Source organism: Eleutherodactylus coqui, chromosome 5 (genome assembly GCF_035609145.1).
Source record: "Eleutherodactylus coqui strain aEleCoq1 chromosome 5, aEleCoq1.hap1, whole genome shotgun sequence".
Taxonomy (NCBI): Eukaryota; Metazoa; Chordata; class Amphibia; order Anura; family Eleutherodactylidae; genus Eleutherodactylus; species Eleutherodactylus coqui.
This window is the reverse complement of record NC_089841.1, coordinates 21,020,504-21,092,592: the sequence shown is the minus strand read 5'-3', so window position 1 is coordinate 21,092,592 and position 72,089 is coordinate 21,020,504. Positions and strand designations below refer to the sequence as shown.

Below are 72,089 nucleotides of genomic sequence, written 5' to 3'. Positions count from 1 at the left end.
GAGTACATAGAGCTGTTCTATCACAATGTATTGAAAGATCTAAGACATATGTGTGAAAAGAGTATGCCAGGAAAACCCAATCTAACTCACACTCAAAGAGCCACCCTAAAAGCACTACAACAGAGGAATGACATAGTCATCAGATCCGCAGATAAAGGGGGGGGGGGGATAGTAGTGCTGGATTACCAACAGTACCATCAGAAATCTTTAAAAATCCTAGATGACAAAATTTACTATCGCAAACTAAGAAAAGATCCCACCAAAGAAATTTTGGAAGAATTCTATAAACTAATGAAAGAGGCACTCTCCTCCAATAGCCTCACTAATACAGAATACAAATTCATCTGTGAAATAACCCATGACAGTCCATATTTTTACCATATACCAAAAATACATAAAAATCTGTTTAATCCCCCAGGTCGCCTTATCATAGCCGGAATGGGCTCCATCACCAACAAATTATCTGAATACGTAGACGCACAACTACAAAAGTATGTAATAACCTTGCCCTCATACGTAAGAGACTCAGGGCACATACTGGAAAAATTGAAAGAAATGGATTGGGAACCAAATTATATATGGTGCACCCTAGACGTGGAGTCTCTATACTCAAACATCAACCACCAACAGGGGATCGAATCAATAGAAAAAATTCTTGATGAAGATCCATTAATGCCAGCTCAAGAAAAAGTTTTTCTCATCAAAGCAATTTTATTTATACTACAAAATAATTATTTTTTATATAAGTCAACCTACTACATACAAACACTGGGGACCGCGATGGGCACCAAGTGTGCCCCATCTTTCGCGAATTTGTTCTTGGGGGTCTTTGAACGAACCAGATTCACTGATCCACGTATCAAACTATTCAAGAGATATATTGACGATATCCTGATAATCTGGAAGGGCAACAAAGAAGATCTTACGGAATACATCACAGATCTAAATAAGAACCAATACAATCTAAAGTTTACCGACCACATCAGTGAAAACAATGTGGTTTTTCTAGATTTAGAATTGTCCACGACTAACAAGAGCACAATTAATACGAAAACTCATTTTAAACAGGTGGACACAAACAGTTATCTCAGTTTCCACAGCTGCCATTATAAAAAATGGAAAATAAATGTGCAATATGGGCAATACAAAAGAGTCAGGCGTAACTGCACAAAAGATAACGATTTTGTAGTTCAGGCAAGAGTTATCACCAGTAGGTTTCATGAAAAAGGCTACCCCAAAGCCATCATTGACTTCGCATATAAAAAAGCGTTAAGTGAGCCAAGCGGTGTATCCACTAAAAATACTAGTGAAAGAGAGAACAACGGGAATAAAGATAAAAATGAAAACAAAAACAGAATTAACATGAAGATAAAGCCAGAGAAGAAATATCAGTCTGCTTTTATTACTAAATATAGTTCCCATTTCAGCTCTATCAAAGGAATCCTACGCAAAAATTGGTCCACTCTAAGGGAAGATCCCTACCTTAATAAAAGCTTGCCAAAAACCCCTCTCTGCATATTCCGCAAAAATAAAACTTTGAAGAACCTACTGGCACCCTCCCGTCCAACGAAAGAAAAAGAAAAACAAGAGAGCAAAATCATTAAACAAGATAATGGAGTTTTCCGATGTGGCCAGAAAAAATGCAAGTGCTGCTTACACATAACACATCAAACCAAACAAATCAAGATAAATGAAGAAGAGTACACCGACATTAAAGGAGATGTCCCGCGCCGAAACGGGTTTTTTTTTTTTTAACCCCCCCCCCGTTCGGCGCGAGACAACCCCGATGCAGGGGTTAAAAAAACCACCCGCACAGCGCTTACCTGAATCCCGGCGGTCCGGCGTCTTCATACTCACCTGCTGAAGATGGCCGCCGGGATCTTCTACCTTCGTGGACCGCAGCTCTTCTGTGCGGTCCACTGCCGATTCCAGCCTCCTGATTGGCTGGAATCGGCACGTGACGGGGCGGAGCTACACGGAGCCGCTCTCTGGCACGAGCGGCTCCATAGAAGACTGCTGAAGACCCGGACTGCGCAAGCGCGGCTAATTTGGCCATCGGAGGCCAAAAATTAGTCGGCTCCATGGAGACGAGGACGCTAGCAACGGAGCAGGTAAGTATAAAACTTGTTATAACTTCTGTATGGCTCATAATTAATGCACAATGTACATTACAAAGTGCATTATTATGGCCATACAGAAGTGTATAGACCCACTTGCTGCCTCGGGACATCTCCTTTAAACAACGATTAACCTGCGGAACATCTTACGTAATTTATCTGTTGGAATGCCCATGTATGGAGAAATATGTAGGCCGCACCAGCAACACACTCAGAACAAGGATATCACAACACAAATACAACATAAGAAAAGGTTATTTAAAACACAGTATATCTCGGCATTTTTTCACAACACACAAATGTGATCCTTCAGGTTTAAAAGTGACCCCACTAGAGTACATATCCAATAAATCCATTTCGGATCTCCGAAAAAAAGAAATGTTTTGGATCTTCAAATTAAATACGCTCGTTCCAAGTGGTTTAAATGAAGTACTGGAAAAAATTTGACACCACATATTATCCCCCGTTAGTAATTTTTTACATTGTTAACGCATGCATAACATATCTACAGATAGCCTAAAATTTTTTTTATAAAACTTTTTATTATCAAGCAATTACTTTTTAAAAGACATGATAAGTTTTATATAAATGTTTTTATATCTTTTATAATCTTATGCAACAACATGAGATTTTTTATATAATATATATACACACGTATTATATTTATAGATGTCTTAATGTGCGTATATATATATATATTTATATATTTATTGGTACTAACCTTTAAGGTCCTAATGCACATGTAGTCCATTAACGATTTATAAGCTAACCTGCCAGTCCCAGTACTGGTAATATAGGAGCAGGGAACACGACATTAGCCGATTTGCTTATGAAATATGCATTTATTGGAGTTGCATCTTTTTCTAATTTTGGATATATCCCTTTGTGAATAATATACCATTCACTCTAATGTTATCAGGGCTTCACGTATATTTAATATATGAACAAAGTCTTACATTAGATAAATTAGGTAAACTTTGACCTCTGAAAGTTTCCCTCATACACATGAACGTTATCACGCACAGAGATCACATGACCGGCGTATACAGCCTAGTATACAGAGCTAAATATTCACAGAGGTAGCTCCTGAGAATTAGAATGCCCCCCGCTATCAGGTGACCCATGTACGTGTCATACGTGCTGACGTCATTCCGCACAAGTATAACATGACCGGGGCTGTAATCTGGACCCTTGTATTAAAGCACGAATTCAAAGTAACTATACTTCTAACCAAATAACTCAGGCTCGTTTTCAAACTTGCCTGTAATTACTTTTAACTATGAAGATTTTCCTTTCTGTTATAGCTTATCATGCGAATATCAATGCGTACTGACGTCATTACGCCGTCATGGTGACTCCTCCCACAACATGGCGACTGCCGTGAGGACTGTAATGACACCTAATTGTAAGTTACTTCTTTTATCTATATTAATGATTGTATGCTGTTATTTTTTATGCTTGAAAAAGGCCCTACAGTGGACAGAAACGCGTTGCTATAAAATTCCACCTTATGGTGTAGATATATATACTCTATTTTTTCCTTCATCCCGTGAAGCGCTATATTGGATATTTTTTAGTTTGGATTCTGATGAAACCTTTGGACATTGATAAAAACTTTGGACATTGATATGCCAAGGACTTTACAGTTACAAGCCAACGAGGAAGGAAAGCAAAATGGGCTAAAAGACGGGAGCAACAGAACAGGACGGCGTATGGCGAACAGTCAGCAGAACTTGCCTACAGAGGTCCCTGTCCCCCATGATGGCCCAACTGGTACACAGAATCAAAAGCAGCAATGATGTTGACACTGAACGAGAATGAGTGATACATGGGTTCTCTGTAGCTGCTGCATCATCTGTCCAGTTTACATGATCTTTGCCATATGCGAGTCAGGACAGAAGTAAGGTGGCCATATAACACTTGCCTGGACCACTCTACCCATTTCAAAGATTGCCAATTTGACCACATTCAGCTCACACCTGTTGGGGAGTATGAATATGTGCTTGTTGTTGCTGGAGTCTTTTTCAGGTTAGAGGCCCACCCTGATACTAAGGTAAATGAGCAGGTAACCACACAGAAGCTCATGAATGAGGTAATCTGCAGATAAAGGGTACCGGAAGTGAATGAGGTAAACGAAGGTACACACTTCATAGGTGAAATAATGTGACATCATGTCTGGAAGGTAATTGGACAGGGGAGTGTGCCTTAGTAAAGCCCTTATGCTCCTCCACATCCTGTCAGACAGCATTGAGGATAATGAGGTTACCCCCAATAGTTACTTTATCTTGATCCAACTCTGCTGTGTTTTGTGGTTTTCTTGTCATGTTGGTCTATCCTTGTTTCCTGCATAGGTACGGCGGTTCCTTCCAGTCTTGTCACTAGGTAGTGTAGGGTCAGTGTTGGCAGCCTGGACCTGTCCACCTTCAGGGCTATCTCCAGGAGGGACATTGGTGTGGGTGAAGATCAGGGAGTCCCACGCCGTGCGTACCTGTGCACACTACTAGTATTGTAATATTATACTAGAGCGAGAAGAGAGACTCCTGGTGGTAGTTTTGACCTATACGCGTACATTAACGTCATAGGACAGCCAAGGGGGGTACCTGACGAGTTTTTAAAACTTAGAGACCACGTTAAAGCTAGATTCGAGTCCATTTTTCTGATCATTATGGTAAATAAAATGTTGACTGGATTAATTATGTTTATTATAATTAGCAGCGGTTTATAAATTATACTAGAGATGCCTTATAGGGACTAGTCGACCAATAGGACCTACCTCGACTATGACTTTTCAAAATAGAATGGCACTAGGTACGATTTTAGCCAAAAAGGGAAGTGTCTGTAAGATGATAGGGGAGACTTGTACCTACATCCCAGACAACACGAGAGCCGCGGGTAAAGACGCAGTTGCCATTAAGCAGCTGACCGCACTAACTAAAAAGAGCTAACTTTTGGGACTAGTACTCGCCATGGATGAGTGGGTGGCAAAGGATCCTGGCTCAAATGGGCGTCGCTGTTGTATGTGAACTGATTATCTTTCCCATTCTAGTCTGGGAAAGTAGGAAAGATGAACGGTGCCCTAAAATCTAAGATACAAGGCAATGGAGAAAAAGGACTAAGTGTCTTTTATTAGTCTGTTTCCTCAGTTAGGTACATACCTAACAGGAGAAGAGGAAAAAAATAAGTTTTAAAACATTGTGTATTTAGAACACTGTGATAGATTTTCGCTAAGATTTTGCTTTATTTTATCTGCAGTGCACTCTGCTCATGCCACGCAACATGCCGGTGTTACAACGCCCCTGGTCCCGCTACCTTGCCGCCTCTGGAAAAGGGAAGTGGGAATAATCACCTCGTAGTTTTTCTTCCAGACCGATAGATATGATTATGCACTTACTAATGAGACAGGGGTTCAGTCATGTTGATCAGTCATTAGGTAGTCCTAATTTTGCACTTTTTGTGGATGAATCAAGGTAGTGTCAAGAAGGCGGGTTCTACACAAGTTATGCAGTGTTTACCTGAAAGCCGCACCTCTCCTAACCTAATGCCTCGAGATCCCAGGTGGTAGGCTAGACCTCCACATGTACAGAGATGCTGTGAGGGTACCTATGAGGGTACCAGATGAATATAAAGCCAGAGATCAAGTTAAAGCAGAATGGGTCTGGTCCTGTAGTAATCTTTCCTACACAAATATCCCCACCAGTATTCCAGGAGGACCGTGTGCACTGCCCCGGCTAAGTATCCTTATGTACCAAAGACCCGATTGCCATGAACCCACACCTAGGTATCAGAGGGGCATTTACAGCCTAAGCGACAGTGGTGAAAGACCGCCACTCTACTGAGTTTTCAGAACATTCTACACTAGAGTTCATTCTGATAAAGAAGTTATTAATTATATTTGTCACCTTTATAGTCATCCTAATTTCTGTTTGTTGTTGCATACAGTGTATTCCGACCCAGATGACTACCTGGTCCACCTGTCTCACTATGATGTCCAACAAAAAGCCCACTCTCAATGCAAACGTCGTTATCATGGATCCAGAATATGATGATGTCGAACCATCCTATACCCCCATGGCAGCGGTAGCCCCAGTCTACAACACAATGCAGATCTGGGGTCAATGGTGGCGGATTAGGGTGGGACAGAGTAGGGACACTTAGTGTAGTGAGTCTAGTGAAACAGATAGTTTCAATGGGGGTTTGTAGTGGAAACCCAATATATCTATATTTTGGATTGTGGACCTTTGTAGTGGACAGTGAACCTGTTTTTATATGTTTAGCATTCTGTATAATAAATGACAGTACTTTTCCATTGCTGGCTGTTCTGATACAAATATAGATATATTTTCGTTCATGTATCCAATGTATCTACTTCCTTTAATGAAACTTCTATTCTCTAAACTCTGCTGACAAGCTAGTATTTAGCAAAAACACTCTATATTTTCTCTGTGTGTTTTGTAACTTTAGAAGAAGTAAAATCAGACATAAATAACCGCAGTCTGAAGCAGCTACCGCAATAATAACCCAAGCAGTTTTACTGGAAACGTATGCAAATAACACAGGGAAATTTATGCAATTAATAGTTCAAGCTGTAATATCCAATCATATCGGAGGAACCACACGTGGGTCCAAGACAACCCTCTCATCTCGTCCTGCTACCACATGATGGCCAATCACAGATGACCGGAGGATGGAAGAATTTCAAGATGCTTATCCAATAATTAAACAATACGTTGTATCTATGTAATCTTTGACCTGCCCAGATGGGCAGATATGTTAAACTCTTTAAAAGAGGCTACGCGCCCAACAATAAAGCAGAATTGAGGAAGCTTATACATGCTGAACCTGTGTCAGTGTGAAATCTTCTTATGCGCATAATGAATTCATAATTAATCTGGAAGGGTGTAAACATTCCTAATTAAGTAAGTCGTTGGACACAAAAGGAAATCCACGACACACTGAACCAAGGGACCCAGTCCTGTTGTTTGGCAGAGTCTAGTTTCCTCTATATAAGAATGCTAAAGCCTTGTGGACTAAAGGACCCGGTCTTTCTGTTTAGTAGAGTCTAGTGCCCCCTGATATGTTTTTATATAGTTCTCCCCTCAGCCGGCCTTCTTCTTGAGTATTGACCACTCCATTCCACATCTACAAAAACAGTTTGTAACCGACAGCATTCAGTTTATATTGAACAATAATAATTTGAACAATTGCCAATCAAATGATGGAAAAATACCTCTACAGCGCCATCTATTGGATGGCAGCATTCCTTCAATTCAAGTGACCTTATAAAAAAAAGTCTACAATGATTGATTGGGATTTTTAAACCAAGCCAGAAACCATCCCTCTATGGGGTGTTTTCCCCTCATCAGTATGCAGCAGGTCCCTGGCTTAGTCTGTGAGGGGCCCATGACGTGGGTCAGAAGCGGTGTTGTGTCTCCTTAAAGGGGTTCTGTCACTAAAAAAGAAAAATGCTACACTTATCTATTCCTCCCCCATCTTTTCCTGTCTCCTGCAGTCCGGGGGAGGGGGAGGAGGGGGGTCCAGCTGTCTGATTCTTTTCCTTCCTGTGAGGTTACGTACATTTGGTTGGCAGTCTGCCAATGCACGTTAGGTCACAGCTCCCAGGCCAGCAGGAGGACTGCCTATCTTCTTCAGAGATTACTCATGCGAGCTATCTCTGAAATAGATTACAATTCCTTCCTAGGCAGTGAAGCTACAGAACAAGGATGTGACCTTCATTGACCCAGCAGGAAGGGGTTTGTGATAAGCAGCCTTCATAACAAGCTGGGGCCCGCCTGCAGTGAGCTGATCTGGGGCACTGGAGAAGTTCAACCAGGAGAAGATATGATAAGGAGACAGACAGGGAAGGAATAGGTAAGTTTAGATAATTTTTCTTTTAATGACAAAACCCCTTCAAGGAGAGCACCCAAAGAGTGTGTGGGGACACCTAGGGGGTGAGTGGATTTGGGGATGGTATAGTCTCTTCCAAATGAGAGCACCCAGAAGGGATGTGGGGACACCCGATGAGGGGCAAACACCCCGAAACAGTCTGTTTATGCATGGTTTCTGGCTTAGTTTTAAAATCCCAATCATTGTAGACATTTTTTTACAAGGTCACTTTGAATTGAAGGAATGCTGTTATCCAATGGATGGCGCTGTAGAGGTATTTTTCCATGTTTCTGATTTGCATAAATTTCCCAGAAGAGCATTGCTTTATAAATCTCCTTACTTAGCTTTTAGGTGTCCCCACACACCTTCCAGGTGCTCTCCTTGGGGAAAGTCTATACCATTCCCTGATGCACTCACCCCCTAGATGTCCCTACACACTTTTTGGGTGCTCTTCTTAAGTAGACACGACAACGCTTCTGACCCTCAATCAAGTGAGAAACAGACAAAAGGCACTGCAATGGGTACATGCTTCTTGCCCAGTTCCGCAAACCTCTATGTCAGATAATTCACAATGCCACAACAGCACTCACATAGGTGTCTCACACCCTAAGGTGATCTACAGCCACAATGATGACACGCCTCCTCAGGCTGGATCCAAAGCCTGTTCTACTCACCAAGAAGTCCATACATAGAGAGGCAGCATCCACGGCAACAAGATGAATAAAAAGGAACTTTATTCCATTATGGTTCCAGTAACAAAAACAACAACATGGACTGCAAAACCAGGTAGTAACGGTGACGTTTCCATCTGAATAGGATCTTTCTCACGCCCAGTCAAACTACCCACACTCAAAGTTTATATACATGTAATAATTAAAAATTAATTACCACCAGCTGATTGATCGTCATCGGTCTGCGTCCAGTGAGCGCCGTGATCACGCTACCATTGCCACAGCGTAGGCTTTCCATCATCGGAGCAGAAAAGTGTCCCACCCATCATACCTACTACACATGCGCCAACCAGGCCAGCTGTCACGCGGCCCAACCTACGTCACTTCTCACATACCTCAAGCGCATGAGCAAGAAAAAACGGCTATCACGCAGACATTTGCGATAGCAGCGGACACTCGCTGTGGTAATGCGGGCCCATCATGCCTACTATGTATGCGCCAACCAGACCAGCTATCGCACAGCCCGCCCTACGTCCCTCATCACATACCTATAGTGCATGCACCAGAAAAAGCGGCTGTCGCGCAGCCCATTGACAATAAGCAACATGGGCCACCGCCTTTATTCGAGACACCGGGGATTTTTTATCTGAGTTGAGTGCAGCGAGGGTATCTGACACCACGATCCTGGTGACACTGGACGTGGTGTCCCCTTATACTAACACTACCCATTCCTGAGGTCTCAAAGCTGTAAGGGAGCGTTTGTTGACATCTCAGTGGTCCAATACATGCCTGCAGTTTGCCCTGGCGCTGCTGGAATTCATTTTTGAGAATGTATTTCTCTTTAATAAATCCTTTATAGGCAGTGCCAGGGCACTGCGAAGGGGTCCAATGTGGCCCCTACTTATGCGGGCATGTATATGGACCACATTGAGAGGTGCGTCTATGTGTCTCCACACTGGCAGCTCGTGGAGATACATAGATGACATCTTTATGCTCTGGAACGGCTTATTTGATGAGCTGAGAGATTTCCACAATTACCTTGATAATTTAGTTCCGGAATTGAAATTCATGCTGACCTCCTCTACTATGTCGATCGAATTTTTGGATATCCTGGTGGTCAAAAATGGAACGGTGCTTACCACTGACTTGTACCGCAAGGAGAAAGATCGAAATAACCTACTCCATTACTTGAGTTCTCATTCTAGATGTTTGCTGAAGGTATTGCCATGGAGTCAATGCCTTCGTGTTCGCCAAAATGCAGCAGATTATTGCATTGATGCCAGGCTTTCGGAGATGTGCGAACAGTTTTTACAAAGGGGTTACACTGATGACTTGGTGGCATCTGTGGCTGCAAGAGCACATGCTGCGCCGAGGGGTGATTTATTGGTTCCCAGACTGAAATCTGAAAAGCCCCCCTAGGATACCGTTTATCTCGACATTTGGACCCATGAGTGGTAGGATCTCCAGTATTATTCGTAGGCACTGGCACATGTTGGGAAAAAAATTGCCCGTCCGTGGATGAATTTGGCCGGCCCCCTTTGGTGGCATACAGAAGAGGTGCGAACATCCGGGACAGAGTGGTGCATAGTATGATGGATAGTCATGCAGCAGGCACCCCATCTTTTGGACGTGTAGGCAACTTTCCCTTTCTCGGATGCTCATGCTGTAGCAACCTTCCTAGGGGCGATACATTCCACCATACCCGGATGGGTAAACAATACTGGATCCAGAAAAGATACACTTGCCAGTCCATGTATGTTATATACCTTATCTTGTGTCTGTGTGGCCTACTATATGTGGGTGAAACCACGATGGAGGCTTGGTCGTGGATTCTGAGCCATAAAAGTACTATTCGTACGAAGAAGCTAGATTTGCCGATACCTAGGCATTTTGACTCAGATGGCCATGCAGTCAGCCAGCTAAAGATTCGCATTATGTGCTTTAGGTATGTGATGAGGGGCGTAGGGCGGGCCGTTCGATAGCCGGTCTGGTAGGCGCATGCGTAGTAGGCATGATGGGCCTGCATTATCACAGGGAGCGTCCGCTGCTATGGCAACTGGCTACTCGATAGCTGTTCTTTCTTGCGCATTCGCTTGAGGTATGTGAGGAGTGAGGTATGTGAGGAGTGACGTAGGTCGGGCCGTGGAACAGCTGGCCTGGTTGGCGCATGTGTAGTAGGTATGATGGGCGAAACACTTTTCTGCTCCGATGATGGAAGGCCTACGCTGTGGCAGTGGTAGTCCCAGCATGATGACGGCACTCACTGGACGCAGACCAATGACGATCAATCAGCTGGTGGTAATTAGTTTTTAATTATTACATCTATATAAACTTTGAGTGTGGGTAGTTTGACTGGCCTTGAGAAAGATCCTATCTGGATCGAAACGTCGCCGTTACTACCTGGTTTTGCAGTCCATGTTGTTGTTTTTGCTACTAGAACCATAATGGAATAAAGTTCCTTTTTATTCATCTTGCTGCCGTGGATGCTGCCTCTCTATGTATGGACTTCTCTATGTGGGAGAGTTTGTAAGGAAACACATATCATCCCAGCACCATTGGTCACATAGGAATTTATATAGACGCTACATTCACAGGTCTTCTTACATTTTACTCCGTACCTTAATACTAATGACTGGAATCCTACATTTACCGGCCAAGACTCTGATCTATTGACTATTTAGTGTGAGTCGCGAAGAAGGGAGAATTATTACCAAAACATTTTTTTAAGCGGACAGTAACCGCCTGTTACACTTCAAAAGGGTCCATATCCAAAAATGAAAAATTAACATCCTCTCTGTGCAATCCCATCGCTTAAGATTAGAGATGAGCGAGCATACTCGATAAGGCAAGCTACTCGAGCGAGTAGTGCCTTATTCGAGTACCTGCCCACTCGTCTCTAAAGATTCGGGTGCCGGAGGAGGGGGGGAGCGGCGGGGGAGAGCAGGGAGGAACGAAGGGGAGATCTCTCTCTCACTGTCTCCCCCCTGCAATTCACCTCTTACCCATGCCGGCAGCCGAATCTTTAGAGACGAGTGGGCAGGTACTCAAATAAGGCACTACTCGCTCGAGTAGCTTGCCTTATCGAGTATGCTCGCTCATCTCTACTTAAGATGCAATTGCACAAAAGACGAGGATTTCCACAATCAAATTCCCATCATCCTAGGAATAAATGGAGCCTATGAAGTTTCCTGACAGCGGAACAAGTGAGGCCTGGTGAGCCGTCATTCTTTATGCTTGTGGGGAAAACATTGAATCTATGGTTTTGATTTCTCACTTTCTTCCTAAGCTTTAGGGCTTTTACCCACTAGTGGTTTTTAATGCTGCGATATCGCTGCGTTTATTTTACTGCCAATGGGACTTTCCAATGTTAAAATCGCAAGTTTGTTCTTCTGCGATTTTAACATTAGAAAGTCCCATTGACATTTGCAGTAAAAAAAAAAAAAAATGATCGCAGTGTTAAAAAAACTCTAGTGGGTAAAAGCCCCTACAGAGAGGTTTTGTGAATAAAACCAGCATTTCCACACTTGGTGCATTATTACTTTGTCATGCTGGTGTAATTTATATAGAATGTTATCCTTTACCACAGATTCTAATTGCAGCGATACAATAAATAGTAACAAAACATAGAAGCATAGTAAATCCATGGATTTCAGCCTATTACCCCAATATTGATCTACAGGAAGGCAAATATACCCAATGAAGTCTGTTAGCCAGATCACGGATCCCGGGATCACGACCCCTCTGAAGCAAACTAGTGACTATAACCGGGAATCTTGTTGCACTCTAGACAGGTATCCAGGCCCCTCTTGTACTCTTCTAGTGAGCAGCACCAGATCATCAGGCAGAGAATTCCACAGTCTCACTGCTCTTACAGTAAAGAACACTTTCTATGTTGTGTAGAAACTTTCTTTCCTCTAGATGTAGACCTGGCAACAGTCCAAAACACTATTGCCTGTCCGGGTATAACTGATATGCAATATATTATGCCATGCTTCAAGCTGACTTGGAGGGCTTTGCCAGGCCTGCGGCTGCCACTGGTGCTCATCAGCTCCTTATAATCACCCAATGGAATCCTGATGGGCTGCTAGCAACGCCCCTCACTGTCTGACTATTGCCTCAGCATCTAGAGGAGCGTGTGGTAAAGACTGAGCTTAGTGAATAAGGGAAAGCCCTTTGTGCAGAACCCATTAAGACCAACCGCCTCCCCCTTTCCAACTCAGGTAAGCTCTTAGTCATGGCTTGTCAGATGTCAAGTGAGCCAAGAGGTTTATACATAAGTGGTAACTTGGAAGAGCCGGTCCGGCACAATCAGGGTGCGAACATTTACATTCAATCACCACAGAAAGTGAAAATATAAATCTGAGATCGGGCAGATATTGTCAGAACAAATACATAAGATCAGACTTAGAATTCACGGCTAACGGAACCCGGGCACACAACTCCATAATCCAGGAAACTCATGTACCAATAGTTTCCTGTGCCAATCCCCTCCCCGGGAAGGAAATGGCTATAATGTACAAAGAACCCATATTGCCTGAATGACATCACAACATTTCATCCAAAACCATTCAATATGTCTTCTAAGGGTTAATCCTCCCTCTCAGTGAGGTGATTGGCACAGAAAACCTTTCCTACGTGAGTCTTACTGGATTACGGAGTTGTGCGCCCGGGTTCTGTTAGGCTTGAAGTCTAAGTAAGATCTTATGTATTCCTGTTGGCAGTATCTACCGGATCTGTAAATGTTTGCACCCTGATATGGGCTATTATGTCGCACCAGATTTCCCAAGTTGTCACTTATGTATAAAACTCTTGGCTCTCCTGAAATCTGGTGTGTTCAGAGCTCATCTGAGTGTGAAACATGTAGGGGGTTTGTTTTATCGGGCTGTGCGCCCCAAGTTGTATAGTCCTGTATAAGTAAAGTCTGATATGTTACACTGAAGTTGTAGAACCTTTCCCATGTGATCACAGCTGTATATTACTGTGTGCGACTCTTCCTAGTATATGACCCTATAGTGATGAGATGGAGGGGAGACGCCCTTGCTGGGCTCAGTGGTGGAAACATCATCTAAAGGAAGAAGAAAGATCGGCCCAAATACAAACATGTAAGTTACACAAGTAAACTTTTATGAAGTCAGACACAAGTTTAGAGACGCAGTTATATGTATCAGTGTAAAATATTCTATGTACACGGCTGATATAAAGGTGGGTTATCTGGATTATATTTGTTTCCGGATAACGGATGTTTATCGGTAATTACATACATTTCTTATTCATCACTTACTGCTCTGAATTGCTTCCCTTTCCTTGTGTATGACATGTCACTTTACTTTTTATACCTTTTTTGTAGTTTGACAAGACAGGTTTAAAAAAATAGCTTCTCTCCGGTGTGAGACTTTTGATGTCGCAGTAAATGTGATTTGCGAGTAAAACATTTCCCACATTCTGAACATACAAAGGGTTTCTCTCCTGTGTGAGTTCTCTGATGTCTAACAAGGGGTGATTTCCCTGCAAAACATTTCCCACATTCTGAACAAGAAAACGGTTTCTCTCCTGTGTGAGTTCTCTCATGTGTAACAAGGACTGATTTCCCTGCAAAACATTTCCCACATTCTGAACAAGAAAATGCCTTCTCTCCTGTGTGAGTTCTCTGATGCGTAACAAGGAGTGATTTCCCTGCAAAACATTTCCCACATTCTGAACAGGGAAATGGCTTCTCTCCTGTGTGAGTTCTCTGATGTGTAACAAGGAGTGATTTCCCTGCAAAACATTTCCCACATTCTGAACAAGAAAATGGCTTCTCTCCTGTGTGAGTTCTCTGATGTGTAACAAGGAGTGATTTCCTTGCAAAACATTTCCCACAATCTGAACAAGAAAACGGCTTCAGCCCTGTGTGACTATTTTGATGTCTAATAAGATGTGATTTCAATGCAAAACATTTCCCACATTCTGAACAAGAAAATGGCTTATCTCCTGTGTGAATTCTCTGATGTTTAACAAGGTCTGATTTCTGTGTAAAACATTTCCCACATTCTGAACATACAAACGGTTTCTCTCCTGTGTGACTTCTCTGATGTCTAACAAGGAGTGATTTCCATATAAAACATTTCCCACATTCTGAACATACAAACGGTTTCTCTCCTGTGTGACTTCTCTGATGTCTAATAAGGAATGATTTCCATGTAAAACATTTCCCACATTCTGAACATGGAAACAGCTTCTCTCCTGTGTGAATTCTCTTATGTGTAACAAGGTCTGATTTCTGTATAAAACATTTCCCACATTCTGAACAAGAAAATGGCTTCTCTCCTGTGTGAATTCTTTGATGTTTAACAAAGTCTGATTTCACTGCAAAACATTTCCCACATTCTGAACATACAAACGGCTTCTCTCCTGTGTGAATTCTCTGATGTATAACTAGGAGTGATTTTACTGCAAAACATTTCCCACACTCTGAACATGAATATGGCTTCTTCTTTCTGTCAGCTCTTTGATGTTTTCTCCTTCTGTGACATTTATTCTGCTTATCAGTGTGTGATGGATCAGAAAATGGGACCTGTATAAGAGAATCAGATGATGGATCTTTGCTGTAAAGGGCTGAGGGGATATCTGGGATAATCACAGGTTCTTCATATGTATCTTGTGTGATACCACGATCCTCTGCTTTACAATCTGCAGATATCAGACGTCCCTCTGAGCTCCCGATACTGTCATCTGCCAAGAATAAAGTTGATTTTTTTTAATATTATAGATTTTAAAGTGATTCTGATATTTTATAATATTTCTATGCAAATAACAAGTCATGGAGAAAAAGGTAATCATCATCTAAGGGTGCTTTTACACAGTGGCTAGAATAATCACTGAAAAGAGCCATTACAAACAACTGTCTGTCCATGTAAACACGAGTCCTGACCGAGCAAGTGAGTGAGGATCATTCACTTATAGAAGGCGCTTGGTTTGCAGCTCACTTAAAGACCAAGTGATTGTCAGTGCAGAAAACATCACCAAAAACTACAGCTGTGAATCGGGACTTACAAGTAACTAATTCTGGTTTTCATCAATAACATGGGGGTCTGAAAAAGGGTCATGAAGAGTAATTTGCAGCAGAGTCCCCCACAAGCCCCGGGCTCCTGTCCCCGGTACATCTCCGAGCCCAAGCTACAGGAATAGTATATTCCATACAGATGGAGTTCGGCCATTTCTGCACCAACATTAGTTTCTGGTTTTCCATAAAGAACTCATATAAAATCTCCCATGAAGCCGGATGTCAGTAACACACGGTGTGCAGCAAATACAGAACTGCTCATCTATAAGACAGCTTGGTACATACAGTAATTCTATATTCTGTCACCTCAGACCAGGACTAGGCCGGGGCAGGGAGGCATTCTGAGTATTGCTCTGGGGCCCCATGGCTTCTTTGTATGACCCTGGAGCCTATACACTTCATAGTTCCCGGTCATGCTGCAAAATAAATTCTCTGGGGCAGAAAAAGTTTATTGTAACCAAAAGGAAAAGGCCCTTCACAGAATAGACATATACCTAAAATGTATCCCTTATTAGTATACATTAAAATGTTATTGGGCTACAAACACAGACTGCAGGTTCTTACAACAACCAGAACCGCAGTCAGAACAATTAACGGGATTAGATGACAGACCGATCAGAAATCCGCTACTGTCACTAAATCACTTATCTGTGAGCATAAACCGCTACCATCTAGACCTCACATATACAAGTCATAGACGTACAGATGGTTTACATAAATGCACTACCATCAAGACTTCTCATGTAAGGGTCGCGGGCGCGGTAGAAATCTCTATAGGAGTTTGATTTTGAGATGGAATGTCAATTGTAACCAGGAAATTATTCATCTTAACCCCTTAGTGACGGCCCCATCGGGATTCTACATCCTCACTAAGTGTGCTTTAAATCCTAGAGGACGTAGAAATATGCGTCCTCTTAGGATTAATGCCCACTTGGCTGAGGACGTGACAGCTCCATGCTGTCGGTGCCTGCAGGTAGCCGACAGCATGGAGCTGTCATCCTAGGCTGCGGGCAGTCGTCCCCCCCCCCCCCCATCATTGCGATCGGCGCTATCCATTGGATAGCGCCGTTCGCAATAAGGTACACAAAAGTGGTAAAGAAGTTAGATATTCAGCTGCTCTGAATTCAAAATCTCCTGGCTACCGGCCAGGAGATGTGAGCGGTCCCCGAGTCCGCGATCACTGCTATCTAGTGGATAGCGGCGATCGCGAAAAAGTTTAAAAAAAGTAAAAAAAAGTTCCAGTTTCACCTCCCCTCATGGATGCGAAAATACTCACCTTGGCTCCTCCGCGATGTCCCTGGTATTCCGGGACCCGAAGTCCCCCTCTGCGCATGCGCGCCCGATGTCAATCGTCGGGCGCATGCACAGAGGGGCTCGAGCCCCGGGAAATTCAAAATCCCTCTGTTCCTGGCTGCCATGTGTAGCCAGGAGCAGAGGGATGTCACCCAGCATGTGATCATTTAAAGTGTAAAAAGCTTACGTTTCATCTCCCCCCACAGATCATATCCATGAGGGAGGATGAAATTACATACGTAAGGCCCCTGGATTTATCAGCGGACCTTACCCTAGCTTTTGCGCACGCGCTCGTCGCCAAAGTGGCGGACGCATTCTCAAAAGTCAAAGATTGCCCATGAAATTCAAAATCTCCCTGCTCCTGACTACAAAATTTAGCTGAGAGCCTGGAGATTTCACGGAGAGCCGCGGTGAGCGGTTCCTGATCACGGGTTCGCCATTTTGCAATGGATAATGTCGATCACGTAAAAGTAAAAAAAGGTGAAGCTTCATCTCCCCTGCCTGATGCGATCGGTGAGAGGGGATGAAACTTTTTAGCGGGGGCTCCGTATTTGCACCCCGACGCGATCTTTCTCCGTGAACTTTCCCGGATTCTGCACACGCGACCGCCGGCAAAACACCGGACACATGCGCAGGAGTCGGGGAGCCCAGGAAATGTAAAATCTCCTTACTCCCAGCGACCAATGGTCGCCGAGAGCCTGGAGCAGTGACCTTGTTGAGCGGTCGCCGGTCACGTGATAAAGAGGTAGCGATTTACCTTAGGCCGGTCTCACATGACCGGATAGGAATTACGGATTCCGCATGCGTCTGATCCGTGATAATACATGGATCAATCGCACTGGATGACACCATTCCGCTCACATTAGTGGGTTGGAATTATGTAATCCACTGGCAGAAAAGAGAACGCAGCAGGTTCTATTTTACTGCGGATATCCGCAACATAAAGCCCATTGTGCTCCGTGGTCGTGGATATACCCGCTGCCCACACGCAACTACATAGTGTACGGGCTGCAGGTACCCGTGTAATCGCTAAGCAACGGTGCGGGAAATACAAACAAAAACAAAAAAAGTGTACTACGCATGACCGCCTGTGTGAGTAGGCAGTTATGCGCAGTAGATTACGCGGTTGTATGCAGGGTCACAGCCGGGCTCACAGCTGGGATCCGGGGCGGGCCTCCGCAAGCGGATTCCACATATGGCCGCATGAGCCCGGCATTACTCAGATCACTACCTGTAATACGTATTTTACAAGAAGCCCTGGGAATGCTCGCCTTCCTGCAGTTCCTGGAGCAGCTTGTTGAGCGCCTTCTGTGTGAGACCGCCGCACCTCATCAAGCTTACGAAGACCCATAGAGCGCCACTTTTTACACCCCATCCCCACAAAATACCCCGCAAAAAGCATGAGAGGAGGGGGGATACCCGGTTTTATTACCCGATGTAACCCGTTGTGCATCCAGACATAAGATTAGGGCCACAATGGGTATGCTTCTGAACACAGGACAAACGGGGGGATCCATTTTGGGGTGTCAATCCTCATTTTCATGTGCACTATAGAAAAAAAATAGGTCTTTAAAATGACATATTATGAAATTATATTTTTTTCTCCTCTAAATTGAATTAATTCCTGAAATAAAAAAACCTGTGGGGTCAAAATACTCCTGACCCCCTCAGTGGATACATTAAGGGGTGTAGTTTTTAAATTGGGGTCATTTGTGGGGGTATCTATCATTCTGACACCTATGAGCCTTTGCAATCTTAGCTTGATGCAGGAAAACAAAGTGTTCATCAAAATGCTGAAAAGTAATGTTAAATTTGTACGGCTCCTAAATGGTTAAAAAAAAAAAAAACACAAGTTTTTCAAATGTGCATTCAGAATAAAGTAAACAGGTGGAACTATATATCGCATCAAAACTTTGTACGGTATGTTTGGACATATTTGAGATATAACAGTTGAAAATGTGAAAAAAATGACAATTTTTTTCAAAATTTTCACCATATTGGTACTTTTAATAAATATACATAAATACGATCAGTCTATTTTTACCAGCTAAATGAAGTACAACATGTGGCGAAAAAACAATGTCAGAATCACTGGGATATGCAAAACCTTTACGGAGTTATGCTATGTTGAACGACGCATGTCAGATTTCCAAAATTTGGCTCCGTCACTAAGGCGCAAACAGGCTTCGTCACTAAGGGGTTAATGTGAAACTGTACAAAGGCTTTCCTGACACCCAGATAGGCGATATCAACGGCACAACTTTCATCCACTAATTCTGTGAAGGGGAATGCATTGTGGCTTGTAGTTTGCCCCCCGCCCCGACAATCACAAGAAGTCCAAACTAGCCGGGCTTCATGTTATTGTAGGGTCACAGCAAACTGGGATACAACCGTACTGACCGCCATTACATCCCAATGAGAAAAGTATTGTGGCCAGAGTCTCCATGTAGCCATAGCCATACTGGTGAGCCCTTCACCAATTTAGAGGGGTTCTACAAATTACCAATATGAAACGAAGAGAACAATAAAGGCAGACAATGATATTTTACAAGTCCCACCAAGCTGGATATCCACTCTGTAGATACAACCTAGCAGCTCTTACCGGTGATGCCAGATCCCTCCTCCTCCGGTCCTGCAGGGATTAAATGCAAAGCGGAGGAGCTGGTGGAGATGGTTGGGGGGACAGGGGGCAGCATGGGCCAAGGCACCTCTCCAGCCCTGCACCGCCGCCAGCTAGGCTGGTGGAGCAGAGATCTTCTGTAGACACATTTTGTTTGATATAGCAGTCATCCGCCATATAGTCGCTGACTAGTGTCACTTTAGGACCGGGATGCTTACATATCAGCAATTAATGAGGCCGCCTGCAGACGACCGGGTCGGATCCTGCTGCAAGAATTGTTGCAGCGGGACCCGCCCCCTGCAGGGACCCGCCCACTGCAGTGACCAGTGCAGTTCCGGCTCTTTAATGTGCCAGCTGCCGGCCAGCAAGCACTTGCCGGAGCGGAGCCGCCAGCCGGGGAGTGACATTTCTGTGCGGGGCTCGCAGAACCGCGCACAGAAATACAGCATACCGCGATTTGTTTTCCGCACGTGATTTCGCGCAGACAAATTGCGCTGGTCTGCATAGGATTGCGTTTTCTAACACAATCTTATGGCAGCTTCCACGGGCGTAAATTTCCGCCCGTGTGCCGGGGGCCTAAATGTGTGCTGGTGATATGTAGGCCTTCTGATTATACACTGACTGTAGTAAATGGCTCTACTAATCCAACTAGCACAGTGTCCTGCCGGGCTCACACCCCACTTCCTGCCTACAAGCACCAGGGGCACATGCCCCACATCACCCCTCCACAGCTATGATCCTGCTACATACATCCATTACCTGGTGATGGGAGCGGCTGGCGGGTCTCCATCATGGCCTCCTTGTATAGATCCTTGTGTCCTTCTAAATACTCCCACTCCTTCATGGAGAAATAGACAGCGACATCCTGACACCTTATAGGAACCTGACAACACAATATACAGTCATTACCCAGAAGCCTCCAGTGCTGTTAGGCCTCCCTCACACAGGGCGCTTTCAGCAGCATTTTCAGCCGTGTTATAAACGCTCTACAAGGCTCCCACTCATTTCAATGGGGCTGCTCACACAGGGCTGAAAGCGTTGCTTTGAAAAGCGCTGCATGTTCTACTCTTGGGCGTTTTCAGCTGAGTCTCCCATTGAAATGAATGGGCACAGCCTCTTCAGCTGGGCTGACAAGGCAGCTGAAAAGGCAGCGTTTTGCAAACGCCCTGTGTGAGGGAGGCCTTACTGTATAATGTCCCAGCATTCCCTGCAGCGTCACCTCTCCAGTCAGCAGCTCAATCATCTTCTTGGTGAGTTCTAGAATCTTCTGTACATTGATGTCCTCATGTATCAGGGGGTGAGGTGGGGGCCCCATGATTGGGCTCAGGGGTCTTCCCCATCCATCACACACAGGGGCCCGACCGTCATCACTAGAGGTCTTCTTCACTACTGTGTAATCCTGTATATGGGGAGACATTAATAAATATCACTACAGACATTTCCAGAGTCCATCACCTCCCCAGTGACATCATCTGTTATCACGATAGATAATAATGATGTAATGTGACATCATCAGAATCTCTCCAGTGACACCATCTGTTATTACCATAGATAAGAATGATGTAATGTGACATCATCAGAATCTCTCACCTCTCCAGTGACATCATCTGCTATTGCCATAGATAAGAATGACATATGACATCATCAGAATCTCTCCCCCCTCCAGTGACATCATCTGTTATTACCATAAATGAGAATGATGTAATGTGACATCATCAGAATCTCTTCCCTCTCCAGTGACATCATCTGTTATTACCATCGATAAGAATGATGTAATGTGACATCATCAGAATCTCTCACCTCCCCAGTCAGCTGGAGGAGTATCTCTAGGGTGAGGTTGAATACACTCTCCGCCATCTTGTTTCTGTCCTTCTCCATCTTTGATGAATGAATCCTGTAGGGACCTGAATGGAAACAATATGAACCGATGTAAAAACCGCAAAAAACACCATATCCAAGTTCAGCTGCTTTTTACAGGGTTTTCTCTGAAGCGCTGCAGTGTTTTAGCACACAATATAGATGTCTGCAATGTACATGCGTGTTGGGATGTATGTGTGACATCGGGCAGCAGAATCCTCCGGACAGCCTCCCTTTAACCCCTTCCTGCAGCCATTTCTCCTCCCCACCGCCCAACGACAATTGCTATTATATCTGCTGATAAAGCTGGATGAGCGCCGGTATTGTGAGGGACAAGTAGGATTTTTAATAGCAGCATTTAATGTGGGAGAACCTTAGAAATACTTTATTAGGAATTCATTTAATAAGAAATTTTATAAAAACATTTGCTGGAATCCTTTAACCCCTTAGTGCTATAGGTAGTACATGTACGTCCTGCAGCGTCGGGGTATGTATGAACGTGCGGCGATCTCCCACCGTACAGCGCGAGCACCGGCTGTTTACTGCGGCTGATACCAACTCCGATAAGCTGGCAATTCTGATAGCGCCATTTAAATGGGATGGGATCGCAGGGAGCCGTGCAGGTGTCATGGCAGCCGGGGGCCCTCTGTAACGCCCCGGGGCTGTCCTGGCAGAATGCCTATCAGGCCATGCCCGTGGCTCCTCCAGAAAAGGAGTGAGAAGATGAGCCCATTCCCATCTAATTACTTCTCTGTACTAATTAATTACTGACTCCACGACCTAAACGTTTACCAGCGTCCGGATCGCGGCATCCAATAATCCGCACAAACCTCAGTAAAGTTTACACCGCCCTATCCCGTCTGGGCCCAATCTGTAGCAGAAAGTAGGCCGCCCGCTTCTATAAGGAAACCCGTTACACACTACCGTCACAGAGATAACAAATATCACTAGCGAGGAACGGCTAATACATTCCTGATGACAGATGGAAAACATCCTGAAGGACATACAAATGGCCACCAAAATAAACCTGCAGGGGGCGCCCACCAGCCTCACGCCTGCCCTTCAGCCACACGCCTGCTCTTCAGCCACACGCCTGCTCCCTCAGCCACTAGGACTTACTATTCTTATACAGAGGAGTCTACATCCTGGTGGTCAGAGGGATCTGGTCCTTCAGCCACTAGGACCTACTATTCTTATACTGAGGAGTCTACATCCTGGTGGTCAGAGGGATCTGCTACTTTAGCCACTAGGACTTACTATTCTTATACAGAGGAGTCTACATTCTGGTTGTCAAAGAGATCTGGTCCTTCAGCCGCTAGGACTAACTATTCTTACACAGGGGAGTCAACAACCTGGTGGTCAAAAGAATCCGGTCCTTCAGCTGGTAAGCTCTTACTATTCTTCTACAGAGGAGTCTACATCCTGGTGGTCAGAGGGATCAGATGATTTCTAATTTATTCTAAGGTGTATTTGGTTTTTATACTATAAATGACATCACAGGAAAAGTACATACCTCCAAGATTAATAAGAATACATAATAGGCTGAAACTAAAATGATTAACATAAGTTACACCTTTTGAGGCGTTACTATAACATACAATGAGACCGTTATGAGTTCAGTGAGAAGGAATGCAAGAGAGGCAGTCTGGAGATTCTTATCTTGTCTGTCTACCCTGTAATGGTATAGAAAAGGTTTCGTTTAACCCTTTCACTACTTATACTAGCAGCAGGCTATATCTTTCTAGTCTATAATCCAATAAAAGAACAATTAACTGATACATTGATCTACAATTTTCTTAACATTCCCTACTTTAGATCAATACATCAACACAGTATAATAGTAAATACACATATATAATGACTCTACCACAGACCCCTGGCTTATTCAGGCCCGAAGCTTTATTACCAGAAGGTCTGGGTTCACACTTCAAGACTAAGTATGTAATTATTTCATATAACAGTATTACATTGATACATATATATATATATATATATATATAAAGTCATTCCACCAATTGTATCCACAATTAGGCCCGCCCCCAAGAGAAGCTTGGCCTTGATTTATTATTATCCGATTGATGCTTCTTTCTTCATATAAAAATTATTGTCCATCATGATATAAAATCTTACTCATCGAAGTGTCAATCAGTTATTTAGAGCAATCCTCCGGTACAATCAGGACACACTGGAATCAAAATGTCACACTTCAAAATCATCAAAGTAAAATAGCGCTTCCTTCGTAGAACTTTTACCCATCACTTGTCAGACAGAGGTGGTCACCTGACCCAGTAAGCCATCTTGTTCTTCGTCATCTTGTATATTTTGGAACATCGTTTTGGTGATGGAAGTGTTAATAAGGTTTTGTAGCCGTCCTCGGATACATGGAATACAGCAGCAACCACAGAGTACTAGAATGGAGGCACATACTGACACAGACTAGTGTGGAGTATATGACTTGTGACCAGTGTCCGAACAAGCTTCCAACCAGTCCCTGAATGGATCGTCTATGCCAGAGTTATCAGCTAGTTCATTTTATTATACATTTAACCCTTCCAGTGCTCAGGTATCATCTGGTGCCGTGTTTTTAGGAATGATAGTACAACAATATCCTCCTATCATTTTACAAACTCTGCTAGTAACATATAACAAGAGCCATTCTATTTTGCCATGCAATGAGTGAGGTATGTCCTAGTTGTTCCGCTAGGCCCCTGATTGCATCTCTTGTAGAATTAAAAAATCTCTGTGGGTTAGAATATATATATATCCAGTCTACATCTTTATTCACTGTTACCCACCATGAAAGAAGAGACTCAAACCCGCCCCCCCGCAGCCATCTGATTTCTCGCCCTATACTCGTCCGGTACCCCGCTTGGGACCCCGATGGGTCAGAGAAACCTTTGGGAGAGGAGTTCCTAGTTCTCCGGACACAGCCCTTGCTGTTGCCCTTGGAGGTCTTGAGGTGCACAGGCATTATCAGTTGTACCAAAGCACAATCCCGTTAGGGCCTGTACTTGGCACCTGTTCTAGGCCCTGTAACCACACAACCATCACACGTCTGCGCGTGCTCTCTGTAGCTCAGGCCATATCCCAGAGACAGCGTGCCCTTTACGATTCTCCTCTCCGCACAGCATCCCTCAGGCAGTCTCCTGTAGTCTGCCTGGGTCCCATTACCAGGTAGCGCGAAGTAAGTATAACCCCAGGATCAGAGGCAACAGCAGGTATTTGGTCCCTGCCCACAGGTGGAAACAGCAAACTCAATGTATAACATGGATCACTTATCTGTGGGGGGTAGGTACAGTTAAGAAGCTTAATCACACATTTTACATTCATCACAGCTTGAAGACTTGTCATTAACTTTTATCTATCGTAGGGTCAAGTCTTTCCATCTCATAATTATTAATAACATTCTCTATACACAATGTTTACTGCATAACATAAAGATTCACTCAACTACTACTACTCCAATCATCTGCAGTCGCTTGATCCTCCAACCTAACACACCCCCTCAGGAATTTCTCTCATCAAGGAGAGGTGATGAAGTAAGATAAACAAAGCTTTAACTGTGTCTAGACTCCTACAGCTAGCTGCAGCATCCTTGGGATATTCTTCCCTTAATAGGAACACTCGGGTCTCACATTATCAACAACTTAAAGGGGTTGTCCCGCAGAAGCAAGTGCAGTTATACACTTCTGTATGGCCATATTAATGCGCTTTGTAATATACATCGTGCATTAAATATTGGCCATACAGAAGTTATATACTTACCCCCTCCCGATGCTGGCGTCCCCGTCTCCATGGCGATGACCAAACTTCTCCTCTGGTCGCCGGAACAGTCGCGCTTGCACAGAGAGGAATCCTTTTCTGGATGGTCCGGGCTCATGAGCTGCGCCCTGGCTCCTCCCCCTTCTCAGCATCATCGCGTAGCTCCGCCCCGTCACATGGTGCCGATCAGCCAATGAGGTGGCTGGAATCGGCAGTGGAGCGCAGACAGCAGAAGAACATCCACGGTGCACCATGGGAGAAGACCCGCGGTGCACTGTGGGAGAAGACCAGTGGCAGCCATCTTGGAAAGAAGATTTTTTAAAGTTGCTGAACGGGGATTCAGGTAAGGGAATTTTTTTTTTTAATAACACCTGGCAGCAGTATTCCTTTACAGGTACTGGGGGACTAGGCAAAAAAAAATTTTCTCTTTAGGCGCGGGGCAACCCCTTTAATTAGTATTTTTCTCTTACCTGACATTATCACATTGAAAACACCAATTAACAATCAAACTCACTGCAAACCAATCACAGACCTGACATGTACACAAATAACAGCAAGAATGGACGTTCCCTATTTACACAAGTTTATACTAAACTTCATTCCTGATCATCTTCATTACAAGTCTATTCATTTCAAGCAAGCAGAGCATCGCTAGAGTCAGTCACACCCCCCTCCCTTTTTCTCACTGAACTCTAAAGCTGAAAGGTGGGGGTGAAAGTGAAACAAGCATTCCAATGTAACAGATGGTTTAACCATTTGTGAGCTGACCCCACCACACAGAGCAGCACTCAAGCCATTGTCTGTCATCTTCATTTAATACTGCTGTAAACTTTCATTCCTTCACTGTCTCATCCCAGGACTATCCGCATCATGTAATCATCCCTTCTGTCCTGCTGCCTACTATCCCTGATCCTTGTCAGTACTACCGTCACCCCTAGCAACCTGTCCCCTCACTACCGTCACCCCTAGCAACCTGTCCCCTCACTACCGTCACCCATAGCAACCTGTCGCCTCACTACAGTCACCCCTAGCAACCTGTCCCCTCACTACCGTCACCCCTAGCAACCTGTCCCCTCACTACCGTCACCCCTAGCAACCTGTCGCCTCACTACCTGACACTTAACTGAAGGAGGCCATACATATTCCTCTGCTACGACTAAATATCCCGCAGTATCATACTGACCCTATCTTATAGCGCACACTTAATAAGACAGACAACATATCATCAAGACGCAGAGGACAGTGATGGAGGGTTCTGACTATTCCTACGCAATTCAGAGAAGGCACTAATCACTGGTGTTGTGTACTACAAGTGCAAGCATTGGGATGCCAGGTAAAAGGTACATCTATGGGATGTGAGAAGCCAAGATGGCACTTGGGTGGCGGACGTAGGTATTACAGCAGGTACTAAAATGGCCGCAGGCCATGACTAGCATTAAGATGGCCGCCAGGGACGTGGCCTGACTAGGAGTACTATCAAGCCAGGCAAGCAGCTAGCCACGCCTTACCCTATTGTGTGCAATACCAACAAGTACCACATCTGACACACATCTATAATAATCTTTGTGTATAGCGCCAACATATTCCGCAGCGCTTACATAGACAGGGGAATACAGAAAGACAAAAGTACAAACATTACAGAACCACGGTTACATAGTAATCAGCTGATGGAGACAATAGGGGTGCGGGTCCTGCTCCAACCAGACAGTAGGGGTGAGGGTCCTGCTCCAACCAGACAGTAGGGGTGAGGGTCCTGCTCCAACGAGCTTACATATTACAAGTAATGGGGGGGATACAGAAGGTAGAGGGGCTGGAGATGGGCATGGTATGGCAGGGCTGGAGATGTGCACAGACAACGGTCAGACATTTAGCCGTGTGATGGCAGATTCGGTATGACTGCAGGAGTGATTTATGATGGCTAGCAGGGATTGCAGTCAGTAGGTCAGGGAGCAGATCTACCAGTATGGTGCTCATCACTCCTTCTATAAAAGTTACACTCAGAGTTTTCGCAGCACCCCCCATCGTGTAGGATCGGGTAATATGATGAGGACCTCTGACAATTTCAGGGCTGTCATCAATAGCGTTCCCCAGACTCACCAATACACCAAAAAGAAATGCTATTCCTGTCATTTTGTCCTTACCGAGGAGGCCTCTCGGGGAAGGGGCATGGATTTCTTCACCGGGTTGAGACAAAGACCACCTAATATGGCACCCCCCCTTTGTAGCGGGCTAAACCAGACCTCCTCGGCACACTGCCCCTGCTCTGCCTGTGTCACCCTATTACAGGTAGATTGGTGAATCTAGATCTGCTGTTCAGCAATCCTTATTGCAGTAAGAGTGGTCAGCAGTACCTGGTAAGTACAAGTGGTACCTGGTAAGGTCTTTCTCACTTTGGGGTCTTCCAGTTCTTTTTCTTTATCCCCTTGATGAGGAACCAATCACCTGGTATTACTTCCCTTAGTGATGCTTTAGCCCCTGTGGCTGCATCCGCTGACCGGTGGGAAAAACTTCTACCCACTTGGCTAAAGCATCCATGATAACTAGGCAGTATTTCTTACCTTCACATTTGTACGATTCTATGTAGTCCATACAGGACGGCGCCCCTCCTTGGTCTTATATTCCCTTGTACATTGTGTTTAGCTGTAGTCTATATATATATATGTGTTGGGATACTGAGGTGCAGGACGGCGCCCCTCCTTGGTCTTATATTCCCTTGTACATTGTGTTTAGCTGTAGTCTATATATATATATGTGTTGGGATACTGTGTAGGGCGGCGCCCCTCCTTGGTCTTATATTCCCTTGTACATTGTGTTTAGCTGTAGTCTATATATATATATATATATGTGTTGGGATACAGAGGTGCAGGACGGCGCCCCTCCTTGGTCTTATATTCCCTTGTGCATTGTGTTTAGCTGTAGTCTATATATATGTGTGTGTGTTGGGATACTGAGGTGCAGGACAGCACCCCTCCTTGGTCTTATATTCCCTTGTGCATTGTGTTTAGCTGTAGTCCATATATATGTGTTGGAAGGGACACTGAGGTGTAGGACGGTGCCCCTCCTTGGTCTTGTATTAGTTGTGCTAAACACAATGCACAGAGTAGTTTGTAAACCCCTAGGCTGTGAACACTTTCCATATGAGTGCTACCATCCCCCCTGTTGTGACATGACACAGGCCATAGCTCAAAACTGCTGCACATCTGAAGAACGATTTAGGTAAGATAGTTTTTTTTCTTTTTTTCTATGGAGATGTACAGCCCATCTACAAAGAGTGTATTCAGCATCTACAAGAGATACATGCTGCAGATCTGGTCGGGGTAACACCTTATGTGCCATCTCTCCTAGACAGTTATATGGAGGACCATCTGAAGAAATAGGCAGTAAGGTAGATGGATGGAGTATAGTACATCCCTCAGTTGTCAGGTGTGGCTGTGAGAGCAGTAGTGTCATCCAGGGGGATGTCTACAAGGACTAAGATATGAGTATAACTAACTGCGTTCCGTGGTTCAGTGTGTGGGGGAACAGCACTATAGTGGCAGAAGGTCTGACTGCTTCAGCTGCCGCTACTACCGCTTGTATGCAGGGTGAGAGCGCTCGGCCACTAGATCTAGTCTGCAAGATTAGTATGCCAGCGGTCTGTTTCCCACCGTGTTCCTGAGTTAACACAGAGGTCATATATCCTTCCCCTGAGTCAACAGTTGGCACAAAGGGCTTATTGTAGTTCAGCAGCCCCCAAGACTGAAGTGCCCACCAGAGTCTGCTTTAACCTGACAAATCAATAGAAAACAACTATTAACAAAAAACTTTCTGCGCTCAGAGAATTGAAAGTTTCGACAACTGGTTAATGTCAAATAGCAGAAAGGAGTCGCACTTACTTAACTTTCAATTCTCTGAGCGCAGAAAGTTTTTTGCAAATAGTTGTTTTCTATTGATTTTCTTCTTGGGCAAACTCTCTTATGAGAGACCCCAATTATTTCCGCAGCTTTCCCCCTTTGGAGGATTAGAATTGCATAACTTCGTTCAACTGAATGACGATCCTGAGGCGCTGTCTGGGTATTTTTTCCGTGTGAATGTTAACCTGACAAAGGCTTCCTCAGAGGGCGCATCCCACTGGATCCTGTCAGCTGCAGCCAGAGGTTCATCATAGATGAGTCTGGTAAGAAGCGCTGTCAGAGATGCAGAATTTGGGATCCAGGCTCTGCAAAAGTTCGTCATTCACAAAAAGGACATCATTTGCTCGTAGTTTTGGGACCTCCAGAATTGCTTGCCTACCTTCATCTGACAGGTTATACCCCAAATATTTAACCGTTTGCTGACTGTATTGGAGTTTCTACCTGTTTACTTTATGGCCTTGCTCATAAAGAAACCTCAAGAGTGCGACTGTGTCCTCCCCACAATTCTCTCCACTGTCTGCTGCTGGCTACCAACATAAAGTAGTAGCTGACTATCTCTAGGAGGCTGGAACTGGGCTAAGTGTGCTGACTTAGCCTGGTAGAAAATTGTTGGAGATTCACAGCGGCCCTGAGGTACTCTGGTGAAGGTATACCTAATTTTATCATAATAGCTCATCTCAACAATTTTACTGGACATATTCGAGACACTATAATCTAACATTTCACAGGCTTATTTGTCTCTGAGTCTGTTATAACTGGGTCAGAGAGGGATTCCCTGTGGGTCCGGCCATTAACCCCTCTTTCCATGATATGACTATTACTACATTTTACATTGGGTACATATAGGGATGTATTAATGCCCTGGTGGCTCCTGAGCCCACCAGGAAAGTAATCATCCACCCATTCACCTGGAGATCTATCTCAGGCATAGTAGAAATTGCCAAGAGATCCTCCAAGTGTTATACATCGACCCGTCTTAGTCATTTTTCCCCAAGGGGCCTGAGAACATTATTTTTCAGGGCATTCTCGGGCAAAATCACCAGACTTCCCATAATTCAAACACACATTTAAATCCTCTAGCTGCATCCCACCTCTGCTTCTTCCTCTGCCTCTACTTTCACATCCGCTCTCCAATGACCTCTCTGACTTTCCTGAACCATCGTATCACATTCCTCTCCCTGTATAAAAACTCTCACTTTTTCACCCTTTTCTTTGTAGAACTTTTCTGCATGTTTTTCATACTCCAAAACATCCTGCAATGATCCCATCCTCAGGGTAACCATGTATCTCATTATATAACCTCCTATTCCCTTCTTTACTCTACTTACAAACGCATTCTTTAATGGCTGATTATATGCAGCATTAGGATCATCCCTCTTCCCCTGATTATCCTATGGAAGAGGTCTACCATCTCCTCCCCTCCCATTCTAATTTCCTTCTACAGAACTCCAATCTGGCTCTAGAATTTTTCTATCTGCTCTCTCTATTTTTCATTCAATTGTAACTCCTCATTAACCCTTTGAATTGTTCATCAAACTGTCAGGGGTCTATTCTTTATATGGCCGTGACAGTTTGGGGCTTCTTTTAACCAGGCTTCAGCAGCGGATAATCCGTATTTCTGCTGATCTTTAGCTGATTTTGTCTGTATTTTATCACATAATTCTTTACAACTAGGAACTTTTAATTTATTATTATTATTATTATTTTTTTTAATCTATACTTCTTTTCCCACTTATGTCACAATATTTGACATAGTCAGGATTAGAGATGAGCGAACATGTCCGTTACGGACACATCCGCACCCGGACACCGGCTTTGCCGAACACTGCAGTGTTCGCGCGTAAAGGTCCGGGTGCCGCCGGGGGGCGGGGAGATGCGCGGCGGCGCGGGCGGCAGTAGCGGGGAACAGGGGGGAGCCCTCTCTCTCTCCCTCTCCCCCCCACTCCCCGCCGCACCCCCCCGCGCTGCCACGGCGGCCCCCGAACTTTTTCGCCCGAACACTGAAGTGTTCGCAAAGTTCGGTGTTCGGGCGAAAAAGGGGCGGGGCCGAACGTGTTCGCTCATCTCTAGTCAGGATCTAACTTGTGCATGTACTTCTTATCCCCTTGAAGGACTTCCTGTCGTTGGCAACAACAACAGAGACATGCACAGGAGAATGCCTTACAGTTTGTATTTCCCATTGTTAGTAATTATGTTCTTGGTGCCGATTTACAAGACAAACAACATAAAACAAGCCTCTGGCCACTAAAATGTTTAGTGAAAACGCAGAAGTTTCTTACCAGAATCAGTGCTTCGCTATATACACGAAGACTCCTTTTTGCTTTACCGAGTAAGGCCTGTGAACATTGAACACAATAAGGGGCTTGTCCAAAAACAACCTGCACAGCGAGGTTGGTCCTTAATATGTCCTAGAGGTCAGTGCCCACGTATCGGGTCCGCTTATCTCAATCACTCACACATTCGCTTCATGCAATATAAGACAACAATACAAATATTACATTGTTAGAAGGCGGCCGCCCTCTTTATATTCTTAGTTTCTCTATAACACAATATCAAAGAAAAAGTAATAGAAAGATAAGAAGTAAAGTGCCTGGACACCCCTGTGTCCCATGACGTCATCTAACCGCTTCTTTTTACATGCGCATGGAGTAATTCTTTCCTGTAGCCTTCTCACAATGGCTATGGTCTCACATAGACTACTGCTATTGTCCCTTGACAACCCATTCGTCTATACTTGCCTCTCATTTACAATACACATTGTAAATTCTACTAACACTAAAGTATACAGAAGAAGAAGAGAGAAGAAAACTTTAACCATTGTTATACTTACTACACGTTATCTGGGAGGCTTCTAAATTCTCAGGCTAGTTCGGAAAAACATCACTGTTTCAGACAGGATGCCTGACTGGCCTCTAATGACGTCTAAGCAAGACGGAGGTCTTTTAATGATCGGAGAGTACTTCAGACCCACCTTTTCACAGCCAGGCTGTCCTCTCCCTCTGCAGTGAGTCTTTCCGGCTCGAAGGACCAAAAATGTAAGGAGAATTTATGTGTTTATCAAAGAGAAGACAATCCCAGATCTCGTGCAGAAGTCTGGGCCCAGGAGAAATACAAATCACACCAGCCTGTGCGGTATCAGATGATTTCTAATTTATTCTAAGGTGTATTTGGTTTTTACACTATAAATTACATCACAGGAAAAGTATATACCTCCAAGATTAATAAGAATACATAATAGGCTGAAACTAAAATGATTAACATAAGTTACACCTTTTGAGGTGTTACTATAACATACAATGAGACCGTTATGAGTTCAGTGAAAAGGAATGCAAGGGAGGCAGTCTGGAGACTCTTATCTTGTCTGTCTACCCCGTAATGGTATAGAAAAGGTTTCGTTTAACCCTTCACTACTTATACTAGCAGCAGGCTATATCTTTCTAGTCTATAATCCAATAAAAGAACAATTAACTGATACATTGATCTACAATTTTCTTAACATTCTTATACAGAGGAGTCTACATCCTGGTTGTCAAAGAGATCTGGTCCTTCAGCCGCTAGGACTAACTATTCTTACACAGGGGAGTGAACAACCTGGTGGTCAAAACAATCTGGTCCTTCAGCCGGTAAGCTCTTACTATTCTTCTACAGAGGAGTCTAACATCCTTGTGGTCAGAGGGAACTAGTCTTCCAGCCGGTAGCTCTTACTATTCTTCTACAGAAGAGTCTACATCCTAGTGGTCAGACGGATCTGGTCCTTTAGCCACTAGGACGTACTATTCTTATACAGAGAAGTCTATATCCTGGTGGTCAGAGGTATCTAGTCCTTCAGCCACTATGACTTACTATTCTTATACAGAGGAGTCTACATGCTGGTGGTCAGAGGGATCTGGCCCTTTTGGCACTAGGACATACTATTCTTATACAGGAGTCTACATCCTGGTGGTCAGAGAGATCTTGTCCTTCAGCCGCTAGGACTTACTATTCTTATACAAAGGAGTCTACATCCTGGTGGTCAGAGGGATCTGGTCCTTCAGCCGCTAGGACTTACTATTCTTATACAGAGGATTCTACATCCTGGTGGTCAGAGGGATCAGGTCCTTCAGTCACTAGGACTTACTATTCTTATACAGAGGATAAGGTACTGGACAGACCCCGCTGACCATAATGAGTTCTGGATGGCAGTTTCCTGGATAGGTAGCACAGTGTGGTGTAGAGACTTCAGGCTATTATGCTGCATGATTAACGCTGTAAAAAAGAACTCCCCAAAAATCTATGGCAGAATTGATACATTTTCTCTCCCTGCTATCATAAAAAAAATAATAAAAGTTTTACAATATAGTCAATATACCCAAAAGTGGCACCGATAAAAACTACAGTTCGCCACGCAAAGAACAAGCCCTTATACGGCCTCGTCGACGGAAAAGTAAAAAAGTTATGACTTTTGATAAATGGAGAAGAAAATCCGCCAAAAATCATTGCGTCCTTAAGCCCAAAATAGGCCGTGTCAGTAAGGGGTTAACTGGAGCAACCAGCGTCAAAAGAGGTCGCATGACGAGAACATTGTTGTTCCTCTTTACAAGGCACTGGTCAGAAAACACATGGGATATTGTGGACAGTTTTGGGCACCGGAACAAAAGAAAGACATACCACAGCTTGAGTAGGTACAAGCGTGGGCAACTAAAGTAATTACTGGACTGGGCGGACTACAATACCCAGAGAGGCCATCAAAACTGGGATGATTTAGTTTAAAAATAAGACAGCTGACAGCTTGATGACTATGTATACATATATCAGGAGACAGTACAGAGATCTCCCATCATCTATTATACCAAGGACTGTAACTAGGGGGAGCTCTAATAACTATGTATAGATATATCAGGGGACAGTACAGAGATCTCTTCCATCATCTAGTTATACCCAGGACTGTAACTAGGGGCGCTCTAATAACTATTGTAACAGGGTAAGAGGAATGGTCTGGAGTGGAAGGTATGTGTCCCAGAGGTTATTAGTCTCTGTGAGGTAGTCCGGTCCTCTTCCACTCCAGGCCAGATCTTACCACCTGTCCAGCCTGCTATTTAAGGAGACAGGTGGAAGGTAACGGGAGGTGTGTGTGTGGGAGTTACAGCCTACAATTGCTTTGTGTGACTTCCACTGCGAACAGAGAGAGAGACGCTGTGGACGAGGTGCTACGTAATTGCAGCAGGACCCCTGGAGGGGATACGCCTGCCCTTGGACTGGAGCCACAGAGAGTGTGGGCATAAGGACCAGCGGCGCTCTGGACATCCACAGGTCTGTGCACCTCTGAGGACTTGTATGGTTTCCTCAGCTGAGGAGTTTACCTGCGTTACCTCCGGACTGAGAAGGGTTTGTGAGAGACATGATGATTAGTCAGTGTAAAATGTCTATCGATTTGTACTAAACTAGATGTATTACGCAGCTGTAGTGACTTTAACTCTATAGAGGATAATGACTGCATAATTTCATTATAGTAATTGCTGGACAATGGCATGGTGAAAGATGTGTGTTTTATAACTTCAGCCTAATGTGGAACTCTGCTGCATATGGAGTTAAATCACAGTACTATATGTTTTGCTTGTGTTCATCTTGGATGTTTCCCCAGCCCTGCCCCCACACAGAAACTACTTAAACAATGACTTGTCACGTACACAGAAATTCCTATGTCTAAACTGCATGCTAAAGAGGACAAAGTCCAAACTACACTGGACTTGGGGAAGGGTGGGCAGGGAGGCGGAGGATTCTATATGTTACTGATGTAATCTGTTAAACGCCCATAAAGGGCAGGTGTTATGCTTTCCAATAAAAGGGTCTGTCTGGATGTTTCTCCCCAGAGAGCCATTTTAGACATGAGACTGATACCTTACGTCTGATCTGGTCGATGATGTGTGCACACTATACAATTTGGAAGCTACAGAATACCCTGAAGCCTGCTGGAGGAAAATATGATCTAGCACAGGTTAATCCTGAACAGAGACTTTTTCGTTGTTGCTATCATTTACTGTTTATCTGGAGACCTAGTTACTTTATGAGATCTCCTAGTTATACCCAGAACTGTAACTAAGGGGCGCTCTAATAACTATGCATACATATATCAGGGGACAGTACAGAGATCTCTCCCATTATCTAGTTATACCCAGAACTGTAACTAGGGGAGCTCTAATAACTATGTATACATATATCAGGGGACAGTACAGAGATCTCCTAGTTATACCCAGGACCGTAACTAGGGGGCGCTCTAATAACTATGTATACATATATCAGGGGACAGTACAGAGATCTCCCATCATCTAGTTATACCCAGAACTGTAACTAGGGGCGCTCTAATAACTATTTAATGGGTATATGAGTGGACAGTACAGAGATCTCTTATAACGTTATACCCAAGACTGTAACTAGAGCGCACTCTTCGTCTAGGGCAATGATGGCAAAACTTTATGTGCCCAAACTGTAACCCAAAACCCCCTTATTTATCACAAAGTGCCAACACATCAGGGGGCGGGGCTTATCACTTTGTATGATGAAACATCTGTCATTATATAAAGGACTAATAATTGTAAGGAAATTATAGTGCCAGTGATTCTGGTGGTGCAGTGCACCACACAGCTCTGCTACATGCATGTCACACACACATACAGCTCTTTTTCATACCATACAAAAGGGATCACAAGCAGCACAGCACCCTGGAGGAAGTACCTGTCATGATGTCAACATCATGCTCCGCCCCTGATCACATGACAGTGACGTCATCACAGGTTCTTCATCCTCAGTTAGTGTGCTTATAGGACCTGTGATGACGTCACTGTCATGTGATCAGGGCGGAGCGTGTAACTCACGAACAGAGAGACTCACACATCATCCAACAGCTTCCTACTATCAGCGCTCTGCGGCTCACAGCAGCCTGTAGTGGCCTCACCTGACCAGACTGCTGGGAAGAAGAAGTCGGGGAGCGCCGACAGCAGGAAGCCCGCAGAGGAGCTGAGGGGGGGGGGAGCGCCGACAGCAGGAAGCCCGCAGAGGAGCTGAAGGGGGGAGCGCCGACAGCAGGAAGCCCGCAGAGGAGCTGAGGGGGGGGGGGGGGAGCGCCGACAGCAGGAAGCCCGCAGAGGAGCTGAGGGGGGGGGGGGAGCGCCGACAGCAGGAAGCCCGCAGAGGAGCTGAGGGGGGGGGGAGCGCCGACAGCAGGAAGCCCGCAGAGGAGCTGAGGGGGGGGGGCGCCGACAGCAGGAAGCCCGCAGAGGAGCTGAGGGGGGGAGCGCCGACAGCAGGAAGCCCGCAGAGGAGCTGAGGGGGGGAGCGCCGACAGCAGGAAGCCCGCAGAGGAGCTGAGGGGGGGAGCGCCGACAGCAGGAAGCCCGCAGAGGAGCTGAGGGGGAGCGCCGACAGCAGGAAGCCCGCAGAGGGGGTGAGGGGGAGCGCCGACAGCAGGAAGCCCGCAGAGGGGGTGAGGGGGGAGCGTCGACAGCAGGAAGCCCGCAGAGGGGGTGAGGGGGGAGCGCCGACAGCAGGAAGCCCGCAGAGGGGGTGAGGGGGGAGCGCCGACAGCAGGAAGCCCGCAGAGGGGGTGAGGGGGAGCGCCGACAGCAGGAAGCCCGCAGAGGGGGTGAGGGGGGAGCGCCGACAGCAGGAAGCCCGCAGAGGGGGTGAGGGGGGAGCGCCGACAGCAGGAAGCCCGCAGAGGGGGTGAGGGGGAGCGCCGCATAGTATGAAATTAGCCATACATACATGGCCAATTTCCAGTCAGACTCTGCACTAATTGTCTCATATATCATCCGCAGTAGTAACAGGAACCCCAACATCATCCCGCAAAAGCCCGAGCAGTAATCGTGACCCCCCCCACACACAGCGGCCCGAGCAGTAATCGTGGGGAGGACACAGACGGACGCACCCCTAGTTTCCCCCCTGAAACAATTAGACTTACTGCTTGCAGGTCTTATAAGCTCCGCTGATCAACTCACTCAGGACTCCACAGACCAAAACCTGCAGAGCCGCGAGCTTCCAGGACCTGTGATGATGTCACTGTCATGTGATCACTGATGTGGGAGGAGTCATTGGTCACATGACCAGGAGGATTAGCTTCTGCAGCATTCTGCTGCTGGATGTAGCAGAGCTGTATGTGTGTAATGTACACGCTCCTGTACTGTATGTGTATTGTGGATGTAGCAGAGCTGTACGTGTGTAATGTACACGCTCCTGTACTGTATGTGTATTGTGGATGTAGCAGAGCTGTATGTGTGTAATGTACACGCTCCTGTACTGTATGTGTATTGTGGATGTAGCAGAGCTGTATGTGTGTAATGTACACGCTCCTGTACTGTATGTGTATTGTGGATGTAGCAGAGCTGTATGTGTGTAATGTACACGCTCCTGTACTGTATGTGTATTGTGGATGTAGCAGAGCTGTATGTGTGTAATGTACACGCTCCTGTACTGTTTGTGTATTGTGGATGTAGCAGAGCTGTATGTATGTAATGTACACGCTCCTGTACTGTATGTGTATTGTGGATGTAGCAGAGCTGTATGTGTGTAATGTACACGCTCCTGTACTGTATGTGTATTGTGGATGTAGCAGTGCTGTACGAGTGTAATGTACACGCTCCTGTACTGTATGTGTATTGTGGATGTAGCAGAGCTGTATGTGTGTAATGTACACGCTCCTGTACTGTATGTGTATTGTGGATGTAGCAAAGCTGTATGTGTATCGTGGTGAGAAGGTACAGGCTGATAATATGCAAGAATCTGTCTCAAAATGGCCGCTAGATACAAACTGGAGCATTATAAGATGTAAATAAGCTTGTGTAGTAAAACAGCAATGTAAAGCAGATACAAGTGTAGAGCTGGAGGTTCGGTACAGTGTTTAATGATTTGTTTTTCTTCTTCCGAGATGCCAGATGTACAACTGCTATCAGAAGAAGCTCCCCCACACCATGAGGTTTGGGAGAAGAACTGACTGTGTTAAGGAGACATTACGACCGTCTGGAATCACAAGGGAGGGCTAGATAACGCCGGGAAAAGAAACCTATCTTGGCGGACATTCCATGGGCTCTCAGGCTTTGCAATCCTTGAACAATGCCTGATTCAGAATGTTTTTCTAACCCCATGAGATTAACGCTGTGACTAATGACCCATCCCTGTCCTGTCTAACATATATATACAAAGGTAATAAACGGTCAGTACGCCCGCCTTATGCCAGGAGAGAACTAGTATACCTGTCGTGGTTCACAGAGGCAGTAGAATCTACTAGAGAACTAAAGAAGGTTTCACTGGGAGGATTCTAATCGACTCTTAACCCTTTCCAATACTATTTGTATCCTGGTTTTCCTAGGGGGCTTACTCTTTTCCTGCCGTTATACAACAGCGCTATCTGCTGGCTAAAGCCAGTACTGCATGAGGTGACACGTTGGATAGGCTCCAACAGCAGAGAGAGGCTGGCAATATACAGTAAGGGAACCCCGACGGACGTCTTCCAACATCGGAGCTGTACAGCCTTAAGTCATAATGTCTTCAGACGTCAGACAGTGGATTGGAAAGGGTTAAAACATAAAATGTAATAGAAATAAATTAAAAAGCCCTCCAGAAGACAGGTCTTGTATAAGACACACGAGAACACAAAAAATTCTTTCAACAGATCCCTCGGACGTATTGAGGAAGATGGGAGAGCGATGTGGTAGGTTTCCCCTTTGATAAGTGAAGGAATAAATGATAGAATAACGGGCTCTGATCTTGGTTTCCTGGCCTGAAAATCAATGTATAGTCGGCCTAGAAGAAGAACAGAAGTTCCTGTGACCTCTATAAGCGCGGGCAGATAGAACTATATCCGCTCTGTTAAGAGGTAAAAATATAAGATTTGGTCAAGCTCCAAGAACAAACTCCCATAAGGCAGTTGGGAGAGTGATGGAGGTTTGGTCAGATACAGGGCTACAGATGTACCTGAGCAGTCAGGGTCGCCCCTTTAATTGGGATAGCGGACAGTGATACCGTCCCAATTATCTCAATCAAATGAGAAAAAAATTGTTTTAGAGAGATCACAAAATTCTCTTAGGTGAAACTCCAGTGCAAACTTTCCAAGTTGAGGAGAGGAATTCTCAACCTCGGGGGTTGGCACCTTTTCAGGGCTGGCACGTCTTTTGTATTGCCGGGTACATCAAACCCCCTTCCAAAATGCTCTATAGATAAGTTAACCCCAGTGACTTAGATATAGGAAAGGATTCAGTCAGATTTTAGTTGACAAAGGTTCGACACGTTTCCACTACATATAGTGTAGCATCATCAGGAGCCCAAACACACAAATGTGCAAATTAATGCACGAAGACATTCCTGTACTGGGTCGTATGTAAGGCATAAAGCCCCAAAGCTAGTTCCAAATTCTATCTTGCAGAAGGGCCAGGTTTTTCTGTGGGGGATAGACGATCCTATCTGATCAGGCTTTCTAATATACCAGCTTGATCCCATTAACCCACCCCAAATCCCAAGCAGGACCAAAAAATAAAAAAGGCAGCAGCACCAGCCCTTAAGGTATGACCAGCTCGGTGTCTGAGTAGTGGTTATAAAGTCCATGTTGAAGTTCTTTAATGAGGTCATGCGCCACGATATCGCAAAGTTATCTGTGGGCGCAATGGTTAACCCAGCTAATAGATCTCTACGTCATGACGGGGGTTTTGCCAAAACTATAGTCCTGGCCGGTGGTCCGGACATACAAGTTGACTCTGATAATTATATTCTGAAGCATGGTAAAGTTGCGGTGGGTGGAATAGGGGTCACTGAGGGAGGTTTGTTGGACTGCACTGTCTTGATACATGCTGTGGGTCCCATCTACCGTGAATTCGAGCCGCTGAGAGACTGACACAATGCATAACTGCATGTAGAAATTATGCCTCCTCCCTATCAGCCTCATATATGCCTAAGAGGTCAATTGCAATACCTGCCGTCTCTTCAGGCATTTTTGGGTATCCCGTCGGTGACTGTACCGCAGTCATAGCCCAGGCAGTTGTTACACTGCTGACCACCTTTGTTGACCTGCATGAGATTATTCTGGTGGCTCATGATTCCCAAACTGCTGAATGTTTCAAAGAGGGCTGCATTACAGCTACTAGCCGTGTACGCCCAAAGCCCCCCCTCCCCCGTCTCGCCCCCCCTAAGCCCGAGCCTCCACAGCTGGAATCTCCTCAAGAGGTTAAAGTGTGCCCAGCAGTACCAGAAGATAGTGAGGGGGAGGAGGAGGGCTGTAAATATGTGAAATTCACTCCACGGGAATGCACCTCATTACTTAAGACACTGCCGAGCCCCGAGGATAGACCTATGCCTTTCCATCGACGTATGATGAAGATACAGCAAACTTATTTAGCCACCTGGGAGGACCTTATTAGCCTCACCCAGCTGGCTGCCGGGGACTCCTACTGGCCCATTATTGAAAAACACCTCAGTGATGCCCGTCTACCATCCAAATCCACATTCCACTCTGGAGTGGAATTCTGTTCCCAGCTGAAAGAGTGGGCAACAGAATGTCTCACCGATCAATCAGTGTCCCTTAAAGATGTAGTACAAGAGAAGGATGAGTCCCCAGAGAAATTTGCTGCCAGTTGTATAGTGACATGGGTCTCACCACTCAGAATACGATCCAGAGTGACATGCTTGTCTCTGCCCTAATTGACGGGTTGAAACCTGACTTGAAGGCATCTGTCCTCAAAACCCGACCCGAGGTGTACAATGCTTCTTGGGGCGATGCTTTAGCCTTAATCAAAGCATATAACAAGACTCTAGCTGCTCAGCCTGCTGTTACCACCCTTCTTATTGACGTGTGCACGCCATCACCATCAGACCCGCCTGAGACACCATCCCAGACCACCGCTGTCATGTACACGGCACCGGTCGCAGCATCAATGACCCCCCCGCCGCCTCCGGGCCAGATGACCCCGTCTGTCCCGAGCGTGCCTCCCGTCTATTACCCACAACAAGTCTACCCACCTCACCAAGTTTATCTGCAACTCAACAACCGTTCTCAAGTGGGCTGCTGTTATTACTGTGGGCAAAGGGGTCATGTTGTCAGAAAATGTGAAGAAAAGAAACATGATATGCGCAGGCAGGACCGTGGCTGACAAAACCCGCGTCCTTTTTCTTGGTCATTGCATCACCCCTGGACGGCGTCCTCTCACATCTGCACGTATTCTCACCATCCAGGATACACCCTTTCCCTCCACTGTCAAACAACTGCAAAGTTTTCTTGGACTTGTCACATATTGCAGGGAATGGGATCCCTGAAGCATCACGTCTGATGGCCCCTTTGTATGAACTGTTGAAGGACCGTGACTACGACATTTATGGCAACATCTCTTCTGACGCCTCTGAAGCAGGACTTGCCTTCAGAGCTCTTAAACGGGCTATTACCTCTGCACCGGCACTTTGCCTCCCGGACTACAACTTGCCTTTCACTCTGTACATCAGCCAACAAGACTCACATGCCTCCGGAGTCCTTTGTCAGCTCCATGCCTTCAGGGATCGCCCGCTGGGGTATTATTCAGCCAAACTGGACCCTGTGGCCAGCTCACTCCCTGTCTGCTTTCAAGCTGCCTATGTACTCCTACTCAAGGTTGCTGACATTGTTCTTGGTCACCCCCTGACCATTCAGTCCCCGCATGACTTGTCTGCAATTCTCAACCTCTACCACTTACAAGTTATCACAGCTCAGCGCCTCCTGCGCCTGCAACATGCTCTGTTGGTCCCAGACAACGTTACCCTTAAGCGCTGCACTACCCTCAATCCAGCGACTCTTCTACCAATTCCAGAGGGGAGTGTAGATGCTCGTTATGAAGATCAGCCTCCGATGCATGATTGCATTGAAGAAATCAAGCAACAGGCCCTGCAAGGCATCATCATTTCTCAAACCCCGCTTGAAAACCCACAGATACGGATGTACACCGACGGCTCCCGGTATATGGGGTCAGATGGCCTGTTTCACACGGGTTATGTGGTGGTGGATGATGGACTACTACAAACAGGATCACTGCCTCCCTCCGTCTCAGTGCAAGCTGCTGAGTTGCTGGCTCTTGAAGTAGCGTGCACGCTGGGCAAAGGACTGAGAGCTAACATCTACACAGACTCCAGATATGCCTTTGGAGTGGCACATGACTTTGGAAAGATCTGGGAACAACGTGGTTTCATCACCTCGGCTGGAACGCCAATAAGCACACAGACAGAATACAGGGACTGATGAAAGCGCTAAAACTGCCGCAGCAACTAGCGGTCATCAAAGTGCGTGTTCACGGGAAGCTGGACACACAAAAAGCAAGAGGAAATGATAGAGCTGACAGGGAAGCAAAAGCAGCAGCCCTGAGACCCATGGGGAGAATCCCGGAGAAATTGGCATCAGAGCCGCTGGTTACAATGCCAGTGGTCACCAGACAGATGAAGAAGAAGGAAAGCAAGGAAAAAGAAGAACTTATCCCTGGGCTGAAGAAAATACGAGAGCAACAAGAGCAAGTACAAGAAGAAGTGAAGGAAATCTGGAAAAGGGGAGGGGCTGTCAAGTCCAAACAAGACGGCCTCTGGAGAATGAATGGCCTCCTATGCCTACCCCTATCAATGTATACTGCCGTAGCAGCATGGGCGCATGGCCCAACGCACAGAGGACATAATCAAGCTTGGGCAGTGATCCAGAAGGTGTACTATGCTCCGGGCATTATGAAGACCCTGAAGGCCCTGAATAAGGCTTGTGATGTCTCTCAACGCTGCAATCCAGGAAAGCCAGTACACGTCCCAGCCAAGCATCTGGCAAAACCTGAATACCCTTTCCAGAGACTTCAAATTGATCACATACAGTTGCCCAAATCAGGCAAATACAAATATGTAGTGGTGGACATGTTCACGTCTTGGCCGGAAGCTTATCCAGTTTCAAGCATCATGGCCACTGTAACAGCCAAGAAACTAATAACAGAGGTTGTATGCCGATATGGAATCCCGGAAGTGATTGAAAGCGATCAAGGACCTGCATTTACAGCACAAATCTTTGGAGATCTTCTCAAGATGTTGGGGGCTGGACAGGGTCTACACATTCCGTATCATCCACAAAGCAGTGGCAAAGTGGAGAGAATGAACTGCACATTAAAAAACAAGTTGACAAAACTAATGCAAGAAAATTCCCTGCCATGGACTGAACTCTTACCAATAGCCCTGTACCATGTCAGACACCCCCCCCCCCTCACTCACTCAGGGTTGACCCCATATGAGATACTGTTTGGGGTAGGGGCAAGGGCCAATTTCATTGACTTTGAACACAACAAACAAGAACTGTCAAAGATGCATAATAAAAATGTGCAGTATGTGATTACTCTGGCTAAGGAGATGTCTAACCTGCATGCTACAGTGTCCTCTTTCATTCCAGATCCCTCCACAGATGAGGCCACCCACTCCATCCAACCAGGGGATTGGGTGTATGTAAAGAAGCACATCAGGAAAGGAGCCCTAGATGTGAGATACGAAGGGCCGTTCCAGGTGGTCCTGATCACGCCCACTGCGGTCAAGGTAGCAGGGAAAGGTTCCTGGATACATGCCCCACATTGTAAGAAATCGATCTTGCACAAACATGAGGGGTAGTGGGAGTCTGACGGTGGTTCTATTACTCTGTCTTATAAACGTTGAATGTGTCCAACACAATCCCAAGGCTGAGAGTAGCGGATCGGAGGTAGTAGTGACCTGGAATGGAACAAGTCCAGTGTTCTGGTATAATTCGTCCAATGCTAAAGTAGTAACCTATAAGCTTGATTATTGCACAGTGGTCCCTATGAAATTGTGTACCAGAGGAGCGGCCATGGGGGCCACCTTGTGTGACATGTTTAACGGACAGGCGAACAGTCGGAGCACGTACATATGTGTGACAGACAGCTACTGGGGACAGAACTGTGAATATAGGGGAGCAGTGGGATGGAGCACCGGTACAGATTGGGGTATAAGCAGAGAGTGCAATGAACAGAAAGGATGGATCTGGGAAATCATTAATTGTTAAGGACTGCTACACAATCACATAACCTTTCAGGCCTTGGGTTCCAAATTAGTTCTTACCTGGATGCATCCCAGAAACCAAGAACTACACTCGGAGATAGTTATCAGTTTCCTCAGATACGTAGAGATGAGCCATGGCAGATATACAGCTCCCTCTGCTTAAGGCGCGTACACTGAGTGTTTATTGACTTTGGTATAGTTCTAATACAGGAAAGGAATGCGTCATTAGTCACAGCCTTAATCTCATTGGGTTAGAAAAACATTAAGAATCATCCATTGTTCAGCAATCAGCATAGTGTGAGAATATATATGTAATGTTCTTCAAATGTCTGTTTCTCCCAGCGTTATCTGGTCCTCCCTGGTCCACCCTTGTATCCACTTTGTACTACAGCCACCTAAATCACACTCAGTTCCTCTGTTCTAGTCTCCGAATGGAGGTGTGGGAGGGCTTCTTTAGAGAACAACTGCGTCCAGACTTGGTTCTCAGAAAAAGAACAGAGACAAATCATTGCACACTGTACCGTATCTCATGCTGCAAAGCTATTTCTGCTTGAATTATTGTTTCACTACGCACAAGCTTATTTACATCTTATAATACTCTATTTTGTATCTAGCAGCCATTTTGAGACAGATTCTTCCATATTATGAGCCTGTAGCTTCTCAAATAACCCGCATGACACTTAGTAAGCCGGCAGACACCTGTCAGCATTGGAACCCCCAACTGCCCCACATACTAACAATAGAGAACCCTGGCCCTCAGGACCAGGGCAAATTCAAAATAGGTGTCTGGATATTCCAATAAGAAAATGCATGGGACATTTTATTTAGCAGATATGTTTAACAATTCTAATTGGGTTCCACCTACCCCAGAAGCACCAGTACACAACAACAATCTCATAATGCCCAAAATACAGAGAAATCACGTTTGGGCTATAGCCAACCCCACGTTTGAGGACACAATGGCAATAGTAGCAGGTTTCTCTGATCACAATCTGTGGTTGGAATGGATGAAGTACAATGCAGAAACTGTTATGTGTGTGGTAGTGCCAGGCCACATTTGGGCACGGTCCCTTTGAACATCCCACAGGACGAGGAGGAATGCTTCCTCAGCCTGTACACTAATAAAACTACAACGGAGACAGAGTGTGAGAAGTGGAAAAGGGATTATCCTCTGACTACAGGCAAGGCTAGAAATACTGAACCAATTACAGTATATCCGGGCAACTACACCTGTTACACCAATTATGACAATGGGAGGTTCCTAGGTAATTTTACAGACGATTATTGTGGGACCCGGAAAGACGGTAGTTCAGCTCAAAACTAAGTGCTCTCCTTAGGAGACATATATTGGATATGCGGAGAGGGGAAGATCAGAACACGTCTGATGGGCGATGGGACTGGGGAATGCGCTCTTGCTAAGGCCCTAAGGCCATTACACATCCTAAATCCTGACCGTGAGACTACAGACCCTAGCCCTTCTCGCATCTCACGCAGAAAAAGAGAGGTCACAAACCCTGGAGGCAGTTTCGACCCCTACGTGTACATAGATGCCATAGGGGTACCTAGGGTGGGTGCCAGATGAATTTAAAGCCAGAGACCAAGTGAAAGCTGGTTTCGAGTCTCTATTTGGAATAGTGACAACTAACAAAAATGTAGACTGGATCAATTACATTTATTACAATCAACAGCGCTTTGTCAACGACACAAAAGATGCTCTTCAAGGGCTTGCTGATCAATTAGGCCCCACAGCCACCATGACTTTCCAGAACCGAATGGCTCTGGATATGATACTAGCTGAGAAAGGGGGTGTTTGTAAAATGATTGGTGAGACTTGCTGTACATATATTCCAGATAACACAGGCCCCACAGGTAAAGTGACTATCGCAATAAAGAAATTGGCCACATTGTCAGAAGTGCTGAAGTTTAATTCTGGGATAACTAACCCCTGGGATGAGTGGTTTGCATGGACCAGACAATGGAAACAATTCCTGATACAGATAGGAATAGGGATTCTGGTTACTCTTGTCATACTCCTGCTACTCTCTGTCTGTATTGTGCCCTGCATAAGGCCGCCTGCAGATGGGCGGGTTGGATCCGGCAGGGTGAGTGATGTTTCTGTGCGGGAGCCCCGCACAGAAATAGGACATGCCGCGGTTTGTTTGTCGCGCAAGGTTTCGCGCGGCCAAACCGCGGCAGTCTGCATAGGATTGTGTTTGTTAACGCAATCCAATGCAGGCTTTGAGCGGCGGAAATCCCGCTGCAGAATTTTCGCCCGTGTGCAGGCGGCCTAAACCGCTCCTGTGCTAGGCTTACAGATTAGATGGTACCTGTCGCTCCCGCATACGTAGATGTAGAGACCCCAGGCAATGGCTATATGCCTATGATACCACAGAGCGATTTGTCCCCTTATGGATCTGTCTCAGCAGAAGCAGAGGTGACCACTCTAGTCTCCCAGCCATTAGAATAGAATAGCATGTGTGTTGTAGGTCCCTTCTGTGTCCATCAGGTCTTTGCGTTTATTTAGTTAGGATTAGTTGTCAGGGAAGGGATTAGCCCTTGGACAGCTGACCAACAATGATAGGTAGGGCATAGATCATAAGCTAGAAATAGGGAAAGCAAACCTTACCCCGTCCTGTAGAAGTTATAAGGTATTGTTTATTTTGAGAGTTTCTAGGGGAGATTGAGAAGGTGCAGGCTCATAATATGGAAGAATCTTTTTCAAAATGGCCGCTAGATACAAAATTGGGCATTCTAAGATGTAAATAAGCTTGTGTGTAGTAAAACAGCAATGCAAAACAGAAACAAGTTTAGAGCTAGAGGTTCGGTACAGTGTTTAACCCCTTAATGACGCGGGCATTTTTCTTTTTCCATTTTCGTTTTTTCCTCCCCCCTTTAAAAAAATCATAACTCCTTTATTTATCCATCCACGTCGCTGTATGAGGGCTTGTTTTTTGCGGGACGAGTTGTATTTTTCAATGGTGCTATTTAAAGTACCATATAATGTACTGAAAAACTTTAAAAAAATTCTAAGTGGAGTAAAATGAAAAAAAAACCCGACATTTTGCCATCTTTTAGTGCGTCTTGCTTCTACGGCGCACAAATGGCAACAAAAACGACATGATAACTTTATTCTATGGGTCGGTACGATTACTACGATGCCAAACTTGTATAGGTTTTTTTTTACTATACTCCTCTTTTTTTTTTTTTTTTAAAGACATAAAATTTTTTTCAATTATTTTCTGCGGTCATTTTGTGCGCGCAATAACTTTTTTATTTTTCCGTTGACGTAGTTGAGCAAGGTTTCATTTTTTGCGGGATGTCCTGTAGTTTCTGATATTACCATTTTGGAATACATACGACTTTTTGATCGCTTTTTATTGCGTTTTTTCTGGGAGACAGGGTAACTAAAAAAATGCATTTGTGGCGTTCTTCATTTTTTTTTCGGAGGACGTTCACCGTGCGGGAAAAATAATGCACTACTTTGATAGTTCGGACTTTTACGGACGCGGTGATACCAAATACATATTTTTAATTTATTATTTAGATTTTTTAATAATAGATATGGCAAAAGGGGGGTGATTTAAACTTTTACAACTTTTTTTTTTTTTCAATTAAAAAAAAGCTTTATTGATTTTTTTTTTTTTTACTTTACTTTGAAGTCCCCCTGGGGGACTTTAAGATGCAATGCTTTGATCGCTCCTGCGGTATGACGTAATGCTATAGCATTACGTCATATTGCTTTTTGACAGGCAGCCTATGAAGCCACCCCACGGGGACGGATTGATAGGCAGTCTGCTAAGGCAGCCCCGGGGCCTTTCATTAGGCCCCCGGCTGCCATGACACATGCACGGCTCTCCCGATCTCACCGCGGGGGGGGGGGGGCGTGCGGGACCCCCGAACATCGTTCGGGGGATTTAAATGCCGCTGTCAGAATTGACAGCGGCATTTAAATGGTTAATAGCCGCGATCGGCTATTGCCCGCGGATGTCAGCTGTTATAAACAGCTGATGCCCGCACTGTATGAAGAGAGGTTGCATCGCAACCTCTCTTCATACATACCCCGACGCTCCATGACGTACCGGTACGTCATTGGTCGTTAATGATTTGCTTTTCTTCTTCTGAGAAAACCAAGTCTGGGTGCTAGATGTACAACTGCTATCAGAAGAAGCTCCCCCACGCCATGAGGTTTGGAAAAAAAACTGACTGCGTTAACGAGACATTACGTCTAGAATCACAAGGGAGGGCTAGATAACGCCGGGAAAAGAAACATATGTTGAAGGACATTCCATGGGCTCTCACGCTTTGCAATCATTGAACAATGCATGATTCAGAATGTTTTTCTAACCCAATGAGATTAACGCTGTGAGTAATGACCCATTCCTTACCTGTTTAAAAAATATATACAAAGGTAATAAACATTCAGTACGCCTACCTTATGCAAGGAGAGAACTAGTATACCTGTCGTGGTTCATCTCCGCGCATCTGAGGAAAACTGAAAACTGACTCTTTGTGTCTAGTTCTTGGTCTCCCTGGTGCATCCAGGTACGGACTAATTTGAAAACCAAGGCCTGAAAGGTTATGTGACTGTGCAGCGATCCTTAACAGTGAATGTAGCAGAGCTGTATGTGTGTAATGTACACGCTCCTGTACTGTATGTGCATTGTGGATGTAGCAGGGCTGTATGTGTGTAATGTATATGCTCCAGCACTGTATGTGTATTGTGGATGTAGCAGGGCTCTATGTGTGTAATGTACACGCTCCTGTACTGTATGTGTATTGTGGATGTAGCAGAGCTGTATGTGTGTAATGTACACGACCCTGTACTGTATGTGTATTGTGGATGTAGAAGAGCTGTATGTGTGTAATGTACACACTCCTGTACTGTATGTTTATTGTGGATGTAGTAGAGCTGTATGTGTGTAATGTACATGCTCCTGTACTGTATGTGTATTGTGGATGTAGCAGAGCTGTATGTGTGTAATGTTCATGCATCCTACGGAAAGCGTTTCAAGAAAGAGACTCTGGTTTCTAAATAGAATGTAATCTTAGTAATGCAACGCTAGCCACATACGGTTCCGAAAGGTGGTCACAACTCCGGAAAGACCCTAAAACCGACCCTACCCAAGAACCCGAACGAAGCATCTTTTAGCCTACTTATCTCTAACACCGCAGCCATGCACCCCATTCAACCCAGAGCAGCGGAAAATAGCCTAAGCTCGCAGCAGAGTGCTAAAAAATCCTCCAAACTGCAGGAGGCCTCCATTTTCTATGATGAAACATCTCGTTCGTCGATGGAGGACTTATAGCTTCCATCAAATACCAACACTGAGAGTCCTAACCATAGCCCTTCAGAGTGTTCTACCTCCATCCTGCCAGCAATTCTCTTAGCCCAAATACAAACATTATTACAGAAGGAGCTGTCCAAAACCTCCTCCGAAATAACGACTAAGCTCTCCAATGAAATCCGAGAGCTCAGCCAGAGGACAATCGCTCTTGAAGACAGAATGGATAATGCCACCATAGTCCTAGACTCCCACAAAAAAAGAAAGAGCAACTCCACGAAGAGATACATTTTCTTCATGATAAGTTGGAAGATGTTGAAAATAGGGCCCGTCGGGACAACATCCGCATCCGTGGAGTCCCTGAATCCATCAAAGATCTACAATCCACAGTGACGGAGCTGTTCCAGGAGCTCTGCCCCAGCATCCCAATCCATCGATTGGACCTCGATAGAGTTCATAGAGCTTTGTGAGCACCAAACCCAAACGGCTCCCCAAGGGACATTGTGTTATAACTCCACTTCCACAGCACTAAAGAGCAATGGATGTGTGCTGCTCGATCTAACATTCCAGGGCTCTGACTATCAGTTGTTTCCCGGTTTGGCACCATCTACACTGTCCAAGAGGAGGTGCATTTAAATGATAGGAGCTCGGACGCATCGAGATAAAAGCTTTCTCCTCTCTTTATTCAGTATGTGCCCATCATAACAAGGAGAACACAGACGTCCTGAGGACACGTTTCAACCTTCTCAGGTCTTGATCACCTCATTCACAATATGTTACTTCCTTCCTTAAATAGTAATCTTATTACATTTTCAGCTGTTAATTAACCCTTACATATCCCTGAGCACAAGCACTAAAGCCTGGGCTCCCCGCTCCTATGGGAGTTGCCACTTATATGCATTGCTTCTCAGATTATATTGACCTCGATAACATTCAATATTATATAAGGTTTAAAATAATAAATTTACTCATTATATTAAACTGGGGAATAATAATTATATTAACTGCGATTGGGAAAACGTAATATACATGATTTCCTGTAATTTATGCACTCTTCAATATATAGGATGTACTATGAGCAAATTAAGGACTAGAATAACAGACCATGTAAGACACATAAAACATGCCAATATCAGTCATTCTGGTATAACGAAGCACTTTATTGAGGAACTCTCACAGACATTGGAGGGCGTCAGTTATTGTGGTATTGAGAAAGTCACTAATAACAGAAAGCAAAATATAAACCAAACTGAATTATTAAAAATAGAGCATGCCGCAATTTGTTTGCCGCGCGGCCAAATCGCGGCCGTCTGCATAGGATTGCGTTTGGCGACGCAATCCTATGCAGGCTTCCAGCAGCGGAAATTTCACGGAAAATGCCGCCGCGGAATTTCCGCTCGTGTGCAGGCGGCCTTTCTCATTTCAAGATAAAGTGCACACTATTTTATCTCCTGAGGGTGCCCGACGCTGCTTCAAAGAATTAACCCTTCAACAACCTCCTCCTCAGCCGGGCTCCACAGCTTCATCTCCTACATCCCCCTCACCTCCAAAACCTACACCTGGAGTCAGAGGGAAAAATGCGGCAACTTCCTGAAATGATCCATAATCTCCTGGAGTCGTGGTTATGAAAGACTTTTGAGACAACAAGACGTCAAACTTTTCTGCCGACTCTTTCTTTCTCACCTGTTGTAAGCATCTCCTTGTATTCAAATAAGTTAAAATCACCTCACGACAATACTCATGAGTTCCCATCCAACAGACAAGGTGAAAGAGATATGACAGACACTCCTGGCAACAAATCTTTAGGAGATTGGAACAGTGCACCTCCTAAACAGATTGATACCTACAACAAGTCACGTTCAGGTATCACTGTCAGGTTTTGTTTTGTTCTTTGCTTTGTTCTTTTCTTTTGGTCAGCTTCCCTCTCTCTTCCTCCTGTCTGCTTTCCTCCCTTACCCTCCCTAACCCCCATAGGGTCTTCTCCGACCTTTTCTATCTTTAGCCATCAACAATGTAAACCACCCCATTTCGGAGCCAATGTGGCTTTCTACCTGTAAACCCTCCCGTAACAATGAGGAGTCCAGCAGTTGCTGCCGCTAAGGCAGTCCCACCCATCGCTCCCGGAATTAATCGTATTCGTTGGCCGCACCGTTTCCCCCTGCTTCTTCCTTCTCCCTGCTCCCCCAAACCTCTCCTCCCATGGGGTGGAGTTTCTGAGACAGTTTCCACTCTTCATATTCCTTCCTTCCACCCATGGACCTAAAAATAATTTCTCACAACGTACAGGGCTTTAATTCCCTGCAAAAACATTCAAAGACATTCTGATGCTACAAGAGCAGAAACGCAGATATAGTATGCCTGCAAGAAACCCACTTCTCCGCCAACTTTCCCCTACATTAGCTTTCTCCCCAATACCCCACATTTTAATCAGCAAAAGCACCAACCACAACCAAGGGAGTCACCATCTGCTTCAGTGTCAGTTCCTTTCACACATGTCTCCATTATTGTGGACCCAGAGGGTCATTACCTATTACTAACTGGCTCCATCCAAAATGTTCCAGTAACCATCATCTCCTACGATGCTCCAAATTCAAGGCAAATTCAATTTTTCATGAAACTTTTCGAATTGGTTGAGGCCAACAAAACAGACACTAAAATTCTCTACTATGACTCAAACTGAATTCTTGACCCGAGGCTGGATAGGAATTCTACCACTCTCCTAGCCCAACCTCCGCTGCCCCAACATGCAATCTCACACAACTTTAAGTCCCTCCTTCAGCAATACCACTTAGTAGATACTTGGCGGGAACTAAACCCAACCACTAAAGACTGTACACACTTTTCAGCTCCGCACTCCCTATACAGGACAATAGACCAGATTGTAGTTCCTGACACCTTTGTACCTCAAATACTGCAGTCTAAAATCCTGTCAGTCCCATGGTCTGACCATAGCCCGCTGTCCACCACCTGTAATTCCTTGGTGTCTAAACCCACAAATACATCTTGGATTCTTAACGACTCACTTTTATCAATCACTGAGGTTGTATCCCTATTAACACCACAACTGGAGGAATACATTCATATTAACAGTCCCTCAGCCTCCTCCCCCATTTCTCTTTGGGAAGCACACAAAGTAGTGATTCGAGGTCATCTAATACAAATAGCAGCCCGCAGTAAACAGGAAGGCATGTCACAACAACTGAAATTAGAACAACCAGTCTCTCAGCTTGAAGAGGTAGCCAAAAAAACACCCATCTAAAATTAAATCTCCAAGCATTATCTTGAGCTAGAACTGAACTGGATCTTTGCCTTACTAGCTCAATAGAACAGAAATTGCGTTAGTCCTGTCAGCGATATTATGTATTCAACAATAAACCCTCCACGCCCCTAGCCCTCAGATTTCACTCACATCCCAACATAAATTCCTTTTACAAGCTAGGTACAAACCAAAATGAAGTCACTGCAAATCCACACACAATAACGCGGGAATTCCAGAAGTTCCTAGTCAAATTGTACTCACAACAATGTTCCCTCCCTATAAACCAAATCTCCTCTTATCTCCAAGAAATGCCACTATCTACACTTGAAGAAACATTCCTTGACAATCTGGCATCTAAAATTACCCAAGAAGAAGTGACAAATGCCATGAAAGCACTGAAGACCAATAAAAGACCTGGCCCAGATGGCTTTTCGGCCCTGTATTATAAGACATTTTCACCAATTCTGTGCTCTTATCTAGCAGAGACCGTCACCAAATCGGCCAGACAGCCCTTCTGGCTTCTATATCAATAATACCCAAGCCAGATAGAGACTCGTTAGACAAACAAAATTACCCCCCCCCCCCCCCCCATATCCTTAATAAACAGACATATAGCTTCTCACCACAATCCTAGCGGCGTGTTCAAATATGGCCCTTCCTTTACTAGTTGGTAAAGATCAAGTTGGATTTGTCCCAGGCCCTTGATAGTATTCGAAGAGTAATCCACCTCACCGACCTCTGTAGAACCAGAGGTAGCCCAGCAATGCTTCTATCCCTAGACATAGATAAAGCTTTTGACACTTTTGGCTGGGAATACCTATTCTTGGTCCTTGACCGGTGAGGGTTCCCTGGAGAGTTCCTCTCATGGCTACGGATATGCCCACCCCAGGGCCTTTGTACGTTATAGCGGCTTCTATTCCGATATATTCCCGATCCATCGGGGGACACGACAGGTTTGCCCACTGTCCCGATTACTCTTCATCCTGGCCATAGAACCTCTGGCTATTAAAATTCGTAATAATCTTGATATAAAGGGGATCGGAATTGCTTCGGTTCACCACAAACGCTCAATGTTTGCAGATGATCTGCTAATGCTCACATATCTTTCCCACACACTACAATATCCAACCTAATGGCAGAACTATCCAGATTCGGGTCAAATCTCTGGCTTAACAATTAACCATACAAAATCCAAAGCATTTAACCTCACGCTATCTCCCGAGTCAGTAGATTTGCTTCAGATGAACTTTCCCTTTCAGTGGGCAACAGGCTCTTTAGGCTACCTGGGCATCCAATTGACAAACTCCTATAAATCCTTATATAGTCAAAATTACATTCCCCTCCTCCGCAAGACAAGGGTACTCCTGGAGAGTTGGAGCCGATACCACATTTCCTGGTTCAGGAGAGTTAATGCCTTAAAGATGTCACTTCTCTCTAAATTATTATAGTATTTTAGAGCGCTCCCGATACGGGCACCTGGATACATGCTGAAGACTCTTCAGCAGATGTCCCTTTGATTCGTATGGAGTGACTCGGTCCCAAGGGTCTCGCGATCCACCTTATATAGACACAGACGGAAGGGAGGCTTTGGAGTTCCTAATTATTTGAAATACTACCAGGTGGCTCCGCTAGCTCTCTTGCACTCCTTCTCTAACACTCCTCTTTGGGTGTCCTTGGAAGCAACTGAAATACACCCCCATACTACCGACTCCATTTTATGGATACCACCCAAACATAGGCCCCCAATCAGCAATCCCATCATTAGCCACTCCCTTCATATCTGGGACTCTATAAAGTATTCAGGGAAGCTAATATCTCCTCATCTACATCTTATGCCACTTTTACAAAACCCTTTGTTTCTGCCGGGAATGGAATCGCCCCAATCGTTTGGGAATTGGACAAGTCAGGCCTCATCAAACTGTATCATTTGCTTCCAATAAATGGACCCACCCCTTTTCCTATCCTACAGAAGAGATTTAACTTACCGCCTTCAGACGTATTCCGATACCTGCAGCTAAAACATGATATATCCTCTCTCCTTACGAACACGAGCTCTCCACTGACCTCAACTCCATTTGAGAGATATTGCTATAAATACCCACCCGCAGCAGGCCTCGTTTTGCAGATTTACTTGGGACTGGTGCATTCCCCCTATCGTACACAATTACCATACATAGTGCGTTGGGTAAAGGACCTCGGCGAAACTCTCTCTCAGGAAGATTGGGTTCAGATATGGGAGTCTACTAACAGTAGCACCAGAAATATATTAATGCTAGAAACTTCATTTAAAGTATTGCTCCGCTGGTACTTAACCCCAGATCGAGTAGCCCATGCAATACCCGGACGCTCTCCCCACTGTTTCCGTGGATCTTTAGTTTCGGGAGATATGCTCCACATCTGTGGTCCTGTCCTCGGGCTAGGAGGCTACAGATTTGAGTTTACGTCTTAATATACTCAGGCCACAATATATGCAAAAACCCTTGGGTGGCGCTGTTAAGTAAACACATAAGTAACCCCCAACTCCAGGAAACTAATCTCCTTCCTTCCAGGGTGGACTGGTATCTAATAAATTAAAAAGGTGGCCTCCATTCTAGCCAATAGGCTCAAGAAAGTTTTGATAATATGGACCCCATGGCTAGATTACTCCCTTCCCTCGCAAATAGATTCCTAACCTCCCTGTAAAAAAGAAGAAGAATAAATGCCTACTAAATCACCATCCTATAGCCCGAGACTGTCCTCTGCAGTGTCCACCCCATGGGAAAAACTCCCCGTCTCTGAAGTTACCCTTCCCCCCTTTCCCTATATTTTGCCCTATATCCCCCTAAATTCAGGTTGGCCCTGGCCAGGCCGTTAGTATTCTGTTACTCCCAATTAACAGTCTAGCTTCAAGATTGGACCGGGACACTAAGAGAGAAGACTGCTCTAAATTTGCCTTTCAGACATGTTTTCTCCTCTCTTTCCCCCCAATCTATATCATTGGCTTTTGTTACATATTAATGAGACTGGGACGCATTTCAGTTAAATGTTTATTACATTATTGTAAAATATGAAAATCTCAAATAAAAATTACAGTAATAAAAAAAAAAAAAAGGAAAAACCAGTTTGTAACCGACAGCGTTCATTTATACTGAACAGTAAGAATTTGAACAATCGTCAATCGAGTGAGAAACAGACAAAAGGCAATGCAATGGGCGCTGCAATGGGCGCTGCAATGGTCACTGCAATGGGCGCTGCGATGGGCGCTGCGATGGGCGCTGCGATGGGCGCTGCGATGGGCGCTGCAATGGCCGCTGCAATGGGTATGTGTTTCTTGCCCAGTTCCACAATCCCCTATGTGGGAGAGTTTGTAAGGAAACACATATCATCCCAGCACCATTGGTCACATAGGAATTTATATAGACGCTACATTCACAGGTCTTTTTACATTTTACTCCGTACCTTAATACTAATGACTGGAATCCTACATTTACCGGCCAAGACTCTGATCTATTGACTATTTAGTGTGAGTCACGAAGAAGGGAGAATTATTACCAAAACATTTTTTTAAGTGGACAGTAACCGCCTGTTACACTACAAAAGGGTCCATATCCAAAAATGAAAAATTCCCATCCCCTCTGTGCAATCCTATCGCTTAACCCCTTAGTGACGAAGCCTGTTTGCGCCTTAGTGACGGAGCCAAATTTTGGAAATCTGACATGCGCCGTTCAACGTAGCATAACTCCGTAAAGGCTTTACATATCCAAGTGATTCTGACACTGTTTTTTCGCCACATGTTGTACTTCATTTAGGTTGTGAAAAGAGACCGATATAATTTGTGTATATTTATTAAAAGTACCAATATTGGAAAAATTTTGAAAAAATTGTCATTTTTTTCACATTTTCAACCGTAATAGGTCAAATATGTCCAAACATACTGTACAATTTTTTGATAAGATACATATTTCCATCTGTTTACTTTATTCTGAATGCACACTTGAAAAACTTGTGTTTTTTTTTAACCATTTAGAGGACGTACAAATTTTACATTACTTTTCAGCATTTTGAGGAACACTTTGTTTTCCTGCACCAAACCAAGTTTGCAAAGGCTCATAAGTGTCAGAATAATAGATACCCCCACAAATGACCCCATTTTAAAAACTACACCTCTTAATATATTCACTGAGGGGTGTCATGAGTATTTTGACCCCAGCAGTTTTTTTCAGGAATTAATTCAATTTCGCAAATATGTCATTTTAAAGACATATTTTTTTCCTATAGAGCCCATGAAAATGAGGATTTACACACCAAAATGGATACCCCCGTTTCTCCCGTGTTCAGAAACATGCCCATTGTGGCCCTAATCTTATGTCTGGATGCACAACGGAGCCCAAAATGAAAGGAGTAGTCGGTGTCTTTCAGAACATAAATTTAGCTTGAAGGCGTTTTAGGCCCTATAGCACTTTTGTAGAGCTCTTGAGGGCCAAAACCAAAGAGAGCCCCCACAAGTGACCCCATTTTGAAAACTAGACCCCTTAACGAATTTATCTAGGGGTGTACTGCCCATTTTGACCCCACAGTTTTTGAATGAATTCAAGCAAAGCAAAAGGAAAAAATTGTGATTTTCGTTTTTTTGACAATTGTGTCATTTTAAAAACAGTTTTTTTTGTACAGCACACACATGAATGAAGACTTCCACCCCAAAAGAGATACCGCTGTTTGTCCCGTGTTCAGAGACATACCTATTGTGGCCCTAATCTTTTGTCTGGATGCACAATGGGGCCAAAATGAAAGGAGTAGTCGGTGGCTTTCAGAACAGAAATTTAGCATGAAGGTGATTTAGGCCCCATTGCCCAGTTGTAGAGCCCTTGAGCGGCCAAAACGACAGAGAACCCCCACAAGTGACCCCATTTTGAAAACTAGACCCCCTAACGAATTTATCTAGAGGTGTACTGTGTATTTTTACACTACAATTTTTGAATAAATCGAAGCAAAGCAGTAGGAAAACATTTTTCATTTTTTTGGCAGTTGTATCAATTTAAAAACCAGTTTTTTTTGTACAGCACACATAGGAATGAAGACTTTCACCCCAAAATGGATACCCCCATTTGTCCCGTGTTCAGAACCATAACCCTTGTGGCCCTAATCTACTTAAAGGACACATGGCTAGGCCTATAATGGATGGAGCACCCGTTGGATTTCAGGGTACAACGGAATAAATTCCAGGCCCCATTGCCCACTTATAGAGCCATTGAGCATCCAAAATGATAAAAAAAAACCCACAAATGACCCCATTTTAAAAACTAGACCCCTTAACGAATTCATCTAGGGGTGTACTGAGTATTTTGACCACACAGTATTTGAATAAATCTAAGCAAAGCAGAAGGAAAAAATTACGATTTTCATTTCTTTGGCAATTTTGTCAATTTAAAAACAGGTTTTTTTTGTACAGTGTACATAGGAATGAAGACATTCACCCCAAAATGGATACCCCCATTTGTCCCGTGTTCAGAAACCTACCCATTGTGGCCCTAATCTACTTACAGGAAACATGGCAAGGCCTATAATGGAGGGAACACCCGTTGGATTGCAGGGCACAACTGAATACATTCCAGGCCCCATTGCCCACTTGTACGGAATAAAAATTGACACTTTAAAAAAATATTCCCCCCCCCTCCGTGCCCTTTTCGGCGTTCCCCAAATCTTAGATAAAAGTAATAATGTGAACTGTGTAATATTTCCAAAGACAGGGGTAATTACGGAGGCTGGTTGGGATGGGTACATGGGGCTATAAAACCGTGTATCCCCCCTCCTCATGCTTTTTGGGGGTCATTTTTTGACTTCAGTGGCGGGTATGGGGTGTAAAAAGTGGAGCACTGTGAGTCTCCGTAAGCTTAATGAGGTGTGGCAGTCTCACACAGAAGGCGCTCAACAAGCTGCTCCTGGAACTGTAGGAAGGCGAACGTTCCCGGGGCTTCTTGTAAATTGCTTATTACAGGTAGCGGTCTGAATAACGCCGGGCTCACATGGCTGTAGGTGGAATCCGCTTGCCGAGGCCCGCAGCGGATCCCAGCTGTGAGCCGGCTATGACCCTGCATATGGCCGCGTAATGTACTGCGCATAACTGCCTACTCACACAGGCGGTCATGCGCAGTACCTTTTTTTTGTTTGTATTTCCCGCATCGTCGCTTAGCGATGACACGGGTACCCTCAGCCCGTATACAAGGTAGTTGCGCATGGGTATATCCGCGACCATGGAGCACAATGCGCTCTGTGTTGCTGATATCCGCGGTAAAATAGAACCTGCTGCGTTCTCTTTTCTGCAGAGTGGATTACGCAATTCCAACCCGCTAATGTGAGCGGAATTGTGTAATCCAATGAGATTGATCTGCGTATTACCACGGATCAGAAGCATGCGGAATCCATTATTCCTATCTGGTCATGTGAGACCGACCTATGTTAGATCGCTACCTTTTTTTCACGTGACCGGGGACCGCCTAACGAGGCCACCCGTCACTGCTCCAGGCTCTTGGCGGCCGTTGGTCGCTGGGAGCAAGGAGATTTTAAGTTTCCTGGGCTCCCCGACTCCTGCGCATGTGTCCGGTGTTTTGCCGGCGGTCGCATGCGCAGAATCCGGGAACGTTCATGAAAGAAAATTGCGTCGGGGTGCAAATACGGAGGCCTCCGGTAAAAATAGCGATCGCCGCTATCCAATGGAGAAGAAGTTGCCTACTTTGGTGTTCTCCCTGGTTGCGAACAGGTCCAACTGTGGGGTCCCCCACCGGTTGGTCAGGATTCTGAATGCCTCTAGGGAGAGGGACCATTCTCCTGGGTCTATTTGCCTCCTGCTGAGGAAGTCCGCTTTTTGGTTTAGCGTCCCCTTCAAGTGGGTTGCCGTGATCGAAAGGATCCGGCCCTCTTCCCAGTGAAAAATTTTCTGTGTGATGCTTTGCAGGGCGGGAGATCTTGTGCCCCCTTGGTGTCGTATATGGGCGACCGTGGTGATATTGTCTGACAGTATCTTTATATGCCGGTTCTGTAGCGAGTTCCCTAACTGCTGTAGAACCTGCCATACTGCCTGTAGTTCTCTGTAATTTGAGGACTGTTCTTTTGTCCTTTGAGGCCATGGGCCCTGAAAGAAATGGTTCCCCACATGCACTCCCCATCCCCAGGCGCTTGCGTCCGTTGTGATGTGAGTGGCTGGGTTTTGTAGCCAGTGAACCCCTCTCCGCAGGTTCTCTGGGGATGCCCACCAACACAGGGATGTTTTCACTGCGCTTGGGATATACATTCTTGCTCCTAGAGAGGACTGCCTTTTGTCCCACGTGGATAGGACTAAGGCTTGCAGGGCTCTGGTGTGAGCCTGGGCCCATGCCACTCCTGGAATGCATGATGTCAAGCTTCCCAGGAGAGACATTGCTTCCCAAATTGTGCATAATCGTCTTCGTAGGAAGGTTTTGACTATCCTTCGGATTTTTTGTATTTTTTCCTCGGGTAGGCAGGGGCATTGCGATTCTGAGTTGAGCGTTATTCCCAGAAACGTCTTCTGCTTGTTGGGATCTAGGCTGGATTTTTCCCAGTTTATGATCCATCCTAATGATTGGAGAAGCTCTAGCATTATCTCCAGGTGTTTCGTTAGGAGTTCTCTGGACCGATTATTTTCCTCAGGTAGGCGGCTACCTCTGCCATAATTTTGGTGAAGATTCTGGGGGCTGAGGATATCCCGAAGGGCAGGCATCTGAATTGGTGGTGCTCTATTCCTTTGCCCATGTCCACTGCGAACCTTAGGTATTTCCAGGACCCCTTGTGGATCGGTACGTGGAAATAAGCGTCCTTTAAATCGATGGATGCCATGTAGGCTCCTCTGGGAATCAACTTTATCGTTGAGGAGATGGTTTCCATTTTGAATTTTCTGTATCGGACACAGGTGTTCAGAGGTTTCAGATTTACTATCATCCGATATTTCCCGCAGGGTTTTCTTACTAGGAAGAGCCTGGAATAATGGCCCTGGGTTTCCTCGTCTCGCGGTACGGGGGATATTGCGTTTAGTTGTTGCAAGTCGCGCACGCTTTGCCTTAGTAGGTGTAACTGTCGCTTTGAGCCTCCCGTGATAATGAATTTCCTTCTGGGGAGGGACACCAGCTCTATCTGGTATCCCTGCTGTAAGATCTTTGGGATCCATGGGCCCTTGCAGATTGCCCCTACGGGGATGGCGTCAGGGTCTCTGCTTCGGCTCCCCCTGGTGGGGGTTGAAGAGGATATTCCTTCCTCTGCCCCCCTTGGGGTAACTCCAGCGGCCTGTCTTGCCCTTGCCTCGGTAGGCCTCGGGCTGCTGCATTGGAGCCCGGAAGAAGGACTTCTCTCTCTGTGGCTTTTCTTCAGGGAAACCCCTTCTTTCTGTCGGCCGCTTTCTCTAGAATTTTGTCTAGGTCCGGTCTGAACAAAAACTGGTCGTAGAACGGGAGGGCGCACAGCTTATTTTTTGAGGCTAGGTCGCCTGACCACGATTTCAGCCATAACACCCTTCTGGCTGAGTTAGAGCGGGCTGTAGCCTCCGCCGAGAGTTTGACAGTTTTGGCCGCAGCGTCCGCTAGGAAGTTTGTTGCCATGCGCAGGATCGGAAGGGAGTTTAGGATCTGTTCCCTCGGCGTCTTATTGGTTGGGTGTAGCTCCAGCTGTTCTAACCATACCCCCCAGGGTCCGCGCCACACAAGTGGCTGCGATCCCTGGCCTAAGTATGTTTGCCGCTGCCTCTCATGATTTCTTTAGAAGGCCCTCCGCTTTGCGATCCATGGGGTCTTTTAACTGTGCGGCGTCCTCAAAGGGAAGGGTCGTCCTCCTGGCTACTTTGGCCACCGGGACGTCTACCTTAGGTACCTCCTCCCAGCTTGCACAAACTTCCTCCTTGAATGGGTATCTTCTTTTTACCCCTCTAGCTGAGAAGGAGCCTGCGTCTGGTTTCCTCCACTGTTTCTGGATTATTTTGGTGATATTCTTGTGGACAGGGAAGGTATGCTTGCGCCTCTCCCCTAGTCCCCGAATATCTCATCTTGTAGAGTACATGGCTCTCTGGGCTCTTCCATTTTTAGTGTAGCCCTGACTGACTTAATTAATTCCGTTAAGTCGTCTTGATGGAATAAATATCTTTTGTGGCCCTCATCGTCTGAGGACTCCTCGGCCGCCTGTTCCTCTTGCTCCGATCCGATCCGATAGAACTCGGAGTCGGAAGGCTCGTCGGGAACATACGCCTTTTTCTGGCGTTTCGCTGGCGGCGCCGGCTGTGACGTTAGGGCTGATCTAACCTCCTCTTTCACCAGCTTCCTAACGTCCTTCATGAATCCCCCCTGATTCCTCTCTGACTAGCCTAGCTACGCACGCCTTGCATAGAGGCCTCTGGTACGTGGCTGGCAGTCTCGTCCCGCATTCCACGCATTTTCTAAGTTTTGTTCTGGGGGGGATGTCTTTTTTATCCCCCTGACAAAGCATTTTTTGCGGGTAAATATGCAATTTTTCCATACACAATACACTGGATATTTGCATTGTATTTTTTGCCGCACTGGCTACTTATGGCCGCTGAGGCTGAGGTTTCAGCTGTCTCAGGGGCTGGAGCACTCATTGCTGTACCGGTGCTGCAGACACCCTGCGACCTGTAGTGCTGTTCTGGCTTCTCTCAGGTTCCTATTTTTTAAATTTTCGCGCTCCTGCGCTAAGCCCCGCCCCCTCCGCTCTTGATGCAGACGCGATGACGTCATCGCGCTGGACAGGTGACGCGGCGCCCCGCCCCCCGCCGTCAAAGGGCTTCCTGGAGCGCCGCGCTGTAACTTCTGCCGGGAGGAGGAGAGGGACTGAGGCTCCCGCTTTGTACCCCCCATGGGCCGCCGCGGGAGGTACCTGGCCCGGCGTTTACCACCCCATGTGGCGGCCCGGGAGTCGTCTGGCTTGGAAGGGAGGACAGGCTGACCCACTGCCCTCCGATCCGCCTGTAAGTAATTCTGTCTGGCTTCTCCACCAGCTCCTCTCAGAGATCCTGCCTCCTGGCAGGACAGGAAGACACTGAGGAAAGTGGGGAAGGGAGGGAGCTTTTAACCTCTCAGTATGTTCCTGTCCTACCAAGAGGAGGCAATCTCAATTGGTGCTGTCGTGGAGACGACTGGGGAAATAGCAAGTTTGTTCTTCTGAGATTTTAACATTAGAAAGTCCCATTGACATTTGCAGTAAAAAAAAAAAAATTAAAAATCACAGCGTTAAAAAAACTCTAGTGGGTAAAAGCCCCTACTGAGAGGTTTTGTGAATAAAACCAGCATTTCCACACTTGGTGCATTATTACTTTGTCATGCTGGTATAATTTATATAGAATGTTATCCTTTACCACAGATTCTGATCGCAGCGATACAATAAATAGTAACAAAACATAGAAACATAGTAAATCCACGGAGTTCAGCCTATTACCCCAATATTGATCTACAGGAAGGCAAATATACCCAATGAAGTCTGGCAGCCAGATCAGGGATCCCGGGATCACGACCCCTCTGAAGCAAACTAGTGACTATAACTGAGAATCTTGTTGCACTCAAGAAAGCTGTCCAGGCCCCTCTTGTACTCTTCTAGTGAGCAGCACCACATCATCAGGCAGAGAATTCCACAGTCTCACTGCTCTTACAGTAAAGAACCCTTTCTATGTTGTGTAGAAACCTTAGACCTGCAAAGCTCCAAAACACTATTGGCTGTCCGGGTATAACTGATATATTACGCCATGCTTCTAGCTGACTTGGAGGGCTTTGCCAGGCCTGCGGCTGCCACTGGTTCTCATCAGCTCCTTATAATCACCCAACAGAATCCTGATGGGCTACTAGCAGCGCCCCTCACTGTCTGACTATTGCCTCAGCATCTAGAGGAGCGTGTGGCAAAGACTGAGCTTAGTGAATAAGGGAAAGGCCTTTGTGCAGAACCCATTAAGACCAACCACCTACACCTTTCCAACTCAGGTAGGCTCTTAGTCATGGCTTGTCAGATGTCAAGTGATCCAAGAGGTTTATACATAAGTGGTAACTTAGAAGAGCCGGTCCGGCACAATAGTCCATATCAGGGTGTGAACATTTACATTCAATCACCACAGAAATTGAAAATATAAATCTGAGATCGGGCAGATATTGTCAGAACAAATACATAAGATCAGACTTAGAATTCATGGCTAAGGGAACCCGGGCACACAACTCCATAATCCAGGAAACTCATGTACCAATAGTTTCCTGTCCAATCCCCTCCCCGGGAAGGAAATGGCTATAATGTACAAAGAACCCATATTGCCTGAATATCACAACATTTCATCCAAAACCATTCAATATGTCTTCTAAGGGTTAATCCTCCCTCTAAGGGAGGTGACTGGCACAGAAAACCTTTCCTACGTGAGTCTTACTGGATTACGGAGATGTGCGCCCGAGTTCTGTTAGGCTTGAAGTCTAAGTAAGATCTCATGTATTCCTGTTGGCAGTATCTACCTGATCTGTAAATGTTTGCACCCTGATATGGACTATTATGTCGCAGCAGATTTCCCAAGTTGTCACTTCTGTATAAAACTCTTGGCTCTCCTGAAATCTGGAGTGTTCAGAGCTCATCTGATTGTGAAACATGTAGGGGGTTTGTTTTATCGGGCTGTGCGCCCCAAGTTGTATAGTCCTGTATAAGTAAAGTCTGATATGTTACACTGAAGTTGTAGAACCTTTCCCATGTGATCACAGCTGTATATTACTGTGTGCAACTCTTCCTAGTATATGACTCTATAGTGATGAGATGGAGGGGAGACGCGCTTGCTGGGCTCAGTGGTGGAATACGGTTCTTACCATTATCATCCATGAAAGGATCATTCTCAAAACACTCAAATTCAACCAAGCCGGGCTCCGCAGTGATTCTCCCCTCACTACTTATACACATAATGGGTACCAGCTCTCCCTCATCTCCATCAGTTCTGAGGAAACATCATCTAAAAGGAAAAAGAAAGATTGGCCCAAATACAAACATGTAAGTTATACAAGTAAACTTTTATGAACAGTCAGACACAAGTTTAGAGACGCAGTTATATGTATCAGTGTGAAATATTCTATGTACACGGTGGATATAAAGGCGGGTTATCTGGATTATATTTGTTTCCGGATAATGGATGTTTATTGGTAATTACATACATTTCTTATTCATCACTTACTGCTCTGAATTGCTTCCCTTTTCTTGTGTATGACATGTCACTTTACTTTTTATACCTGTTTTGTAGTTTGACAAGACAGGTTTAAAAAAAATTGCTTCTCTCTGGTGTGAACTTTTTGATGTCGCAGTAAATGTGATTTGCGAGTAAAAAATTTCCCACATTCTGAACATACAAACGGTTTCTCTCCTGTATGAATTCTCTGATGTGTAACTAGGTATGATTTCCCTGCAAAACATTTCCCACAATCTGAACAAGTAAATGGCTTCACTCCTGTGTGAGTTCTCTGATGTCTAACAAGGGCTGATTTCACTGTAAAACATTTCCCACATTCTGAACAGGGAAACGGCTTCGATCCTGTGTGAGTTCTCTGATGTATAACAAGGAGTGATTTCTGTGTAAACCATTTCCCACATTCTGAACAGGAAAACGGCTTCTCTCCTGTGTGAGTTCTCTGATGTGTAACAAGGTGTGATTTCACTGCAAAACATTTCCCACAATCTGAACAAGTAAATGGCTTCTCTCCTGTGTGAATTCTCTGATGTCTAACAAGGGCTGATTTCCATGTAAAACATTTCCCACATTCTGAACATACAAATGGCTTCTCTCCTGTGTGAATTCTCTGATGTGTAACAAGGAAGGTTTTCGCTGTAAAACATTTCCCACATTCTGAACAAGAAAATGGCTTCTCTCCTCTGTGAATTTTCTGATGTATAACTAAATGTGAATTCCATGGAAAACATTTCCCACATTCTGAACAAGAAAATGGCTTCTCTCCTCTGTGAATTCTCTGATGTATAACTAAATGTGAATTCCAGGTAAAACATTTCCCACATTCTGAACAAGAAAATGGCTTCTCTCCTCTGTGAATTCTCTGATGTGTAACAAGGGCTGATTTATGTGTAAAATATTTCCCACAATCTGAACAAGAAAATGGTTTCTCTCCTGTGTGAATTCTCTGATGATCAACAAGGAGTGCTTTCACTGCAAAACATTTCCCACAATCTGAACAAGAAAGCGGCTTCACCGCTGTGTGACTATTTTGATGTCTAATAAGACGTGATTTCACTGCAAAACATTTCCCACATTCTGAACATACAAACGGCTTCTCTCCTGTATGAATTCTCTGATGTATAACTAGGAGTGATTTCACTGCAAAACATTTCCCACATTCTGAACATGAATATGGCTTCTCCTTTCTGTCAGCTCTTTGATATTTTCTCCTTCTGTGACATTTATTCTGCTTATCAGTCTGTGATGGATCAGAAGAGGGGGCCTGTATAAGAGAATCAGATGATGGATCTTTGCTGTGAAGGGCTGATGAGATATCTGGGATAATGGCAGGTTCTTCATATGTATCTCGTGTGATACCGCAATCCTCTGCTTTACAATCTGCAGATATCAGACGTCCCCCTGAGCTCCCGGTACCGTCATCTGCCAAGAATAAAGTTGATTTTTTTCATATTCTAGATCTTAAAATGATCCTGATATTTTATAACATTTCTGTGCAAATAACAAGTCATGTAGAAAAAGGTAATCATCATCTAAGGGTGCTTTTACACAGTGGCTAGAATAATCACTGAAAAGAGCCACTACGAACAACTGTCTGTCCATGTAAACACGAGTCCTGACAGAGCAAGTGAGTGAGGATCATTCACTTATAGAAGGCGCTTGGTTTGCAGCTCACTTAAAGACCAAATGATTGTCAGTGCAGAAAACATCACCAAAAACTACAGCTGTGAATCGGGACTTACAAGTAACTAATTCTGGTTTTCATCAATAACATGGGGGTCCTGGGGAGTCTGAAAAAGGGTCATGAAAAGTAACTTGCAGCAGAGTCCCCCACAAGCCCCGGGCTCCTGTCCCCGGTAGATCTCCGAGCCCAAGCTACAGGAATAGTATATTCCATTCAGATGGAGTTCGGCCATTTCTGCACCAACATTAGTTTCTGGTTTTCCATAAAGAACTCATATAAAATCTCCCATGAAGCCGGATGTCAGTAACACACGGTGTGCAGCAAATACAGAACTGCTCATCTATAAGACAGCTTGGTACATACAGTAATTCTATATTCTGTCACCTCAGACCAGGACTAGGCCGGGGCAGGGAGGCATTCTGAGTATTGCTCTGGGGCCCCATGGCTTCTTTGTATGACCCTGGAGCCTATACACTTCATAGTTCCCTGTCATGCTGCAAAATAAATGCTCTGGGGCAGAAAAAGTTTATTGTAACCAAAAGGAAAAGGCCCTTCACAGAATAGACATATACCTAAAATGTATCCTTTATTAGTATACATTAAAATGTTATTGGCTACAAACACAGACTGCAGGTTCTTACAACAACCAGAACCGCAGTCAGAACAATTAACGGGATTAGATGACAGACCGATCAGAAATCCGCTACTGTCACTAAATCGCTTATCTGTGAGCATAAACCGCTACCATCTAGACCTCACATATACAAGTCATAGATGTACAGATGGTTTACATAAATGCACTACCATCAAGACTTCTCATGTAAGGGTCGCGGGCGCGGTAGAAATCTCTATGAGTTTGATTTTGAGATGGAATGTCAATTGTAACCAGGAAATTATTCCTATTGGGTCGGCTCGGTTCGACACGTTTCTCTACCGATAGGGTAGTTCCTCAGGAACCGCTATCCCTCTGCACTAGTATCACAGAGCCTTTCTTTCCAGTGCTATAAATAATAGATGATTACACAATTTTCCTGAGATCTCAGCTATTTCCCGTATACCAAATACAGGCAGCTGGGGGGATAGAGAAAAATTAGTATCAATGTCCTCTACTCTGGGTATTAATGTGGAGCAAACCTTGGAAATAATGGTCTGTCAGACTTATAATAAAGCCAGGTACACAAGAGGCTGGTGGTCTTGCCAGCTCACACTCCTCAGTGCTGATTACACCCACTGGGGGATGAAAGACTAGACTCTCACTGAGCAATTGATAATGTGCAATTAGATATGTGATAAATAACTTCATCGCCCATCAGTACAGCCTCTAAGACTCTTTGTGCTCCATAGAATCCTTACAATAAATACATTCCCCTGCCTGCCTAATAGCTGCTAGGAGAAATAAAAGATAAATAGCAAATCAAAGATGAATAAAATGGCCCCTAACCCAGATGGTAGGTTGGAGGCATCAATGACTGACAATTTACAGCTGCAGTCCTGCCCGGTTTATGGGACGTCACAGGGACTGCAGCCAATAAGAGCTCAGAGATTCATCTTTATGTGAAACTGTACAAAGGCTTTCCTGACACCCAGATAGGTGATATCCACGACACCACTCTCATCCACTACTTCTGTGAAGGGGAATGCATTGTGGCTTGCAGTTTGCCCCCCGCCCCGACAATTACAAGAGGTCCAAACTAGACGGGCTTCATGTAATTGTAGGGTCACAGCAAACTGCGATACAACTGTACTGACCGCCATTACATCCCAATGAGAATAGTATTGTGGTCAGAGTCTCCATGTAGCCATAGCCATACTGGTGAGCCCTTCACCAATTTAGGGGGGGTTCTACGAATTACTAATATGAAACTAAGAGAACAATAAAGGCAGACAATGATATTTTACAAGTCCCACCAAGCAGAACTCCCACTCTGTAGATACAACCTAGCAGCTCTTACCGGTGATGCCAGATCCCTCCTCCTCCGGTCCTGCAGGAACTAATTACAAAGCGGAGGAGACGGTGGGGATAGTTGGGGGGCTGGTGGAGCCGAGATCTTCTGTAGACACATTCTGTTTGATATAGCAGTCATCCGCCATATAGTCGCTGACTAGTGTCACTGTAGGACCGGGATGCTTACATATCAGCAATTAATAAGGATGCCTGGAGATGACCGGGTCGGATCCTGCTGCGAGAATTCTCGCAGCGGGACCCGACCCAAGCCCCTGAAGGGACCAGCGCGGCCCTGGCCCTTTGATGTGACGGCTGCCGACCAGCCGGCACATGCCGGAGCGGAGCTGCCAGCCGGGGAGTGTGAGCCCTACACAGAAATAGAGCATACCACGATTTGTTTTCCGCACGTGATTTCACGCTGACAAATCGCGGCCGTCTGCATAAGATTGCATTTTCTAACACAATCCTATGGCAGCTTCCACAAGTGTAAATTCTGCGGGAAATCCTGTTGCGGAATTTCCACCCGTGTGCAGGGGGCCTAAATGTGTGCTGGTGATATGTAGGCCTTCTGATTATACTGAATATAATCAACAAATGTGTAGTGAATGGCTCTACTAATCCAACTAGCACAGTGTCCTGCCTGGCTCACACCCCACTTCCTCCCTACAAGCACCAGGGGCACATGCCCCACATCACCCCTCCACAGCTATAATCCTGCTAAATACACCCATTACCTGGTGATGGGAGCGGCTGGCGGGTCTCCATCATGGCCTCCTTGTACAGATCCTTGTGTCCTTCTAAATACTCCCACTCCTCCATGGAGAAATAGACAGCGACATCCTGACACCTTATAGGAACCTGACAACACAATATACAGTCATCACCCAGAAGCCTCCAGTGCTGTTACTGTATAATGTCCCAGCATTCCCTGCAGTGTCACCTCTCCAGTCAGCAGCTCAATCATCTTGTTGGAGAGTTCTAGAATCTTCTGTACATTGATGTCCTCATGTATCAGGGGGTGAGGTGGGGGCCCAATGATTGGGCTCAGGGGTCTTCTCCATCCATCACACACAAGGGCCCGACAGCCATCACTAGAGGTCTTCTTCACTACTGTGTAATCCTGTATATGGGAAGACATTGATAAATATCACTACAGACATTTCCAGAGTCCATCACCTCTCCAGTGACATCATCTGTTATTACCATAGATAAAAATGATGTAATGTGACATCATCAAAATCTCTCCCCTCCCCAGTGACATCATCTGCTATTATCATAGATAAGAATGATGTAATGTGACATCAGAATCTCTCCCCCCTCCAGTGACATCATCTGTTATTACTATAGATAAGAATGATGTAATGTGACATCATCAGAATCTCTCCCCTCTCCAGTGACATCATCTGTTATTACTATAGATACGAATGATGCAATATGACATCATCAGATTCTCTCACCTCCCCAGTCAGCTGGAGGAGTATCTCTAGGGTGAGGTTGAATACACTCTCCGCCATCTTGTTTCTGTCCTTCTCCATCTCTGATGAATCAGTCCTGTAGGGACCTGAATGGAAACAATATGAACCGATGTAAAAACCACAAAAACCAACATCTCCAAGTTCAGCTGCTTTTTACAAGGTTTTCTCTGAGCGCTGCAGTGTTTTAGCGCACAATATAGATGTCTGCAATGTACATGCGTGTTGGGATGTATGTGTGACATCGGGCAGCAGAATCCTCCGGACAGCCTCCCTTTAACCCCTTCCTACAGCCATTTCTCATCCCCACCGCCCAACGACAATTGCTATTATATCTGCTAATAAAGCTGGATGAGCGCCGGTATTGTGAGGGACAAGTAGGATTTTTAATAGCAGCATTTAATGTGGGAGAACCTTAGAAATACTTTATTAGGAATTCATTTAATAAGGAATTTTATAAAAACATTTGCTGGAATCCTTTAACCCCTTAGAGCTATAGGTAGTACATGTACGTCCTGCAGCGTCGGGGTATGTATGAACGCGCGGCGATCTCCCTCCATACAGCGTGAGCGTCGGCTGTTTACTGCAGCTGATACCAACTCCGATAAGCTGGCAATTCTGATAGCGCCATTTAAATGCGATGAGATCGCAGGGAGCCGTGCAGGTGTCATGGCAGCCGGGGGCCCTCTGTGACGCCCCGGGCTGTCCTGGCAGAATGCCTATCAAGCCATGCCCGTGGCTCCTCCAGAAAAGGAGTGAGACGATGAGCCCATTCCCATCTAATTACTTCTCTGTACTAATTACTTACTGACTCCACGACCTAAACGTTTACCAGCGTCTGGATCGCAGCATCCAATAATCCACACAAACCTCAGTAAAGTTTACACCACCCTATCCCGTCTGGGCCCACTCCGTAGCAGAAAGTAGGCCGACTGCTTCTATAGCGAAACCCGTTACACGCTGCCGTCACAGAGATAACAAATATCACTAGTGAGGAACGGCTAATACATTCCTGATGACAGATGGAAAACATCCTGAAGGTCATACAAATGGCCACCAAAATAAACCTGCAGGGGGCGCCCACCAGCCTCACGCCTGCCCTTCAGCCACACGCCTGCTCCTTCAGCCACTAGGACCTACTATTTTTATAGAGAGGAGTCTACATCCTGGTGGTCAGAGGGATCTAGTCTTTCAGCCACTAGGACTTACTATTCTTATACAGAGGAGGCTACACCCTGGTGGTCAGAGGGATCTGGTCCTTCAGTCACTGGGACTTACTATTCTTATACAAAGGAGTCTACATCCTGGTGGTCAGAGCGATCTGGTCCTTCAGTCAGTAGGACCTACAATTTTTTTTTTTTATTGGTTTTATTCTGAAAAAGGTATTGCCAAATACAGAATGAAGAAAAACTTTTGTTCGGTACATCCTTATTCATTTATACATTTTCCGTTATGATTAAACTAATACAAATCTTGTTACTGTATTTCTTGAGTTACTTGATAAAAAAATTTTTAAACTTTTTTTTCCAACCGGTTCTGCTCTGTCTTATTTCGGTCTTAGTAGAAAAACTAAAGTGTAGGTCTGCTGACATTTGTCTGGGGGGGGGGGGGGGGGGGGTTGGGGGGAGAGGGTGTCATGGGTATTACCTTGCGGGCCAAGAACAGCACTTTTTCCAGAAAGGTGCGAATGTGGTGTGGCCACACCTCCTCCTCCAGCAGGCCAAACAGCGCCACCCTGGGGTCTAGGTCAATAACCAGTGGGGGAGGTAGTAGTGTGTTTATGAGGTCAGTAATTTCCGACCAGTACTCGTTAATTGGGGGGCACTCCCATATTAGGTGCCAGAAGTTCGCCTCTGGTTGGCGACATCTGTGACAAGTATTTGAAGACGTGGTGCCCATTTTGTATAGACGGCTGGGGGTAAGATAGGCTTGGTGTGTTATGTATAGCTGGATTAATTTGTTGTTTACGGCGGGGGAAACTGCCAAGTGGGATTCGGAAATGTCCTGCCACTCCTCGGGCGTGAGGGATGGAATAGTTTGTTTCCATTTGTCGTATGCTGAAGGCGGATTGAGGGCTATTTTAGCCGAAAGGAGATGCGTGTATAGGGCCGAGATT

General features: G+C 45.2%; 1 protein-coding gene across 1 annotated transcript; it reads right to left on the bottom strand.

Moving 5' to 3' along the window:
* Positions 1 to 13,465: 13,465 nt before the first annotated feature.
* On the bottom strand, positions 13,466 to 70,249 carry LOC136628715 (zinc finger protein 585A-like). Its single transcript, XM_066604816.1, has 5 exons — positions 69,959 to 70,249; positions 69,442 to 69,621; positions 69,236 to 69,359; positions 64,919 to 66,294; positions 13,466 to 15,371 (listed from the first exon to the last, which is right to left on the bottom strand). The coding sequence occupies exons 1-5, from the start codon at positions 70,034 to 70,036 to the stop codon at positions 14,034 to 14,036; spliced, it is 3,096 nt and encodes a 1,031-aa protein (XP_066460913.1). The 5' UTR covers positions 70,037 to 70,249; the 3' UTR covers positions 13,466 to 14,033.
* Between the last annotated feature and the right edge of the window lie 1,840 nt (positions 70,250 to 72,089).

Coding starts and splice junctions, on each gene's coding strand:
- LOC136628715 (XM_066604816.1), bottom strand. CDS start 70,036: ATGGAGAAGGACAGAAACAAGATGGCGGAGAGTGTATTCAACCTCACC. Junction 69,622..69,958: donor TCCTCCAGCTGACTGGGGAG/GTGAGAGAATCT, acceptor TCCCATATACAG/GATTACACAGTAGTGAAGAA. Junction 15,372..64,918: donor CTTGTCAAACTACAAAACAG/GTATAAAAAGTA, acceptor GATGACAGTATC/GGGAGCTCAGAGGGACGTCT.